The sequence below is a fragment of the Furipterus horrens genome, unplaced genomic scaffold (genome assembly GCF_987537825.1).
Source record: "Furipterus horrens unplaced genomic scaffold, mFurHor1.1.pri manual_scaffold_13, whole genome shotgun sequence".
Taxonomy (NCBI): domain Eukaryota; kingdom Metazoa; phylum Chordata; class Mammalia; order Chiroptera; family Furipteridae; genus Furipterus; species Furipterus horrens.
In genome coordinates this window covers 38018986-38091074 of record NW_028327183.1, presented here as the reverse complement: position 1 = coordinate 38091074, position 72089 = coordinate 38018986, and the positions used below count along the sequence as shown (strand labels likewise).

Genomic DNA, 72089 nt, shown 5'->3' with positions numbered 1-72089 from the left:
GTCAAATTTTATCTGACCCAGATTGGATTCTGTACATGGGATGGGAACAGCTACAGGGAGAGAAGAGGAGAGCTGGCTATGCAGGAGTGACACTCGAAGTGACTATAGAAGCCAGGGCTTTACCACCTGGGATTTCAGCACAAAAGGCAAGGGGTTGATAGCATTGATCCAGGCTTTGGAACTGTCTAAAGGAAAATTTGTAAACATATACACTGATTCTAAGTGAATTTCTAGTCCTCCATGCCCATGGGGCTATCTGGAGAGAGAGAAAACTTTTAACTACTGCACATTAGATCAAACATTCACAAGACATACTACAGTTTCTGAATGCCATATAAGCCCCATCTCAAGTGGCAGTTATGCACTACCAGGGGCAACAGAAGGACCTAGATGAGCAAACATCAAGTAACCTATCAGCAGACCAAATGGCAAAACAGGCAGCTAGGAGCTTACCCATGATGGCCCTCATCCCTCAGTTAAGTCTTGAAGACTTCACCTAAATATACCCAGGAAATTTTGAGGCAGGCTGAGGAATGGGGTTTTCATGACCCAGATCCTGTTGGGTTATGGAAAAAGGACAAAAATGAAAAATTCTGCTCCCAGATGAGCTGGTCTGGCCAATTAGCAAGCACATGTCTTCCTCTTTGCACTATGGAAGGGATGACTAGGTGAACTATGAGTGTCAGTAACTATAAGAGATACTATAGCAAATTGCCCAGTCTGCCAAAAGAACAACCCCTAAAACAGATCCCCACACTCAAAATCAGGGGTTATGATATAAAGGACCAGCCCCCTTTTAAGATTGGTAGGTAGGTATTACTCAAATACCTAATTCAAGGGCTGGTAAATGCTTGTTAATATTCACAGACACCTTTTCTGGATGGATAAAAGCTTACCCAGATGGCTCTTAAGTTAATCCCTCATTTTGGGTTGTCCAGCAGTTTACAAAGTGACAATGAACCCTTCTTTGTGTTAGAAATAACTTAGAAAGTTAGTGAATGCCTGAAAGTAAACCGGCATTTACATTTGGCCTGGAGATCACAGTCTTCTGGAAAGGTGGAAAAGGCTAACCACACTTTAAAGGAAACATTGGCTAAAATCTGTCAAGAAATTCATCTTTCTTGGGTCAAGCACTTCCAACTGCCCTGTTACATATTTGGGTGGCCCTCAGAAGTAAACTTAAATTAAGTCCTTTTGAAATTATCATATTTAAGGAAAGCTATTCCAGACTAGGTGTAGGGTCTGCAAGGCCAGAATAAGAACAAGAAATATATGTTAAAAGTTATGTAAAGTATTTAACTCAAGCATTGTTAACCATGTATGAGTTTGCTTTTTTCTAGGGATCAACACTTTCCAGACATTCCACTTCATCCTTTTCACCCAGGAGATAAGGAGTTGCTCTAGACTTAGAGACATCAAAGACCTGAGGACCAAGTAAGTAAAGTTTCAGTGGACTGGTCCTTGGAAAGTTTTACTAACTACCCATACAGCTGTTAAACTTGCAGGCATTAAACCCTGGAAGCACCATACTAAAATTAAAAGGGCACATGAGCAAACCAAACCACAGGATCTGGCTCCATCTGAAGAAAAATGAAAAACATATAGATCTCCATTTTCTATCCTCTTGGTGACCTTGATCTTAAGTTATTGTCATTGTCAGAATAAAGATTTAACCAGGATGCAAACCTAATCAGACTGACTAGATGCAAATGACCTACTGAATACGCTAATATGATAAACTCACCCTTGCTGAAATGTGTGGTTGGCAAGTTTAAAAAGTGCACCTACAGAGGTCCCGGTGGAATTCCTACAGGCCCACATGGAGGACCGGAGTCCCTATTCCCTTGTTCCCCATTCCCCTTGTTCCTACAGGCCCTTGAGTCAGTTCGGGAGTTGCCTCTTGCCTCCATGTCCTTCCCCTTTTTCCCTCAATAAACCCATTGCCTGCTCCCACAGCGGTCTCATGGTGATTTCTCAGTGCAAAGCTGCTCTGACAGTCATCCGGCACAGGGCAACTTATTTGCAACCTGGGCACATACCTTAGCTGCAGTATAAAATAGGAGTAACTGCTGGGTTTGTGGAGAATTACCTACATCAGCAGCCGAAGGTCTCCCATGGAAGATCTGGCCAGCAAATCGCTCAGTTTGGTTTGCCATCAAAGCTTGGAGACCTGTTTCAAACAATCTAACATTTCCTGTTTCTTGTAATAATAATAGGTCCTCTATAAGCCTCATTTCATGGAATCTAATCTACTGAAATTTATCCACTAATCAGAGAACAGATTAATAAATCCAAGTACTTATTATACTACAGTGTTTGGTATAGACTTGGTTGGTTGACACACCCCAGACAGTGAATTTGGCCCAACTAGCTCCCTTTTGCATTGCCACTTACAAAAGACACCAGTTTGTAGGTCCTGTCTCCTGAAACTTGTAAGATAAATATTACTTTTAATAATACAACGTGGCTATACTATCGACACCCAGAGAGCCTTTCCTGCATATCAGGGTAGGCTTTGACCTATGGGACATATGGGTGGCCTTATTTACCATACAACTGGACTGGCATTGCACCATCAGGCAGCTGTTTCTCTCAAGTCAAATATGACACTACCAGTCAGCCCCAATAACTGGCCAAATACTAAAGGCTCTTTGGTCCGGAAGTCAACATACCACATGGTGGATGTACCTACTTACCTTCTTCTCACTGGTCTCTGCTAGTTTAAGCTTAGATTGGCAGATTACGGCACTTGCAAATGATACCACAATGGCTCTAAACTATTCCAAACAAGCTCTTAAACTATTAAAGCAGGAAACTACTCAGATTAGAAAAATTGTACTTTAAAATACAATAGCTTTAGATATCCTGACTGTATCTTAAGAAGGCACTTGTGTTATTATTAACACTGACTTGGGTATATATTCCAGATAACCACCATAACATGTCTTTATCTGTAGACCAAATATCTTCACAGATATAAGACATTGAGAAAATTGGACAAGATCCACCGATAGCTTGGTTTCAATCACTTTTTATACCTTGGAAGAATATTCTTAAGATTCTTTTTTTATGCTTTTGTCTCATCTATTTGTTGCTTGTCTGTTGTTGTCTTCATCCTAATCTGACTTTAGGAAGAAGGAAATCAAATCAGTGTTCCAGTTACTCCTTTCTAAGGCAGCTAAATTTGCTCAGAAACAAGCTGCAGAATTTCATGGAAAGTTTAAACATTTAATCATACAAATACTTATTACTAACAGTGGGGACTTATAGTGGAAATAGAGATAAAATTCTTTTTAAGGCCAGCTGTGTTTTCTCTCATTATAGCCTCATGTGTAACAGAATGTGTAACCAATTAATCAAGTGTATAAATACCTTTTGTTCTGGCTGAGATCTCATTAAAGTAACAGTTGATCAAACAAGAACAAAGGGACATTCAACCCAGCCCTGACCCTGAAACATCTGGCCACCAGGAATGGGGAGGCTGACCATCATGTTCCAGGAACCAGTAATAAAGATGTTTATTAAGACCACCACAAGACCTCTAGATTACAAGACCAGAACTTCCTTTGCATTCCCGTCCCACACTTTACCTATATAAACTTGCTTCTGAAAGCCCAAGAGAAGGTGGATGTTAGGGTTTTTAACCACAGCCTTCTCAGATTGTCAGCATGTGCTATTAATAAAAGTTCAGTTTTTATCCAATCCCTGTGTCTGCTTTTTGGCTGAGCAATAACATGCAGCATGAGCCCTGGACATGGTTAACCTCTGGTTACATCATTAAAAACAAGATGCTGTTTGCCTTGGCTGGTGTGGCTCAGTGGCTTGAGCGTTGGCCTATGAACTGAAAGGTCACTGGTTCATATTCCTATCAGAGCACATGCCTGGGTTGTGGGCCAGGTCACCAGTTGGGGGCCTGTGAGAGGCAACCAAGAGATGTTTCTCTACACATCAATGTCTCTATCCCTCTCTTTCTCCCTCTCTTCCCCTCTCTCTAAAAATAAACAAAATCTTTTTTAAAAAGAAAAGAAAAACAAGATGGTGTTTGCAGAAAGAAAAATACCAACTCATCCTGGCCATGACTTTAAGGCTTGCATGGTACAAACTTCTTTCTTCAGGTTCCTCTACTGAGGAAGAGTCCTGTAGCTCTGGAGAAGAAAAAAGGAGGTAAAAGGCTCTAGGCCTGTTTTGCATCTTCCAAACATACATGATACAAATCTCATTCTTGCTTCCTCCTTTGGCCCCTAATACACATGAAGATTCTTCTTCAGAAGCTCACTTTTTGCCACAGAACTCGACTCAAATTCTAGGAGATAAGAGTTGGAGGGGTACACACCAGAGAGGTTCAAGAATTTTGGGTTTAAATAACCTTAATAATTCTAATAGCAATAATACTAGCAACTAGATAAGAACTTTTGTGTGTGTTATAGGCATTCTCAAAGAAGGACACAATAAAAACAAACGTAAGTGCAATGTTAAACATTTTCCTCCATTTTACAGATGATAAAAACAAAGAGGTTGAGGTCACTTATCCAAAGTCACAGTTTGTAGGTGAAATAATCCAGAGCAGAATTTAGGTTTCCCTGATTGCAAAACTAGCCCTCTTTAAAACAGTACAGCCTTGAAAATATGTTCCAGCTGTCTTCTTTATATGTTATAGGGAGTCACATTTGTGAATCCTCATTACAAGGCCAAATCTGCAACTTAGAACGACCTCTTTGTGCTTGGAACCTTCAAACTGGGACTCAAATTCCTGTCTGAGGACATTTCATCAGAGATTCTCTAAGGCTATCAGGGAAAATGAGGAATAAGGAATTTGCAGCTGTAGATATCAGAGACCCTAGAAAATTTCAGCCCTATAATGCCATTATCATACTGCAGAAACAGGTACTGGTATCTCTGTGTGAGCACACCTTTCTGCAGGGATGAGGAATCAGACATGAAGGACCACTGAAGCCATATTTTTAGACATTCACCCTATACTACCTTGGCCAAATCAGCCATTATTTGAGGCACAGAAAAAAAAAATGCTCCTATTCAAAAACACCATGGAATCAGTAGGTTACTAAGGGTTACTCCTGCACAACCATACAAAAGCTATCACACACTCATATTGGCACAGCCGCAAACCCTACCCTGTCGGGGTCCAGAGGGAAAAACTAGGGCTGCCCCAAGCAGTTTTCTTACACAGAGAAGGAGCACTGGGAGGAGGAGAGAGATTGAAGGCAATGAAAGGATAAGCTCCTTAGGGTCAGGGAGGGAGGATTCTATAGAATCCCTACCCACCAGCTGTTGTCAGGAAGCTCCAGAAGTGGAAGAATCCTCCTGGGAGCAGAGCCCTCTTGCATTATTTGTCCCAGGGAACCAAGGAGCCTGCAAATTCACGTTAATTTTGGCAGCTTATTGCATTATAACTGGGCTTAGAGGCTGGAAGCAAAAGTTTGGGAGATTGCATGGCAGGAGAAAAATACTTGTGAGGGCTGTGGAAACCATGAAAATGTCTGTCTTCTTGAAAGAGGTGGTACTCCTGTTACCCAACTATGAACTCATGATGCAGGTAGTCTTTCATGGGTGCTGGACTACTGGAGGATTGGTAGAGAGGAACATCCTGGGGGCTTCCAGCACCAAAGCCCACAAACCTTGACCCCATATTATGCCCAAGGCAAGGCAATGGCTCCTTATATGCCCAAGTTTTATGTAAGAATTGAGGGTATTCTATCTATATGTTGGGACTAGAACAAGCTGAACACCTGGATGGGTAGGAGGAAAATGAACTTCCTTGTTAATAACTCTGAGAAGGAGGGGCTAGCAAAATGGATCAAGAAGAAATGGTCCAAATCGTTTCCCAACCTTCTTCACAGCACAAACAAAAAATGGTAATATTGGTATGGCACGCTGGAATTGTATAATGGTGTAGATTAAGCTGACACAATAAAGACCTCAAAATACAGTGTTCTAAATACCACATACTTTTTTCCCTCTCATGTAAGAATCTAGAGGTGAGCAGTGTAGGGCTGGTGGGATAGCTGTGCCTTCCTGAACAAACAGTTTCCATATTTGGGGGGTGTTAAAATTATCAAATCTCCCAGCCAGGAGGGCAGAGGAAGGGCAGAGAAAGCAAATTGAAAAATGATAATTATTCCTTTTGTTTACATATCAATGGTTAGGTAAAATTGACATGATAAAAATTTAAAACTTTTGTGCATCAAAGGACATTACTAAAAAGTTAAAAGATAAACTACAGAATGGGAGAAAATATTTGCAAATTATGTATAGGATAAAGATATAGTATCCTATATATTGGGTTGGCCAAAAAGTTTGTTTGGTTTTTACATAAGATGGCTCTAGTAGTGTTTAGTTGTCTTTAAATTCATTCAAAACAATTCTGTTAGATTGTATTGTGACAGCTGTCATATCATCATGCATTAAAAAAAATAAAAATTGGTGAATTTTTGTGTAGGCATTTTAATATTGAATATGAAAGAAAATAAGCAACATTTTTGTCATATTATGCTTTATCATTATTTCAAGAAAGGTAAAAATGCAACTAAAATGCAAAAAAAAAAAAAAAAACACGTGTGCAGTGTATGGAGAAGGTGGTGTGACTGATGGAATGTGTTAGAAGTGGTTTGCGAGGTATGCTGGAGATTTCTCACTAGAAAATACTCCAGAGTTGGGTAGACCAATTGAAGTTGATAGCAATCAAATTGAGATATTAATTGAGAACAATCAATGTTATACCATGTGAGAGATAGCCAATATATTCAAAATATCCAAATCATGCACTGAAAATCACTTGCACCAGCTTGGTTATGCTAATCGCTTTGATGTTTGGATTCCACATAAGTGAAAAAAACATCTTGACCATATGATTCTCTACTTAAACGTAATGAAAACATTATGTTTTTAAAACAAATTGTGATGGGTGATGGAAAGTGGATACTTTACAATAATGTGGAATGGAAGAGTTTGTGGGTCAAGTGAAATGAACCACCAATAACCACACCAAAAGCCGGTCTTCATCCAAAGAAGGTGATGTTGTGTATATGGCAGGATTGGAAGGGAGTTCTCTATTATGACCTCCTGCAGAAAAATCAAATGATAAATTCCAACAAATACTGTTACCAATTAGACCAACTGAAAGCAGTAGTCATGGAAAAGCTTCTGGACTTAGTCAACAGAAAACGCATAATCTTCCATCAGGATAATGCAAGATCGCATGTTTCTTTGATGACCAGGCAGAAACTGTTACTGCTTGGCTGGGAAGTTCTGATTCTTCTGCAGTATTCACCAGACATTGCACCTTCAGATTTCCATTTATTTTTGGTCTTTAGAAAATACTTTTAGTGGAAAAATTTTCAATTCCCTGGAAGACTGCAAAAAGGGCCTGGAACAGTTCTTTGCTCAGAAATATAAAAATTTTGGAAAGATGGAATTATAAAGTTGCTTGAAAGATGGAACAAAATGTTAAATACATTGTTCAATAAAGCTGTTTTAAATGAAATTTATTGGTATAACATTGCTAATAATTATATAAATTTCAGGTGTATAACTTTAAAATACTCTATGTGTATACTCTATTCTGTGCTCATTACCTGAAATCTCTTTTCCTTCTGTCACCATATATTTGACCCCCTTTACTCTATTCATCCTCCTCTTACCCTTTGGTCACCACCCTTATGTTGTATTGTCTCTGTGAGTTTGATTTGTGTGTTTGTTGCTTTTTTATATATATCTCATATGAGTGAAATTATACATTTATTTTTATCTGATTCTTTTCACTTAAGTGCTACTCCCAAGATCCATCCACGTTGTTGCAAATGTCAGTGTTTCAAAAGTTAATTGACAAAAATAAAAAGTGTATCTTTTATTTTTACTTAAAAAGTGAATGAACTTTTTTGCCAACCCAATATATAAAGAACTATATGATTTCACAACCAAAAGAAAAACAACCCAATTAAAATTTGGACAAAGGACTTGAATAGGCATTTCTCCAAAGAAGATTACAGATGGCCAACAAGCATACAAAAAGATGGTTAACATCATTAGTCATTAGGCAAATGTAAAATCAAAAACATGAGGTACCACTCCCCATCGATTAGGATGGTTATAAATTAAAAGGAAAATTAGTGTTAATGAAGATATGTAGAAATTGGAAACCTTGTATGTTGCTGGTAGAAATGTAAAATGTTTCAGCCACTGTAGAAAACAGTTTGGCAGATCCTCAAAAAAGTTAAGCACTACAGCTATCAGAGCAGAGGGGAGGTGGGGGAACTCAATGAAAGAAGGTGAAGGGATTAGCTAAAGAATATACATGCATAACCCATACAAGTGTGGTGATGGCCAGAGGGAAGCGGGGACGGGGGCTGGGTGGAGGTGGGCAAATGGGGGGAATGGGGACAACAATAGGGTCAACAATAAAAATAGAGTTTAAAAGAAGTTAAGCATAGCCCTGGCTGGTGTGGCTCAGTGGATTCAGCACTGGCTTGTGAACCAAAGGGAAGCCGGTTCAATTCCCAGTCAGTGCACATGCCTGGGTTGCAGGCCAGGTCCCCAGTTGGGGGTGTGTGAGAGGCAGCCAATCTCTCACACAACAATATTTCTCTCCCTTTCTGTCTCCCTCCCTTCCCCTCTCTAAAAATAAATAAAATATTTAAAAAAATAAATAAAAGAGGTTAAGCATAGACTTAACATACAACTCAAAAATTTCACTCCTATATATACCCCCAAAGAACTGAAAACAAGTACATGTACATGCATGTTCATAGCAGCACTATCCAAAATACCAGAAGGTGTAAGTATTCAAAATATCCATCAACAGAGGAACAGATAAACTAACTGCAATTTCTTGCATATATGAGAGTACATATAGTGTACTCAACCATAAGAAGGAATGAAGTACAGATAATGTTTCCATGGGTGAACCTACAAAACATTATTGCAAGAAGCCAGATATAAAAGGTCATACACTGTAAAATTCCATTTATATGAAATATCCGAAACCAGTATATTCATAGAAATGGAATGCAGATTAGTGGTTGCAGAGGGGAGTTGAGAAACACTTTAATGACTAAGGGGTTTTACTTTGGAACGATGAAAATGTTTTGGAATTAGCCACAGGTGGTGGTTGCACAACATTGTGAATATACTAAATGCTCCTAAATTGTTCACTTAAAAATAGCTAATTTCAAAATATGTGAATTTTACTGCAATAAATGAGTTTTAAGTGTGAATGGTTTAAGCAACTCAATTAAACAGCACTGATTTTCAGACTGAATTTAAGAAATACCCAACTGTATGCTGCTTATGAGAAACCCATTTTAAATAGAAAGCCACAAATAAGTTAAAAGTAAAATGGTGGGAAAAGATGTGATATGCTAAGACTAATTAAAAGAAAGCTAGAGTGGGCATATTCATAACAGACAAACTAGATTTGAAAGCAAAGAATACTATCAGAGACACAGGTCATTTTGTAACAATAAAGGGATCAATTAATTGAAGAGTACATAACGATCCCAAATATTTATGCATTTAATACCACAGCTTCAAGACACATAAAGCAAAACCAACAGAACTGAAAAAGAGAAATAGAGTTCACAATTACAGCCAGAGATGCCAAAACCCCTCTCTTAAAAACAATTAGAGATAGCAGACTTAAACAAATTAATGCAACAGAAAAGATGAATTATTTGTAAATGGTGCTGAGAAATGGGGTAGGTATATAAGTGTAAAGTTAGGTTCTTAGACACAAAAAATTAAGTGTAAAAAATCGAAAGCACAAAAATAACTGAAGAAATCATAGGAAATTTAAAAAATTATTTTAAGACACAGAGGGTCTTTTAAACATGAATCAAAACTCAAACCCTTAGAAGAAAATACTGGTAAGTTAGATAAACAACAACAATCAATTTTGCATGGCAAAAGACAACTAGTAAACTGAAAAAAATATTTGCAAATCTCATAAAGTGCTGATGTGATCTAAGTAAAAGGTCACTTTCTAATTGAATATTGATCATGAAATAGAGATAGTTCAAAGAAAAAAAGCTCAAACTAATTCATAATTTTTAAAAAGCAAATTAAAAACTATACTTAGATATAACTATTCACCTATCAGACTGATAAAGATCCAATAGTTTCAAGGTTTGACCTAATAGGTGAGATGTTTATACCCCCAAAACTCAGAATACATATACTTTAAAAATACACATGTAACAGTTATGAAAATTGATCACACATGAGACTATAAAGAAAGCCTCATTTGAATCAATATAAACATCTAACTACCATGCAAATTCTTTAGAAACAATAACAAAAAGACAGACAAGACTTGAGTTAAGGAACACCTAAGGTAAATTATAATATATGTGCAAGTAAATAATAAAAACACTAAATGCAAAAATTGTAGGACACAATTTAGCTTTAAGTACATTAATCATTAGAAATCAGCTCTATAAAGACAGCAGGTTTTGTCTTTTTAATTTAACACTTTTATCTCCAATATCGAGATTAGAACAAGGCCTGGCACACAGTAAGCACTCCATACAAAAAATTTAAGTAAAACCCAAATACACACATAAATACAAACTTTCATCTTAATGAAGAGTAAATTTTTAAAACTCTTAAATATGACAAGCAAAATTACATAAACTATAACAAGGCAGATACATTCAGCATAATAACCAAATTAAAAAAGGACTCTAATGGTTTGCCATGATTGATCACACTCAACAAAGTAGAAAGGGTTTCACCAGTATGTTCTAAATTAACTGATCTGGAAGATACTAATGAAGCATGAGCTTTTAATAATACTAAAAGATCAAGTCAATATATCACAACAAGACAATGGATTGCATAGTTGCAAATAAAAAGTACCTCACCATGAGGAGAAAGAGTAGTTTGTAAACTACAAACACCTATGCTAAAGGCATGGGTATAAAGACTTTTATCAACATTACAAATAAAATTTAACTATAAAAACATAGAATCAGTCAGTGATTTGGGTACCATGGAGGAAACAATCAGGTGCCATATTTATATCAAGAATAAATTAGTGAATTACTCAGACTCTTCAATTGTCTGAGTCATTATTCTTTTTCCTTTAGGCCTGGTAAATTTACTGGAGCCTCGGGGAACTTTCAAAATAAGTTATTACTCAACCCTTAGAAAGCATTATAATAAGTATTCCTATACCTCCAAGAAATATATGAAGGAATAAAGAAATGTAGACATGAATTTAGCTTATGATATTAATATATTTTTGATTTGATGTAATATGTTTGACAATGTTTTATTACATTTGTTTCTGTTCAAGGTTTGAAGTATTCAAATATACTAAATCTGTAGTTTGAAGTTGTTTAAAGGACTTCCAGCCAAGATAGAGGCCTCAATAAACATGCTGCGTCTCCCTCCACAACAAAGAAGGAATACAACTACTGTATCTCAAAACTAGAGATAACCAGAAGTTCCAGAAAACTGAGTGGCATGGAAGTCCAACAAACAAAGATATAAAGAGGAAATACTCAGCCAGACAGGTAAATGGGATGGAGATGGGGTGGAGGGGAAGCAGTGTGGTAGTGGTAGCAGTGGAGGCAGTGGCAGGCCGGCGGAAAGTGCAGTCACACATTTTAAAAAGTAGAGAGGGACACCTGGGGAGTGCTCCCAGCACCAGAGCAGACCACACAGCTCATGGATCCAGCGCTGGGGAAAATACAGCCTCATTGGTTCTGACTGTGAAAATGAGTCAGGGTTGGGGTGGAGGAAGGAACTGCCGGTCTTTCAGTAGAGTCCACTTGTTTAAAGGGACCCCACAGTCCTAGAACATCCACAGACCCACCCACTCTGAGAACGACAGCCAGAGCAACAGATACAAGAGCACCAGTCCCATACAGGAAGAGGAAGAAGTGCCTGTAAAAGGGGCAAGTGCTGAGCAAGTGGCACTGTTCCCTCTCAGACCCCCTCCCCCCCACACAGCACCACAACGTGGTGAAGTGGGTCACTCTTCATTGACAAATACCTATGATTCTGCCCCTTACAACGTAAGAGGTGTGACAGCTCTACCTAAGACACAGGCAAACAAACACACAAACACAGGAGCCTGTCAAGATGAGGAGATAGAGAAGTATGGCCTACAAGAGGGAACAGGTCAAGGTTCCAGTGAAAGAACCAAGCGATGAGGAGCTAGCCAACCTTACAGATGTAGAGTTCAAAACAGTGGTGTTAAAGATGCCCACAGACTGGACAGATATGCCTAAGTATGGCAAACACAGAAAGGAATAAGTAAAGGCTATGCTAAATGAAATGAAGGAAAATCCACACAAAACCAATGATGAAGGGAAGAAAGCCAGGGTTCAAGTCAAAGATTTAGAATATAAGAAAGAAAAATAACAATCAACCAGTACAGAATGAGGAAACAAGAATTGAAAAAAATGAGGACAGGCCTAGGAACCTCTGGGACAACTTTAAACATGACAACATTAGAATCATAGGGGTGCCAGAAGGAGAAGAGGAAGAACAAGAAATTGAAAGCTTATGTGAAAAAAATAATGAAGAAAAACTTACCAAATTTGGCAAAGGAAACAGACATACAAGTCCAGGAAGCACAGAGAATCCCAAACAAGCTAGACCCAAAGAGGACCACACCAAGACGCATCATCATTAAAATGTAAAAGGTTCAAGATAAAGAGAGAATCTTAAAAGCAGCAAGAGAAAAGAAGAGAGTTACCTACAAAGGGGTGCCTATAAGACTATAAGCTGATTTCTCAAAAGAAACTTCATAGGCAAGAAGGGAGTGGCAAGAAGTATTCAATGTCATGAAAAGCAAGGACTTACAACCAAGACTACTCTATCCAGCAAAACTACCACTTAGAATGGAAGGGTAGATGAAGTGCTTCCCAGACAAGGTAAAGCTAAAGGAGTTCATCATCACCAAGCCCTTATTATATGAACTATTAAAGGGACTTATTTAAGAAAAAGAAGATCAAAACTAAGAACATTAAAATGACAAAAAACTCACAACTATCAAAAACTGAATCTAAAATATAAAAACAAAATCCAGCTAAGGAAACCAGAATAGTAACAGAATCATAGGCATGGGGATCATTTGGAGTGTTATCAGCTAGGAGGAGGTAGGGGGAGAAATGGGGAAATGGTGCAGGAGTTAAGAAGCATAATTGGTTGGTACAAAATAGACAGGGGGAAGTTAAGAATAATATAGGAAAAAGTGAAGCCAAAGAACTTATATGTACGACCCATGGACATGAACTAAGAGGGGTGGGATTGCTGGAGGGAAGGTGGTACTGGGCAGAGGGGAGCAAAGGGAAAATAAATTGGGACAACTGTAACAACATAATCAATAAAATATACTTAAAAATAAAATTGTTTAAAGGGAATTTGTCTTAATACTTAAGAAAAATAATTTTCAGGTATTTGTTAGATATAAGTATAAGTTGACTATTAAATAAATTGTGAAAGTAGTAGCCATTGTTGTGCTCCATGAATCTATGTAAATATTCACTCTTTTTAGCTCATTTGTTGTAACTTGTTTTAATACACGATCTCCAGACAATGCTCAAGATTCTGTTTCTAACTGTTTCTATATCATTAAGCTACATTTCCATATCATCAAGGTTTACCTCCCTACACCCACCCATAAAATAGGAATACACAGCCTCACATTGCATGTTCCTCATTACTCTGTAGAATGGTAATATTTATTCTCTAAATATTTTAGACTCCTACTTCTTTATATTTACCATTATTTGAAAATGGTTTATTCTATCTGCTAGCAATATCTTTATCTGATATCTTGAGTTCCAAAGAAGTTATCTATAAACAGCTTAAGTGAAGTTTATAACCCACCCACAAAAGATAAAATTTACAATTCTATCTTATTATATTCTATCACAAAATGTGTTTAAACCCATGCCAAAAGCAGAAAATTAAATAATTCTTTAAAATGAAAGTTCAGTCACTAAACTGATGAATCAGTTATTCTCCTAGCTTGTGATTCTTTCTTTGAAGGCCTAAGGTGAGTCATTGTCATAAGTTATTATAATTCCTTATGAGAAAGACTGTTAAGGAGTTTTACTAGGTAATTTTAAAAAATTCATACCTATTGTGAAAAAGTAATAAATACTAAATTAATTATCAACAAATAAAATGAAGCAATTCTGTGAGCTTTATGAAATTTGTATATTCAACTTTTGGATACTTGTTATATCATAAGTTTTCTCCTTAGGATAAATAAATGCCATATAAAAGATCAAGGCTTTCTTACATGTGTAGCAAACATATGGTATATGCCAGGACTCAATTCCAAGAGACAAAAATCCAATTCAAATGCACTAAAGCAAAATAATTTTTTCTTAGGTAGATCACAGAAATGAAAAAGGGAAGGTTGGTGTAGAGTTCAAGCATGATTGAATCTAAGTGATCAAACAAGGTCATCAGATTTCTGTCTCTCACTTCCATTTCCCTCTGTGTTGGATTTATCTTTGAAAAGCTTTGTTCATATAATGGCAAAAAAGAAAGAAAGAAAGAAAGCAACCATTTGCCAGTCCCTTATTAATCACTAGGTTGAGGGAAATAACTGTCCAACCTATGACCAATTCACTGGTTAATGGTTTTACCAGAATCATATGCATTGAGGTGAGGTAAATCTCAAAAAGGGTATAGAATAGATCACAAAGTAACAGATGTCTACTACTCAGGCTGTTTCAAATAAGGGATGCTCATGAACTGAAGGCTTTTCAATATGTAATACATTAATGGAATTACTAACCAAAGAATTCACTGATATTTATTTAATAAGGACTGAGTGCTGACTGTTTTCTTTCTTATACTTGTTATAATCAGAGAGTTTCTCTATTATGAATTTTATGATGTCGTTTAAGGGCTGAGGCACAGCTAAAATTATTCCCACAATTATTGCAGTTATAGAGTTTTTCTCCAATATGAATTCTCTGGTGTAGCCTAAGGGATAATATCTGATGGAAAGCCTTCCCACACTCATTGCATTCATAGGGTTTCTCCCCAGTATGAATTCTCTGATGTTGATTGAGGTATGAGCCACAACTGAAAGCCTTCCCACATTTGTCACATTCATAGGGTTTCTCTCCTGCATGACTTCTCTTATGATGACTTAGAACTAAAGCATCACTGAAGGCTTTCCCACATTTACTACATTCAAGGGGTCTCTCCCCCATATGGGTTCTATGGTGTCGATTAAGTTGTGAATCAGTCCGGAAAAACTTTCCACATTTGATGCACTCATAGGGCTTTTCTCCAGTATGAATTCTCTGATGTTGATTAAGGTGTGAGCGATAGCCAAAGGTCTTCCCACATTCATTACATTTAAAGGGTTTCTCTCCTGTATGAATTCTTTGATGCAGAGTAAGGGCTATGCGTCTGCTGAAGGCTTTTCCACATTGATTACATTGATAGGGTTTCTCTCCAGTGTGAATTCTCTGATGCTGATTAAGGTGTGCACTCTGTCTGAAGGCTTTGTTACATTCCTTACATTCATATGGTTTCTCTCCTGTGTGAATTCTCTGATGTTCAATAAGGAAGGCATAACGGCTAAAGGCCTTCCCACATTCATTGCACGTAAAGGGTTTTTCTCCAGTGTGGGTTCTCTGATGTTGAGCAAGGTGCGCATTCTGTCTAAAGGCTTTGTTACATTCCTTACATTCATATGGCTTCTCTCCAATATGAGTTCTCTGATGTTCACTGAGGAAGAAGTCATGGCTAAAGGCTCTTCCACAGTCATTGCATACATATGATTTCTCTCTATTGTGAATTTTCTGAGGTTGAGTAAATAATGAGTAACAGCTAAAGGTATCATCATATTCACTGGGTAATTTTCCAAAGTGAGTTATTTGATGTTGAGTAAATAATGAGTGGAAACTTAAGAAATTTGGAAATTCATTACTTTCATAAGGTTTCTCCCCAGGAGGGATTCCTATATCTTTACTACTAAAGTATGTGCTCTGTTTGAATTCTTCATATTCATTGCCTATCAAAGATTCCTTCTCAGCATGTTTTCTTTTATATTCAATAAGGGCTGAATTTGGAGAGAATTTGTTAACATAAATATCAAATTTATGTAACTGCTGTAATGTAGAAACTCTCTGTTGTGTTAAAAGTACTGACTTCAAGAGAAAATTTCTCTCAGAATTATTATATTCATTGTTTCTTTTCACAGCATAGATTTCCTTAAGACTTGCCACTTGCCTGAAATGTCTCTCCTGATTTCCATGACATTGCTCAAATTCACCCTCGTATTTCCAAGTTTCTCTGAAGCTGGAGTATTCAAAGTCATGACTTGTAAGTCTTTCCATTACTATGCACTGGGGTATTTCCTCTTCATCAATGTAGCATTTTGGAGATAATTCCTTGATTTCATACCAAGACTCCCAGTCTGAAAAATATCAAGAAAGAAAATGTATCCTTTATTTTTCATTTGCAAGGAGAAGGAAAACTTTTATTAAAGAAGCAAGAATTTGAGTTGTGAGGGAAGATGGCGGAGTAAGTAGCAGTGTTGTCTGCTTACTCCTATCATGGAAAGCTTGGGAGACGGACAGGGAGACAAGTGAGTGAGTACAAACTTTGGACAGCTCGAGTGGGGAAGGGAGAGCAAGAGTGGAGGGGAAAATGTCAGAAGGCCCGCCAGAGCTCTCAGGAGGAGTCCCTGGACCCACCAGGCCCTCGCACTCCTACTGGACCGCGCCCCAGAGGGACAGCTGCAGACTGGCTCACTGCCCAGAATCTGCTTGGAAATTGCTGCCTACTGTGGGCGCTGCAAACAGTGGAGTCCCATAGGGAAACAACAGAAAGGTTTCTGTGAGCCGACCAGAGGTGTGGGAGGGCAGTAAGTGGCCCAGACTGTGGGAAACAGTATGATCTGAATCCAGGTGGAGATCCCCTGGACAGGCAGGTCTGGGCCCCTGGGTGCGCGCATTGCAGCGTCACTTAAAAGAGAGGAGCTGAACTGGGCGAGGAGTGCTGCCTTAGAAACACGGTCTGAGTCAGAGCTCCAGACTGGCAGGCAGAATGTGCAAACAGGGAGATGGCCTAGACTTTGGGAAGCTGTGTGAACTGAGACTGGTGTTGGCAGCACCACATACTGGATGCGCGCATTCATCGCAGCGCCACTGATCAGAAAAAAAGTGGAATTGGGCCGGGAAAGCTGTGTCAGAAACACGGTCTCGGTCAGGGCCCAAAGCGGCCTGGTAGAGCACGCAAGCAAACAGAGAGGTGCTGCTGGCCAGGACTGAGGCAGCTTGGTGGCTCGGAACAGAGACTTCTTGGGAGGAGGAGTGAAGGCAGGATCCAAGGCAGGGAGGGGATTAGGAACATGTGCACTGGTGCGCCAACAGAACAGCGTTACTAGAGAAGCTTGAGGACTGCTGGATGGTGCTGCAGGACAAGTGGGGAGAGACCCAACACTGCAGCTCACAGCAGATAGTTACAGCAGGCCCCTGAGTGAGAGAAAAGCAGATGCAGAAACCAGCCAGAGCTCCTCAGAGCCAGCCAACCAGGAAAAAAAAGTGAAATTCCTTGAATTTTGGCCACGTGTGGATCCAGAAAATGAAGACTGCACAGAAAAGTTGAATTGAGTAAAAACTTTCTTTTTAATTTTAAATTTAAGTGAAAGAAGGAAGGAAAAAATTTTTTTAAGAAGAAGGGGAAATTTTTTTTTGTTCTCTTTAAACTATCTCATTAATCTGTTTCGTACCATCTCTCCCTCCCATCCTTAATCTTTAATTGTTGTTTGTTTGTTAGTTTTGTTTAGCCTCCCTTTCACACTAAATATATAGCATACAACTGTTATATAAATCTAATACTATACACTACCACTTTCTTACTTTATCTTGCATTCTTCCCTCTTTTCTATTTTTATTTTTATTTTATTTTTTTATTAACATACAATGTAAATATTACTTAGTGTCTTGCATAGTCTTGACACTACCTACTACTACTACTACTCTATCATACCCCCTCTCAAAAATCATCTCTTTCTTCATTTAAAACAACTCTTACCTATTTTTCCTATAATATAATAGTCCTAACCTCTCTACATTTATATTAATACTGGCTCATTGGCTACCGATAGTAGGATAGAGGGTAGGGGTATTTCTGAGGGTGTGGGTTTCTTGCCTGAGTTGTGTGTTTATGTTTTTAACAGCATCTCCACAAAAGAACTCAAGACAAGGTGGGCAGAGTGACTCTCAATCAACTAGCCAGACAGATCTCAACAAAGAGTAACAGAAATATAACCAGACAGCATAAATAAATGACATAAAGGGTACCCCAAAAATGTCAGGCTCAGGAGATCAAAAAGGCTGCACCACTGAAACCCCCAGATCTCCTATAAAGAATCTCATATCGCAGAGGCGGGAAATCAAAGCAGACAAATTCAAAACAAAAAAACAAACAAACAGAAGAATACAACATGATAAAAGGCAGAAACAACTCCCAATGAAAGGAAAAGAGGAATCCCCAGAAAGAGAGGTAGATGGAATAGACATAGCCCAAATTTCAGACATGGAATTCAAAATAATGGTGGTGAAGACGCTCAATGTACTCGACAACCTCAAAAATAACTACGACAACCTCCAAGAAAGTTACCAACAGCTCCAAGAAAACTACAGGAAACTTACGGAGAACTACACCATCATAAAAAAGGACATAGAAACTATTAATAAGAACCAGGAAGAAATGAAGAATTCAATCTCTGAACTGAAAAACACAACAGAATCAATCAAAAGTAAGCTAAACAAAGGAGAAGATCAGATCAGTGAATTAGAGGACAATGTAGAAAAAAATTCCCAGAAAATACAACAAAATGAAAAAAGATTGAAAAAGTGTGAAGAAAGTCTAAGGGAATTACAGGACAGCATGAGACAAAATAATATCCAGATCATTAGAATACAAGAGGGGGAAGAGAAAGAACAAAGAATTGAGGGCCTGATAGGAAGAATAATGACAGAAAAATTTTCTACCCTGATGACAGGAAGGGTCATGCAGGTCCAGGAAGCAAGGAGAGTCCCAATGAAGAGGAACTCCAAGAGGCCCACTCCAAGGCACATCATAATTAAAATGGCAACATTCAAAGACAAAAAGAGAATCCTAAAAGCAGCAAGACAAAAACAGTAAATAACATACAAGGAAGCTCCGACAAGGCTATCGACTGATTTCTCAACAGAAACACTACAAGCCAGAAGGGAGGGTCAAAAATATTTCAAACAATGAAAAACAAAGTCCTACAATGAAGAATACTCTACCCAGCAAGGCTTTCATTCAAAATGGAAGGTGAAATAAGGAGTTTCTCTGACAAAGAAAGACTAAAAGAACACATCTCCAACAAACCAGTATTGCAAGAGATGCTAAAGGGAATGCTTGAAGAAAAAGAAGAAGAAAAGAGAGGGAGAGGAACCAGGTACAAGGGAAATGAATAAATACATGTCCATAATAACCTTAAATGTAAATGGATTAAATGCTCCAATTAAAATACGTAGAGTAGCGGAATGGATACTGAAACAGGACCCACATATTTGCTGTCTACAAGAAACACAGCTCAAAACAAAAGATTTACACAGACTGAAAGTGAACGGATTTAAAAAAATATTCCAAGCAAACGGACATGAAAAAAAAGTTGGGGTAGCAATACTCATATCAGACAAAACGGATTTCAAAGCAAGGACCATAAAAAGAGACAAAGAAGGACATTTCATAATATTTAAAGGAACAATACATCAAGAAGATGTAACACTGATAAACATATATGCACCCAACATAGGAGCACCGAAATATATGAAGAAAATACCAGAAGATCACAAGAAAAACATTAACAGCAACACATTCATAGTAGGGGACTTTAACACCTCATTATCAATGACAGATCCTTGAAGCAAAGAAACACCAAGAATATACAGGCATTGAACAACACACTAAACCACATGAACTTAACTGATATATACAAAATTTTTCACCCCCCAAAAACAAAATATACATTCTTTTCAAATGCACATGGGACATTTTCAAAGATAGACCACATGATAGATCACAAAACAAGCCTCAACAAATTCAGGAAAATTGAAATTATATGAAGCATCTTTTCAGACTACAATGCCTTGAAACTAGAAATCAACCTCAAAGAAAAAAAAATCAAAGATATCCAAACTCATGGAGAATGAATAACATGCTATTAAATAATCAATGGATTAAAAATAACATCAAAGAAGAAATCAAGAAATTTCTGGAAACTAATGATAATGAACACTCAACAACCCAAAACCTATGGGATACAGCAAAAGCAGTCGTAACAGGGAAGTTCATAGCAATACAGGCATATGTGGAAAGGATAGAAGAATCTCAAATAAAAATTCTAACCCTAAAGTTAAAGAATTGGAACAACAACAACAAACAAAGCCTAGGGCAAGAAGAAGGAAGGAAATCATCAAGATTAGAGCAGAATTAAGTAACATAGAGACTAAACAAACAATTCAAAAGATCAACAAAAGTAGAAGCTGGTTCTTCAAAAAAATAAATAAAATTGACAAGCCTCTAGCCAGGCTCATCAAGAAAAAAAGAGAGAACACACAAATAAACAAAATTAGAAATGAAAGAGGAGAAATAATGACTGATACCACAAAAATACAAAGGATTGTAAGAAATTACTACAAACAACTGTATGGCAAGAAATTCGAATACCCAGATGAAATGGACAAATTTCTAGAAACATATAACCTTCCAAAACTGAATCAAGAAGTAGAAAGTCTCAACAGACCAATAACAAAGAAGGAAATTAAAACAGTAATCAATAATCTCCTGGCAAAAAAAAGTCCTGGACCGGATGGCTTCACAGGAGAATTTTACAAAACATTTAGGGAAGAACTAACTCCTACCCTCATCAAACAATTCCAAAAAATTCAAAAAGAGGGAAAAATCCTAAACTCATTCTATGAATCCAGTATTACCCTAATTCCAAAACCAGGTCAAGACACAACAAAGAAAGAAAACTACAGGCCAGTATCACTGATGAACATAGATGCTAAAATCCTCAACAAAATATTGGCAAACTGGATCCAGCAATACATCCAAAAAATCATACACCATGATCAAGTGGGATTCATCCCAGGGATGCAAGGATGGTTTAATATTCGCAAATCAATAAACGTAATACACCACATAAAAAAAGTGAAAGACAAAAACCACATGATCATATCTATAGATGCAGAAAAAAGCATTTGAGAGGGGGACCAAGATGGCCACGGAGTAGGAACAGTGCTCTCAGCTCGCTCCTGTTAAGGAGACAATCCAGGAGGAAAAAACTCGGGGAGGAATGACTGAGTGAGTGGGAATATCTGATAACGTGAACGGGGAGGAGATCGTGGGAGCAGCGTGGAGGGGGGTGGAGGGGTTTATCACAAACTGCAGGATGAGTCATTCTGAGACTCCGTGCGTTTGCAGTATCAAGCCGGAGAGCTCACTAGCCGGGAGTGAATTCTTGTAGGGAGTTAGGGAGAGGATTTGGCTGAAAAAGCCAGAGGAGGGAGAGAACAGTGAACAACCAGGACTGGGAGAAACTGTGTGACCTGAGTCTAGAGAGAAACATCCTCAGCTGCAACCTCCGACCGAAAGCTCGGCATCCCGGGCGCGCCCAGCACTTGCGCTAGGGCCCTACAGAACAAAGGAGCAGTTTTGGGGCAAGGAGACGGGCCGCACAGAAAAGCTGCTGCGGAACTCCGGACCGGGGGAGAACTGTGTTCTTGAAATCAGTGTTTGCTCTTTAGTCGCGCTAGAATTCCACAGAACAAAAGGCAGGTTTGGGGCTAAGAGAGAAATAGGACGTGCAGGGTGTGTAAGTAGGGAAGAGAGTGGAGGAGGAGGTTCTGGAGGGGAGACGGTTTTAGGGCAAGGAGAACAGGCGGCAGGGAAGGGCTGCTGCGGAGCTCCAGACTGGCAGAGAGCTCTGGGGAAGGAGAGTGCTGCGCTGACCGACCACACTAGAGTCCCACAGAACAAAGGGACAGTGCTGTGGCGGGAAGAAAGATAGAGCGCACAGGCCGATAGACAGGGAAGCCAGCGGAAGCGGTAGCTCGGAATAGAGAAAGTTTTGGGGCAAGGAGAAGAGCACAGGCAGGAAAGCCACTGCAAAGCTCCAGACTAGGGGAGAGGCCCTGGGCAGAAAAGGGCCACTGGGCCCGGCACTTTGACCGACTGTGCCAGAGTCCTGCAGAACAAAAGGACGATCTTGAGACAGGGAGAGAGGTAGGGTGCGCAGGCATATAGACAGGGAAGAGAGCAGAAGCTGTAGCCTGGGAATAGAGACAGGACTGGAGGCAGGGCGGGGATTGCTGGCAGGCACAGGCTGGACCAACAGAGGGAAGGAGTAGCTGGACAAGCCTGAGGAGGGCTGAGGGTGCCTCAGGAGGGGACTACTAAAGGCAGCTCCCAGCAGAGCGGTGGTAGGCCCACGAAAAAAAGACTAGCAACCCCAGAATCAAGCAGAACCCTCCCACAGCCAGCCAACCAACCAGAAAAGATTTGAAACTCATGGAATTTTGAATAGGAGCAGACTCAGGAAGGAAGCAAGGAAAAACCAAAAAACAAACAAACCAAAAATACCCAGAGACTGTGCCTAAAAGTTGAATTGAGTTAAAATCCTCATTCTTTTATCTCTCACTCTCTCTAACTACCCCTACCGTCAGTCCCTTCTTATTCTCGCTCCTTTTCTCCCCTCCCTTTCCCTCCCTTCTCTCCCCTTAGCATTCTCCCCTGCATCCTATTCTCAGTTAATTTTATAATTTTAAGTTCTCTCCCTTTCTCACCCTCTCCTTTCTCTGCGCTACGCACCTTCAACTTTATTAAATTTCTTTATTTTGTCCCCCTTCAGTCTACATTCATTTTTCTTTCATCTCTTGTCCTTATTTTCCTTCTCTCCCTATACATAATCTCTCTCTCTCCCTGTTACACTTTATATTCTAATCTCTTAATATTCAAATTATAATTCTAATCTATCCCCCTCTCCCTTTACTCTCCCATTCTCACCCCTTCTCTTTTTCTACCCCACCCCCCGACTTCTTTCCCTACCTCTTGTATTTCTCTCCTTCATCCTATCTTTTGCCAACTCTTCAATTTCAATCCTCCCCTCCCTAATATCTCCTCTTCCTCCTGATTTCCTTCCCTCCTCTGAGCTCTTTTCCTCCCAAATCCTCTTGCTTTCCTATCTCCTATTCCTCTCTCTCTCTATTCACCTTTTCTCTCTATCTTGCAACTTTATATCATGTTTTAATCTCCTAATCTTTTTTATAACATATAATTTAAAAAAGAATTTTAATCCAGTCCCCTCTCTACCTCCCCTTCTTCTTTTGTTCTCTCTCCTACCCTTCTCTTCTCTACTTTCTCTCTCTCTTTCCTCTCTCCCTTCCTGTCTTGCTATTTTCTACTCTGTATTTTTATCCATAAAAAATTCTCTCTCAATCTATTTCCTACCTTCTAACCTCCCCAGCCCTCTCTTTCAATTTCTGGCTGTCTATCTACCTGGATGTCTGTTGTGTCTACCCTACCTCCCACGCTAATCATATAGTATATACCGATTATATAATCCTAATACTATACACTTCCACTTTCTCACTCCACACTGTAACCCTCCCCTCCTTTTCAAACAGACAGTGTGTTAATTGCTCTCTTACATAACCTTGATCCCAATTGCTAATATTAATACTCTATCAACTTCCAGCTCAAAAATTACCCTTCCTTTATTTAAAACAACTCCTTTCTGTTTCTCCTACGAAATAAGAGTCCCATTATCTCCACAAGTATATTAACACGGGCTCATTTGCAGCCTATAGTGGGATTGTATTTGGGGGAAACATTGGAGGGTGTGGGTTTCTTGCCTGGGTTGTGTAATTATGTTTTAGCAGCACCTTCACAAAAGATCTCAAGACAAGGTGGGCAGAGTGACTCTCAATCAACTAACCAGAGAAAAAGATCCACCAAAAAGTAGCTGAAATACAACCAGACAGATTAAAGAAATATCATCAAGGACAACACAGACGGAGATCCAGGAGGGCGGAGGAGTAAGTGGAAGCTACACTAACCCCCTCCCAGGACCAGCCAGTGCTGACTCAGCCCCAGTACAGCAGACAGACCATCCCCCTCCAAGTGGTGTCATACTAAGGGGAAATAAAAGCCCTGCCTACAGGAATTAAGTTGCCACACCCATGGTCCTTAAGCCTGACGGCTGATCACAGATTGAGTATAGTAACAACTAAAGAAGAGAGACAAAGGCAGTAGATCCCTGGAAGTCTCCAACAGGCTGCCTAGGGCCAGTCTGGTACATGATCTGACGCTACCAGAGGCAGATCCAGGAAGAACTGATCATTCTAAGAAGCACCAACAAACAAAAGGAATCACAAAAATGGGGAGACAGAGAAACAACCCCCCATCAAAAGGAAAGGTAGAATCCCCAGAAAGAGTGCTAAATGAAATAGAGGGGAGCAAAATATCAGATACAGAATTTAAAACATGGATTATGGAGAAGCTAAATGAGCTCAGCGGAAACTACAAAGAACTCCAGAAAAACTACAGTGAACTCCAGAAGAACTATAAGGAACTTACCGAGAATTATACCAGCATCAAAAAGGACATGGAAGCTATCAATAAGAGCCAGGAGGAAATGAAGAATACAATCTCTGAATTTAAGAACACAGTAGAAGGAATTAAAAGCAGGCTAGAGGAAGCAGAAGATCGGATCAGCGAGCTGGAGGACAACGTACACAAAAACTCCCAGACAATGCAACAAAATGAAAAAAGACTGAACAAGACTGAAGAGGTTCTAAGACAGCTGCAGGACAACATGAAACGCAACAATATCCGTATCATTGGAATTCCAGAAGGAGAAGAAGAAGAGCAAGGGATAGAAAACCTCTTTGAAAAACTAATGACAGAAAACTTCCCTCACATGAGGAGAGAAAGAGTCACGCAAATCCAGGAGGCACAGAGGGTCCCAATGAAGATGAACCCCAAGAGGCCCACCTCAAGACACATCATAATTAAAATGGCAACATCCAAAGATAAAGAGAGAATCCTAAAAGCAGCAAGAGGGAAACAACTAATAACATACAAGGGAGCTCCAATAAGGCTATCCTCAGATTTCTCAGCAGAAACACTACAAGCAAGAAGGGAATGGCAAAAAATATTCCAAGCAATGAAAAACAAAGGCCTACAACCAAGAATACTCTACCCAGCAAGGCTCTCATTCAAAATGGAAGGCGAAATAAGGAGTTTCTCAGACAAAGGAAGATTAAAAGAATACATCTCCACCAAACCAGCAATGCAAGAGATGCTAAAGGTTCTGCTCTAAGAACATAAAGAAACAGAGAGAAACAGAGAAGAACACGAGTACAAAGGGGGAAAATGACAATGAATAAGTACTTATCAGTAATAACCTTAAACGTAAATGGATTAAACGCTCCAATTAAAAGACATAGGGTAGCTGAATGGATTAGAAAGAATGACCCACATATATGCTGTCTACAAGAGACCCACCTTAGAACAAATGATCTACACAGACTGAAAGTAAAGGGATAGAAAAATGTATTCCAAGCAAATGGACATGAAAAAAAAAACCGGGGTAGCAATACTTATATCAGACAAAACAGATTTCACAGCAAAGTCCATAAAAAGAGACAAAGAAGGGCATTTCATAATACTTAAGGGAAAAATCCATCAAGAAGATATAACCCTTATAAATATATATGCACCCAACTTAGGAGCACCCAAATATGTAAGGAAAATTTTGAAAGACTCCAAGAAAGATATAGGCAGCAACATACTCATCGTAGGGGACTTTAACACCCCATTGTCAACAATGGACAGATCTTCAAAGCAAAGAAACACCAAAGATATTGAGGCACTGAACAACACTTTAGATCAAATGGACTTAGTCGATATATATAGAAGTTTACACCCCAAAGAAGCAAAATATACATATTTCTCAAGTGCACATGGAACATTTTCAAAGATAGACCACATGGTAGGACACAAAAAAAGCCTCAATAAATTCAAGAAAATTGAAATTATATCAAGCATCTTCTCAGATCACAATGCCTTAAAATTGGAAATCAACCTCAAGGAAAAAACTCAAAAACATTCAAACTCATGGAGAATGAATAACATGCTATTAAATAATGAATGGGTTAACAATGACATCAAGGAAGAAATCAAAAAGTTCCTGGAAACCAATGATAATGAACACACAACAACCCAAAACCTATGGGATACAGAGAAAGCAGTCTTAAGAGGAAAGTTCATAGCAATACAAGCCTACCTAAAAAAGCTAGAAGAATCTCTAATAAAAAATTTAACCCTACAGCTACAAGAACTAGAGGAAGAACAACAAGCAAAACCCAGATCAAGTAGAAGGGAGGAAATCATCAGGATCAGAGCAGAATTAAATGACATAGAGTCTAAAGTAACAATTCAAAAGATCAACAAGAGTAGGAGCTGGTTCTTTGAAAAGATAAACAAAATTGACAAGCCTTTAGCCAGGCTCATCAAGAAAAAAAGAGAGAGAACCCAAATAAATAAAATCAGAAATAAAAGAGGAGAAATCACAACTGATACCACAGAAATACAAAGAATTATAAGAAATTATTACGAACAACTGTATGGCAAGAAATTTGACAACCTAGAGGAAATGGACAGATTCCTGGAAAACTATAGTCTGCCCAAACTGAATCAAGAAGAAGCAGAAAGTCTGAATAGACCAATAACAGCTAGCGAAATTGAAGCAGTAATCAAAAAACTCCCAGCACACAAAAGCCCAGGACCGGATGGCTTCACAAGTGAATTCTACAAAACATTTAGGAAAGAACTAACTCCTATCCTCCTCAGACTGTTCCAAAAGGTACAAGAAGAGGGAAGACTCCCAAACTCGTTCTATGAAGTCAGTATAACCCTAATTCCAAAACCAGGTCATGACACAACAAAGAAAGAAAACTACAGACCAATATCGCTGATGAACATAGATGCTAAAATCCTCAACAAAATATTGGCAAACCGGATCCAGCAACACATTAGAAAGATCATACACCACGATCAAGTAGGATTCATCCCAGGGATGCAAGGATGGTTTAATATTCGCAAATCAATAAACGTGATACACCACATAAACAAAATGAAAGACAAAAACCACATCATCATATCAATAGATGCGGAAAAAGCATTTGATAAAGTACAACACCCATTTATGATAAAAACTCTCAGCAAAATGGGAATAGAGAGAGCATACCTCAACATAATAAAGGCCATATATGAGAAACCTGAAGCCAACATCATACTCAATGGGCAAAAACTGAGAGCATTCCCCCTGAGATCAGGAACAAGACAAGGATGTCCGCTCTTTCCACTCCTATTCAACACAGTCTTGGAAGTTCTAGCCACAGCAATCAGACAAGAAAGAGAAATAAAAGGCATCCAAATTGGAAAAGAGGAAGTAAAACTGTCATTATTTGCAGATGACATGATAGTGTACATAGAAAATCCTTTAGACTCCACAAAAAAACTACTCAATCTAATAAGTGAATTTGGCAAAATAGCAGGATACAAAGTCAATATTAAGAAATCGAGACTTCCGGCCAAGATGGAGGCTTAGACGGACACGCTAGGTCTCCCTCTACAACTAGAGAGGAATACAACTACTTCAAAACAAAGGATAACTAGAAATTCCAGAAAATAAAACTACACGGAAGTCCAACATATGAAGTTATAAACCAGCGGTGCCATTTGGGCAGGTAAGTGTTAAAGAGGGCAGTGCTGTTTGCAGTCGCACCCGGAGCGGCGGACGGCGAGGAATCCCGGCTATGCAAGCCCCTGGCGGTGCGCGACTCTGGCGCTGGGGAGAGCGGCCGCCGCATCGCCTTGAACAGTGAGGCCCAGGGGGACGGGAGGACGGATCCCGGTCTCCTAGCTGAATAACTGTGTGAATCCATCTTGGACCCCCGCCCCCAAAGAAAGCACCACAGGGCTGCGAAATAGGTCGCGGACAGGCAGGCACCGGTCGCTGATTTGTGACGCGTACACAGGCACTGCCCCCTACAGCCGGCCCAAGAAAACAAAACGCATCTGTCAAAATGAGGCAGACAACTATAGAAATCCCGGTGACACAACTCACCAGACAGCAGATAGAGAACCTGACAGATGAACAGATAAGAAACCTGTCAGAGGCTCAGTTCTGGGCCATTGTTATCAGGTGGCTTACAGAATTCACAAAAGAGCAGGAAAAAGATAAGAAAGAAGCGAAAAAATTTCATAACGAAAGGAACAAAACCGCATACGAGATAGAAGGTGAGAAAAAATCCAGAGTTCATTTCAACAAACTGGAATATGGAGAAGGAACAAGCAGTCAACCAATGCAGCGAGAGGAAATGGGAAGCAACAACGAGAGGATCAGAAACCTCTGGGACAGCTATAAAAGGCCCAACATAAGAATCATTGGTTTGCCAGAGAATGAGGAAGATGAACTAGAACTTGAAAAATTGAGTGAAAATATAATAAAGGAGAACTTCCCAGACTTGGGGAAGGGAATAGACTTGCAGGTCCAGGAAGCAAGGAGAGTTCCCAAGAGACTGGACCCAGGGAGAACCACTCCAAGACACATTATAATCAAAATGTCAAAAATTAAAGATAAAGAGAGAATCTTAAAAGCAGCAAGAGAGAAGAAAAGAATTATGTACAAAGGGGTCCCAATTAGACTATCAGCTGACTTCTCAAGGGAGACCCTACAGGCAAGAAGGGACTGGCAAGAAATATTGAAAGTAATGAAAATCCAAAACCTACAACCACGAATACTCTATCCAGCGAAATTGTCATTCAGAATAGAAGGACAGAGAAAGTGTTTCCAGGACAAAATAAAACTGAAAGAGTTCATTAGATCCAAACCACTGTTATATGAGATGTTAAAGGGACTGGTTTAAAAAAACAGAAGCTAGGGAGATGAAACAAAGGCAAACTAAATAGGCAACGAGAGTGGAAAAGGAACTGTGGGTACGGGAAGCATATTGGGGGGAGGTCAACAGGGAGGGGGAATGGGGAAAGGGAGGGAGATGATATAGGAATTGGGGATCAAGGTAGGAGGGAATGGAATAGACGGAGAGAGGTTGGGAGGAACTGTATGCACAACTAATGGACATAATCTAAAAGGGGGGGAGAACTGGAGGGAGGGGGGACACCGGGTGGAGGGGAGCAGAGGGAAGGGAAATTGGCACAAATGTAATATTTTAATCAATAAAACACATTAAATCTGAAAAAAAAAAAAAAAGAAATCGAAGGCATTTTTATACACCAACAATAAAAACTCAGATATAGAAACTGAAAGAAAAATCCCATTTACCATAGCAACAAGAAAAATAAAATACCTAGGAATCGTCGGCAGCCGTCCATCTCGAGAGACGATGGTGTAGCTTCTTAAGAGTCTATCTGCACCGCCGAGAATGGTTGTGCTGTCCGACTTGGGAGTGACACGGTATCTGTCTCCTCCCGTGTTGAATCAACATCTTGTGATGACGCTGGAGTGTCCTCTCCAGTGAAGCTGAAGCTACAGAGCCTGGGCAGGGTGATATGGAGGGTCTGCTGTTGCCCATGCAGCAGACCCCCCCCCTCTCTTCGCAGCTGAAGGGTCCAAGGGAAAGACGGAGTCCATACAGCTTGGTTTCAGATGCGCCGCAGGAGTTGCCGGTGTTGACTACAACGTCAAACCGCCTTAGGGACTCCGGCTCCGGATTTTCTGTCGGGGTTTACTCCCTTAGCCTTTCCCCTGAAGAGGTATGCCGCAAGGCAGCGGAGGTTTTTTGGAGTCAGAGTTTTCCTTCTCTGATGTGCCCTGACTGGAAGATCGAACCAGCGACACTTAGCTCGCAGGCCGACGCTCAATCCACTGAGCCAAACCAGCCAGGACTAATACCTACGAATAAACTTAACCAAAGAGGTAAAAGACCTGTACACAGAGAACTACATAACACTGAAGAAAGAAATTAAAGAAGATACAAATAAATGGAAGCGTATACCATGCTCATGGATGGGAAGAATCAACATCATTAAAATGTCCATACTACCCAAAGCAATTTATAGATTCAATGCAATCCCTATTAAAATACCAGCAACATATTTCACAGACCTAGAACAAATACTTCAAAAATTTATATGGAACCAAAAAAGAGCCCGAATAGCCACAGCAATTTTGAGGCAGAACACAGTAGGAGGAATCACAATACCTGATATCAAACTATACTACAAGGCCACGGTAATCAAAACAGTCTGGTACTGGCATAAAAACAGACATATAGATCAATGGAACAGAATAGAGAGCCCAGAAATAAGCCCAGGTTCATATGGTCAACTAATATTTGACAAAGGGGGAAAGAACATCAAATGGAGTGAAAAGAGCCTCTTCAACAAATGGTGTTGGGAGAACTGGACAGGGACATGCAAAAAAATGAAACTAGACCACCAGCTCACACCATACACCAGAATAAACTCAAAATGGATCAAAGACTTAAATGTAAGCCGTGACACCATAAAAGTCCTAGAGGAAAAAATAGGCAGGAAAATTTCAGATATCCCACGTAGCAACATTTTCACTGATATATCTCCTAAGGCAAGGGAAATAAAGGAAAGAATAAACAAATGGGACTACATCAAACTAAAAAGTTTCTGCTCAGCTAAAGAAAACATCAGCAAGATGCAAAGGAAACCAACCATATGGGAAAATATATTCGCCAATGACATCTCAGACAAGGGATTGATCTCCAAAATATATAAAGAACTCATACGACTCAACACCAAGAAGACAGACAACCCAATTAAAAAATGGGCAAAGGACATGAACAAACACTTCTCCAAAGAAGACATACAGAGGGCCCATAGACATATGAAAGTATGCTCAACATCACTAGCCATCAGAGAGATGCAAATTAAAACCACAATGAGATACCACCTCACACCAGTCAAAATGGCAATCATCAACAAATCAACAAACAACTTGTGCTGTAGAGGATGCGGAGAAACGGGAACCCTGGTGCATTGCTGGTGGGAATGCAGATTGGTGCAGCCACTGTGGAAAACAGTTTGGAATTTCCTTAAAAAACTAAAAATGGAACTGCCTTTTGAACCAGCAATTCCATTGCTAGGATTATATCCAAAAAATCCCGAAACACCAATTCAAAAGAACCTATGCACTCCAATGTTCATAGCAGCACTATTTACAATAGCCAAGTGCTGGAAACAACCTAAATGCCCATCTGTAGATGAGTGGATCAAAAAACTGTGGTACATTTCGTCGTCGTCGGCAGCCGTCCGTCTCGAGAGACGATGGTGTAGCTTCTTAAGAGTCTATCTGCACCGCCGAGAATGGCTGTGCAGTCCGACTCGGGAGTGACACTGTATCTGTCTCCTCCCGTGTTGAATCGACATCTTGCGATGACGCTGGAGTGTCCTCTCCAGTGAAGCTGAAACTACAGAGCCTGGGCAGGGTGATATGGAGGGTCTGCTGTTGCCCATGCAGCAGACCCCCCCCTCTCTTCGCAGCTGAAGGATCCAAGGGAAAGACGGAGTCAATACAGCTTGGCTTCAGGTGCGCCGCAGGAGTTGCCGGTGTTGACTACAACGTCAAACCGCCTTAGGGACTCCGGCTCCGGATTTTCTGTCGGGGTTTACTCCCTTAGCCTTTCCCCTGAAGAGGTATGCCGCAAGGCAGCGGAGGTTTTTTGGAGTCAGAGTTTTCCTTCTCTGATGTGCACTGACTGGAAGATCGAACCAGCGACACTTAGCTCGCAGGCCGACGCTCAATCCACTGAGCCAAACCAGCCAGGGCGTACATTTACATAACGGAATTCTATGTAGCAGAAAGAAAGAAGGAACTTCTACCATTTGCAACAACATGGATGGAACTAGAGAAAATTATGCTTAGTGAAATAAGCCAGGCAACAAAAGAAAAATACCTTATGCTGTCACCTATTATAGGAAACTAATGAACAACACAAACAAATGAGCAAAATTGAACCAGAGGTATGTAAACAAGAAGTAGACTAACAGTAACAAGGGGGGCGGGGGGGAGGAAAAGAAAGGTGTAAGGGGATCGGTCAAGTTAAAATATATATATATATATGAATGACCCACAGACAGGGGCAACTGAGTGGGGACTAAATGTGGGGGAGGGGAGGGACAGGGTGCAGGGAAACAAGAGGGCTAAAAAAGTGAGACAACTGTAATGGAAAAACAAACCAAAATTTCTTAGTGGGGGAAAAATGAAAATATGAAGAATGGAAATGCCAGTTCAGAGAATATTAGGACAAAGATTTTCCTTCACGTTGTATATTTTTCTCCCTATTTGATCCCTCCAGAGTTTGGCATTCTAAACAAGTAAGTAATGACATAAGTTCCTTTGCATAGAACTAATAAGACCAGTTGTCAACAGAGGTTCTTTTTTTTTTTTTTTTTTTTGACCAAGTCTTTGACTGGAATGTCAAGCCTAAAGGAAACATACTTGGGCTCAGATTGTTACCAGAAAGCCTGAGGAACTGGGAATGACTTTCAAAGGTAATAAAAGCCCGTGAGATAAAAGGCCTGGTACCATGGTTGGTTGTGCGGTCCACAGCAATCTTTCCAGGGAAGGAACGAAGGTTGTTTTCCTGAAAGATGGCTAGAAGGGACCTGAAGGCACAAGGAAAGACCAGAAAGACTTGGAAAAAACAGGTGTGTACAGGCAAGGATGAATGCCAGATATGTGGCACAGCTTCTGTGCCCTGAAGAACAGACTGAAGGTCACCCCAAATATTCCTTGGGTAAGTTCCAGCAAAGCAGAACTAAAGATCATAAGTGATCATTTGCTGCTCTTGTTATGTTTATGCAAACGAACAGGATAAATTAAAAATGGACTTAATGTAGTCCCTTTAAAGACAAGGAGGGTAACCTTAGGGAGAAAAATTATTATTCAAGGAAAATCACAATGATCAGTAGTAGAGTATAAAACAGGGCAACTAACCGTCTTAAAAGTTTCTTCTCCAGATTTAGAGACTTGTTTGCGGGTTATGTTACATAAATTAACACGTGTTTTTTGTTTTCAAAGGACATAAGCCTATGATCGCATTACCTGAGTGATTATCTGTATGCATAAGCATCACTTAATCCTCTCTGCAGCGCTGCCTCCTGAGACTCAATGGTTTGGCTGAACTAAATGGCTGGGTTGGGGAAGAATGGGGTGGTCTGTGGGCTTCACTTTAAAACGGGTTTCTCTTTTCTATCCTAATGGCTTGGACAGAAAAGGCCCAGAGGTCTGAGAGGGGGAAAAACTAAACTATTTACCTCAGCCCAAACTAAGTATAATGGACAAAAGGGTTTTGGACAGGCAAGATGTGCCTAGCACACCTTCTTACAAAGAAGCCTTTTTTTTTTCCCCCCCCCTAATTTGGAACATTGAAAAATTAATCCCTGCCTTTTGTCATCTAGTAGTTATGGATTGAATGATGTCTTTTAACCCTTTTCGCCAAATCTGTTGCCCCCAGAACACAACAAGGACACCAGCCTGTTAAACCAAGCACGCCGTTGACCGGAGACAGCCAACTGACCTGGAGTCTGCACGATCCTTCCCCATGTGGGAAGGCCACCCTCCCCTCCACACCCCCACTCTTATTAGGGTTTTCTGGACCCAAGGGTAGGTAGGACGACGACCATGTCCAGCTTGAAGCAGCTAGAGGAGCTTGAGACCTTCGCCCATTGTCCTTTACAAGATTACAAAGGGTCCTAATATTTGAGAGGGGGGGGATAGTTAATTTTTACGAACCAGGGGTATGGACTTGGGGGGGATTGCTGGGGGAGGGCGGTGCTGGGTGAAGGGGAGCAAGGGAGAGAAAATTGGAACTGTTGTAACAATATAATCAATAAAAAACATTAAAAAAAGAAAAAGAAAAAGCATTTGATAAAGTACAACACCCATTTATGATGAAAACACTCAGAAAATGGGAATAGAGGGACATACCTTAACATAATTAAGGCTATATATAAGAAACCGGAAGCCAACATCATACTCAATGGATAAAAACTGAAAGCATTGCCCCTGAGATCAGGAACTAGACAAGGATGTCCACTCTCTCCACTCCTATTCAACATAGTGTTGGAAGTCCTAACCACAGTAATCAGACAAGAAAAAGAAATAAAAGGCATCCAAATTGGGAAAGGGGAACTAAAACTATCATTATATGCAGATGACATGATAGTATACATAGAAAACCCTATAGCCTCCACTAAAAAACTACTCAATATAATAAGTGAATTTGGCAAAATAGCAGGGTACAAAATAAATATACAGAAATCTAAGGCATTTCTGTACACGAACAATAAAATGTCAGAGACAGAGACAAAAAAGAAAATACCATTTACTCTAGCAACAAGAAAAATAAAGTACCTAGGAGTAAACTTAACCAAAGAGATAACAGACCTATAGTCTGAAAATTACATAACATTGAAGAAAGAAATTAAGGAAGATACAAATAAATGGAAGCAAATATCATGTTCTTGGATGGGAAGAATCAGCATCATCAAAATGGCCATACTACCCAAAGCAATTTATAGATTCAATGCAATCCCTATTAAAATACCAGTGACATATTTCACAGACCTAGAACAAATACTCCAAAAATTCATATGAAGCCAAAAAAGACCCCGAATAGCCAAAGCAATCTTGAGACAGAAGAACACAACAGGAGGAATCACAATACCAGACATCAAACATTACTACAAAGTCACTGTGATCAAAACAGTCTGGTACTGGCAGAAGACCAGACATATAGATCAATGAAACAGAATAGAGGGTCCAGAAATAAACCCAGGACTAATATTTGATAAAGAGGGAAGGAACATAAAATGGAATGAGAAGAGCCTCTTTAACAAATGGTGCTGGGAGAGCTGGATGGGGACATGCAAAAAAATGAAACTAGAACACCAACTTACACCACACACAAGAATAAACTCAAGATGGATCAAAGACTTAAATGTAAGCTGGGAGACCATAAAAGTCCTAGAGGAAAACATAAGCAGAAAAATTTCAGATATACCATGTAACAATATCTTCTCAGATACATCTCCTAAGGCAAAAGAAATGAAGGAAAAAATAAACAAATGGGACTACATCAAACTAAAGTGTTTATGCTCAGCAAAAGAAAACATCGGCAAGTTAAAAAGGAAACCAACCACATGGGAAAACATATTTGCCAATGATACCTCAGACAAGGGACTGATCTCCAAAATATATAAAGAGCTTATACGACTCAACATCAAGAAAACAGACAACCCAATTAAAAAATGGGCAAAGGACATGAACAAACACTTCTCCAAAGAGGACATACAGAAGGCCCATAGACACATGAAAAAATGCTCAATATCATTAGCCATCAGAGAGATGCAAATAAAAACCACAATGAGGTACCACTTTACACCTGTCAGAATGGCCACCATCGACAAATCAACAAACAACAAGTGCTGGCAAGGATGTGGAGAAATGGGAACCCTACTGCACTGTTGGTGGGAATGTAGACTGTTGCAGCCACTATGGAAAACAGTATGGATTTATCTCAAAAGATTAAAAATGGAACTGCCTTTTTAACCAGTGACTCGACTACTAGGATTATACCCGAAGAATCTTGAAACACCAATTCAAAAGAACTTATGCACCCCTATGTTCATTGCAGCACTGTTTACAATAGCTAAGTGCTGGAAACAACCTAAGCGCCCATCTGTAGATGAGTGGATCAAAAACCTGTGGTACATTTACGCAATGGAATACTATGTAGCGGAAAGAAAGAAGGAACTCCTGCCATTTGTGACAACATGGATGGAACTAGAGAGAATTATGCTTAGTGAAATAAGCCAGGCAAAGAAAGAAAAATACCATATGATATCACCGAATACAGGAAACTAAGGAACAACACCAACAAATGAACTAAGTAGAACAAGGAGCAGAATAACAGTTAATAGGGGGGAGGTGGGAGGGGTGGTGAGTAGGGGGATAAGTAAGGAAAGGGTTTAGTCAAGGAACGTGTATAAATGACTCATGGACATGGACAATGGGGAGGGCTATGATTTTGGGAGAAGGAATGGGATAGGAGGGGGGAGCAAAGGGGGAAAAAATGGGACAGCTGTAATAGAAAAACCAAAATAAATAAATAAATAAATAAATAAGCAAGAATTTAATTGAAGGAATGAGGGAATATAGTATATTGTTCTGACATCTCTCATGTTATGCAATATGAACAAAATACAAAGAAAGCACCAAGAATAAAAAGAGCTGCTAGAGGAAGGTATATGTTGGTAATGAGGAGGACGTGACTGGGGAAACAGGTTAAATGTAGGACTTAGAGATATAGACAAAGCTAAATGCCAAAAAGACAAAGAATTGGAGATAACTGATTCGATCATTTTCACAGTTTCCCTGCCTCTAGTCTTTAAGGTCTCTAGTCCATCCTGCACTATCCAGTGTTATTCATAGGATGAGAAGTTCCACAAGGGCAGGGGTTATTTACTTCTTTTTCTTTGTACTGCTGTATCCAGTACCTAGGAAAATGGCAGCATTTTGTGGGAATCTATGAATGCTGACAGAATGCTCAACAACTTTAAAATTTTATGGGACCAGAGGTGAAATTTTTTTCTCAGTGTCTAATAGGAATCTGGAGGTCAGCATTTCTCATCATTGAGAGAAAAATGATACCTGAGTACATACTTGGTACTTTCAGGAGGAGATACTTGTGATAAAACAGAAAGAAAACTATTATTTAAAAGATAATCCCAAAAAGAGAAAAACAAGAATGTTCTTTTACTGTTCCATCACAATAATCAGATAATATATTCAACTATATGGAACCTACCAATAGAGCACCTAGTAAAGGAGAAAAAGATCTGAGACACAGGTCCTTCTTTTTTAGGACTCTAATGAGATATCACCTAATACAGTAAATAATGAACAATACAAACAAATGAGCAAAATTGAACAAGACGCATGTAACAAGGAGCAGACTGACAGTGACAAGGGGGGTGTGGAGGAGAAGGGGGAAAAGAAGGGGAAGATTCTAGTGAAGGAACTAGTATAAATGACCCACTAACATGGACAACGGGGTGGGAATTGACTGTGGGAGAAGGGGTAGGAGAGGTGTGGGGGAGCAAAGAGGAACAAAAGTGGGGCAACTGTGATAGAAAAACAATAAATAAATTAGTAAAAAATAAAAGAAAATTATTATAAAAAGATGGACAGGAAACTGAAGCAAGGTTTTCAGCATAGCATACAAGGTCGATACAAATACAGTTTCTTGGCAGTATCTAATAAGTAACCCAAACTGCCAGTTAGCTTACCATAAGATACTGCTTTTCTGTGAATGTGTTATGGTGATAAACCATCAGAATAAAAGAGCATATGGGGCTCATTCACTCATTAGATTTAAAAAAAAAAAAAAAGACTCTAATGAGAAAGAGAAAACTTTTGTGCATAAAAATTCAATATGGCACATAAAGAATGATTAGTTAATATGACAATGATTATGAGTAGCATAAATATCAGAAAAACAGAGATTAAAACTCTCTAGCTTAATTAAGGAATAATCCTGGGAGAATATCAGCTTGATTTTCAAGGCTTTGATAAGGGTTCCAAAATATAGTAATTATTTCAGTGACAGAGTCATTTTTATGCTTTGATGTGCTTAGTGATTATTTTAGAACTGAACATACTAGCATTTGGGGTTTTATAGTCTTTTCTATAACTGTTTCCAATCTGTTGAAAATAAAGCTGCAAATACATTAGGTCAGTATGAAACTGGAAATCAAACAACATATTATTCATCTGCATTGTTTTTCTTTCTAATATACTCTATTATTCAAAGAATGCTCACACCCTGACCAGTTCCTCCTATGTACAGCCATGAGTATTCTCCTGCTTGGACTCCTATCTCAACCCAGGTCTGAAAGGGCTTTATTCACTTATCCCCTGTTAGGTCCACACTGTTCATCTTTCTTTCTACACAAGTACAACTACTTCTGTTTCCTCACCCATTCTCCTAAACATCTTCTCCTTGCAACCATCACCCAGGACCACTATATTCCCTCTTACCAAGAATAAATCTTCTCTACTCCTGGAAAACAGTAGCTTTATATGGTACCTAATACAATGCTGAGTAAAAGAAACCTGATAGGAGGAGATTACAGACATTTCTGATGTGGGGATTTCTGAGGTATCTGTAGTTCCAACCACTCTCTTAAAAAAAAAAAAAAAGAATATTATGGAGTTAGGCAGATAAACACTACAGCATAAAAAGCTCCATGTGGGGTGTTTCCAGGGGAGAGTATGAAACAGGAAATACGTATTGTACCTGTGGAAAATATATTCACCATGACTGGAGTAAAGAAATACTGAGAAGTCAATGGTTTCATGATGGCATTCAGCAAAAGAAAAAAGACAATTCATCCTTATCAGTAACTGATTGAAGGGAAAAAGGAAGTCACAGATTCAGGTAAAATGGAAGACAGCTAAATGGGCATCTATGTGGCAGAGTAGAAATAGCACAGGGTTTGGGGTTAGACAAAAGTGGGTTTGAATTCTAACTCTGTACCTAGCTAGCCAGGTATTCTACCTTTAACAAACTGATTAAACTCTTGAACCTCAGTTTGCTGGTAGGCAAAACCATATGACATTGTAAGCATGGTATAATTATAAGTCAAAATAGAGGGTGGGGCAAAAGTAGGTTTAAAGTTGTTCACACGGAAAATAATATAATGATAAATAAATAATAATATAAGAATAAACTCCGTGTTTTGTGTACCCACAACTGTAAACCTACTGCTGCTCCACCCTGTATATAACATACCTAGCAGTGTCTGGCTGATTATAGATATTTGGTGATGTTTACCATAAAATTAAACAAATTAATGTATACTCATTAATTGTTATAACTATACCACTAGTAGGCTCAGATATTATTATGTCTGATTTTGAGGCTCATGTGATATCTTTTACATAATGGAATTGTGAAATAGGTTGATGGTCAAGTGGCAAGATCAAGAATGGGAGAAATAAACTCTTTGAGGTTAAAATGTATCCAGGAAATGTGTTAGATATTAAATATATCTAATCTCCAACTGAATACGGTCTGTAAATGAATAGAAGTATGACCAAATTTGAAATCCAATCAGAACTACATAGTAAGTAGGCTTATGTATAATGTTGGAAAAGGAAAACATCTAGTTTGAAACCCAAGAGATTCTAATGGGAAGTCTGAGAGAAAAAAAAAGATGTATGGGGAAATCTTTTTAAATTAAAGTATAGTTGACATGAAATATTATATCAGTTTCAGGTGTACAGCGTAGTGATTTAATATTTATATTTCTTATGATGTGATCACCAGATTAAGTTCAGGAACCATCAGTCACAAGAAAAAGTTATTACAATAATATTGACTATTTTCCTTATACTGTAAACATATCCCTGTGATGTTTTTCTTTAAAAAAACAAAGGAGACTTGTACTGTATGGGGAAATCTTAAGAAGAAGAGAGTTTGCTGCTAATGCCCAAAATATGTTCCAATGGATAACATGACTAATGACACAGACTTACAGACTGGATCTCCTTCTGTAAAAGACTGATAGAGTTGTGCTGTTAAGTAAGGCAGCTACTAACCACTTATGGCAATTTAGTAAATTAAAATAAAATTTTTTGGTGTTATATATCAGTAGTTTGTTCTTACTGTAGTTTTTATTTTATTGTATTTTTTCTATTACCATTTATCTCCCCAATAGCCTCCTCCACCTCTACCAAGTCTCCCTCCCCCAGCAATCACCACACTGTGGTCCATGTCCATGATTTCTTACTTTTTTTCCTTTTTCACTCAATCCTTCCACCCTCCCAACCTTCCCCAGCAAAGCTGTCAGCTTGCTCTCTATCTATGAATCTGCCTCTGTTTTGCTTCTTAGTTCAGTTTGTTCATTAGATTCCATATATGTGTGAATTCATATAGTATTTGTCTTTCTCTGACTGACTTACTTCACTAAGCATAATATTCTCTAGGTCCATCCATTCTGTCACAAAGGGTAAAATTTTCTTCTTCTTTTCAGGCTGAGTAGTATTTCATTGTGTAAATGTGCCACAGCTTTTTTATCCACTCATCTACACTGATGAACACTTGGGCTGCTTCCAAAAGCTATTATAAAGAATGCTGTAATGAACATAGGGGTGCACATATTCTTTCAAATTGGTGTTTCAGGTTTCTTCAGATAAATTCCCAGAAGTTTAAAAATTCAGTTTCTCAGTCACACTTAGCTATATTTTAAGTGCTCGATAGTCAAACATGACTATTGTATTGAAAAGCACAGATACTGATCATTTCCATCATCTCAGAACATTCTAATAGCAGCACTGGATAGAGATCCAGATTCATATGACAAAGATCTTAAGGTTTAATGAAGAAAAGACAGAGAAATAGAAACAGGAGCTAGTTTAAGAAAGAAAAAAAACATGATACATATTTGGACAGAGAAAGAACTGTGGTCAGAACCATTTAATATATCTCATTAAGATGGGTAATATGAAAATGAAGAAAGGCACCTGAATTTAATGAAACTAGAGGGGCAGAAGCATGATTGCAAGTGTAAGATAATGGAAGAAAACTTGAAGTGAAGGCCAAGAATGAAGATTATAATTGGTATACATTATAAATAACTGGAAGAGAAGGGAGTATGGTATACAGAAACCCTAAAAAGGTCTTTTAAAATTATTTTAAAGGAAATTTAAATAGAAATATATAACTGCACCAAATGAAAAAATACGTATACATGCTTATTTACCACAAGTTAATTTATATTAAGTCAATTTCAATCCAAATTCCATAAAGATTTTATTTCTGAACTTATAAAATTATTTTAAAGGATATATGACAAAATGACCAATAATATAAAGCAAAAGAAGTTTCTAGGACCAATAATATGACCTAACCTTTACATTTTACACCTTTTTTCCATTAAAATCCCTAAGGTGATATGTAAAATTCTCTATTATTGTGGGGAAGTGTCAAGAGAAACATACTTGAAGCAAAAAAAACTCATGGGGTGTAGAGAAGAACACAGTGAAGAGGAGCATGAACAACCCCCATCCCAATCACAGCTGGCTGAAGGGACTATCATGGGAAAAACACATGGAAAGATTTCTATATCAGTCTGGATCCGTGTGGGAGCTCCAGCTGAGGACTAGCATTAAGGATGTTCTATAACATTTTTCTTTTATATAGAAATGATATTCATTATAAAATCTCCAAGCAATTAAAAAATGTATAAAGTAGGGGGATCCAAGATGACTGCAGTGGAAGCTACACTCACTTCCTCCCAGTGCCAAACCAGATTTACAACTAAATTATAGATCAATCAAACTGAATAACCAACTGAATGCTAGCTGAACAGAAGTACTACAATCAAGGATTTACAGAAGAAGCTACACAGAAACTGGAAAAAAGAATGGAAATACTGAAAGGGCTGGCCCCACACCCATGTGCAGTGGTTGAGAATCCAGAGGGATCTCTCAACAGCAAAAATTCCCCTGAGGAGTGTGGGATGTTAACCCCATGCCTGGAGCCCCTGAGAAAGGACGAGGAGCCCATATAACATTTTACTGTCAAAACCAATGAGGATTCTGTCTGCCAGCGAGAGAGAGGAGTTTACTAGAAACCCAGATGCTCTCTTAAAGGACCAGCATATAAAATCTTGTTCTTAGCCACCCATCCAGGGCTCCAGTAAAAAGAAGGTGATTCAGAGCAAACTGGAGTTGTGTGTCCCCAAGGAGAGATTTGGAGGCTCAGGAGCCAAGGTACCTGTGCTAAGTCCCTATCCCACATCACCCAGAGATGCTGTCTTCCCTGGGCCAAACACTCCTATCCATATAGCTCCAGCCTGGGGGAATGCACTAAACCTGTCCTGCTGACTCCTGGTGGCCTTACCCTGCACAGCTCATGCCCTGCAGAAAAGTCTGTTGTAACTTGGGCACAGTGTACTGTCTTGGGGAACAATTAAGGAGATTTAGGTGAATGAACACAGTTGTCAAAAACTTAGGCAGAAACTGAGTTGTGTGGTTCTGGAGTGGGGACCATGTCTTTCCACTCCACATGCAACTGTTGAAGTCCCCCAATAAGAGAACCACTAGCCCTGTCCTCCCAATTTCCAGAGGCCCTGCCTGCCCTGTCTAGCTCATTTCCTGCAGAAAAGTCTGCTGACTGCACCCATCCAGAACATTTGGTACATTTTTGTTCTTGAGAAGCCCCTGTCAGAAACTCAGACAGACAATGAGTTGCATGGCTCCAATGTGGGGGCCATTTTATCCCCTTGTGTGCCACTGGTTCCACCTCCCTATGGGGTCCACTAATCTCATCCTTCGGACTCCTTGTAGCATTGCCCTGACAAGCTCAAGCCCTGAAGAGGTCTGCTAGCTGCACCCAGCCAGGACCTTCAGTGTGCTTTTTACTGAAGAGCTCTTGTAGTGGATTCAAGACGGACACTGAATTGCGTGACTCTGAAGTGGGGACCATTCCCCCACCACATGCCTGACCAATGCAACACCCCCCAACCTACTGCCCTGACCTCCTGACTCCCAGTGGCCCCGCCCTGCCAAGCTCATGCCCTGAAATAGTCTGCTGGCTGCACCTAGCCTGAATCCCTGATAGCAGACTCGAGCAGTGATTGAGTGGTGTGGCTCTGGAGGAGGAGCCACTATTCCCACCCTTGAGTTCCTGACTGGCACTGCCCCCCAAAGAGGAAATCCACTAGCTCCATCCTCCAAAAACTTGTTGCCCTGCCCTGTTGAGCTCATACACTGTGGAAGAGACTGCGGGATGCAGCAAGCCTGGGCCCGCTCTACAGACTTTGTTCAGAAAGCTCTGGAGAAAGTCCAAGAAATCTCAGGATATGGCAGAACATCCAACAGGTGGAGTGACTATCAGGGTGCATTAGGCCTTTTGCTGAATAGCCCCTGGGTTCTGAGCTGACAAAAGCTGACCTTGATACACAGCTTGGCCCCGCTGACCCACACCCAGGCCAAGCAGATGCAGTTACAAACTTTGGATCATTTGGTAGCACCATACAGGTAGCCCAGGGCTGGTTATTGGAAGCATCTGACATTGATCTGCACCAGAGCGCCTCCAAAGAGAACCCAGAACCAACACACCTGGTGGTCAACTTCAGACCACATCAGAGTAGAACCCAATTAGTTCCACAAGTAGCACACCTAAATGGAGATCTTGGCAGCACTAGACCCTGCTGGGGAGAATTGTGCTTTGTATGTTCAGCAACCACATAGCAGCTCATACACTGTGTATGGGGTCAATCCTCACAGTCAGCTAGAGGAGGGTGTGTCCCACACACAAGTAGGCCAATAGCAATCAGGAAGTCCCACATAATCACTTTCCTGGAGCACCTAGCTCAGGTGATCAAGACTGCACCATTGGACCCCACTGGACACCTACTGCATAAGGCAATACCACAGACTGGGAGTCATAACACATCTATTTAATACATAAAAACAAACAAAAGAAACAACCAAAATTGGGAGACAAAGAAAAAAGAGCTAAATGAAATGGAGGCAAGCAACTTATCAGATACAGAGCTTTAAGTAATAGTTATAAGGATGTTCAACAGCATGGAAGAGGGCATAGAAACCATAAAAAAGGACCAGTCAGAATTCAAGGACACGATATCTGAAATGAAGGATATACTGGAAGGAATAAACAGCAGGTAGCATGAACCAGAGGACTGAATCATTGATTTGGAAGATAAGGTAGAAAAAAAACACCCAATCAGGGTAGCAGAAAGAAAAATTTTTTTTAATGAAGATAGTTTAGGGGACCTTTGGGACTACATGAAGTGTAACAACATCCACATCATGGAGTACCAAAAGGAGAAGAGGGAGAGCAAGGGATCAAATATCAATTAAAAAAAATAATGACCAGAGAGGAGCCAAGATAGCTACAGAGTCGCTGGAAGCTCCATCCACTCGCTCCCAGACCTGGACCAGCCTTGCAGCTAAACCACAGAGCAATCAACTTAAAAATCCAGTTGAGAGTAGGTGAGAGTGTATGCAGACAAATGTGTGGGGCATGTGTGTGAGTGGGCAAAAGCCTACCCACTTGCAGGATACTCAGGAGCAGGCAGTCTGGGATCTCTTGGAGGAGCAGCTGCCAAAGCTGCTGTCCAGCCTGGCACTTCTGAATGTGCATATTTGGGGCTGGAGCCATTTTGAGGAATTTAAAATATCTCCCTGGGGAAGAAGCCTCTGGAGTGCCTGAACCTTGGTGCCCAGATGTGTCTTCGTGCTCTTTGCCCCAGGCAGGGTTGCACTCCCCACCACTGCCAAGAACCAGGATCTGGGGACTTCGGTACTGGGAAGGGGGCTGTCGCATCCCCGACCCCGGGAGCCCCAGGAACTGCAAACAGGACAGAATCTGACTGAGTAGGCTGCAGATTGGGTCAGGAGCTGCAAGCTGCAGGGGCAGTGAGACAGCTGTGGCAGTTCTGGCTCCAGAGACAGCACTGTGGGAGCAAGGCCACCTAAGGTTGAGACTCACTGGAGGGAGTGGCTGGAGTACCTCACCACTGCTCCATGCTATACATTGCTACTGGACTCTTCCCAGTGCCATCCGGGAGAAAAATTATCTAAAACTGTCAGAGGCTCTGGCACGCTGTAGTCAGCCCTGACCTAGAGACTTTGTGCTTTTCAAGGAGTGGGAGTGCATGGAGAACTGGCCTCTTAGGACTCAGTGCTACAGTGTGGGTGCTACACATATATTTTTAAAAGAGGAGGTGAGGCGGGACTCAGCAGGGACCCTGTGCTTGCATGTGAGTGCATGTGTGTGCAGTGGCTCTGCCAACAAAGAAACCAGAGTGATAGTGTCACACTGAAGGGATGGTGGGATCTGACCCAGCAAGTCTGGCAAGCAGAGGCCTATGGGCTATGCGGAGTGGGGAATTTGGGCCTGGGTATCCTGGTGGAACAGCAGGCTGGGGACTGGCTGGCCAGGACCTGAGATTCATTGCAGTCAGGCAGGTCCCCTGACAGGCAGTTAAGCCCAAACCCCAGCTGCAGGATTACAGGCTCTACAGATCAGTGAGGCCAGGCTCAGGAGCCTCCTGTTGGGCACATATCCACACAGGGGAAAGAAGGAAAAACTCTGAAAGGGCCTCTTCTACCAGACACTATGAAATGCACTGAAACCAGCAGAGAGGTGCAGCAAGGGGTGTTCAGGGCCCTGTCCAGCCTCGGCTCTTATACAGAGTTGATGTCTATGCCAAGCAGGAAAGAGCTGCTCCTTTTACACAGATTGGCCCCTCATAGTAAACGGACAGCTAATTCACAAGAAACAATGCATTATTGGAAAGAATCTGGAACCAACCAAGACCTGTGGTGAGGGGGAGAGGAAACACTTTCACCATCTTCCCTGATGACTGAACAGTGCCTCCTGGGGGTCACCCAGAGCTCCCACCCTCCAAATCACACCAAAGGCCCCCTCTGGAGGCAGGTGGAGAAGGTACTGGCAGCCCTCTAGAGTCATTAAATGAACCACTCCTGGGCCCTGTGCTGACGGAAAGCTGAAAGGGCAGAAGAGTAGGGACAAGCCAAGTCTGAAGGAGACAGCTACAGACTGAATCGCTTGTTGTCTTGAACAGGCTGACTAGGGTCAGGCTAGGACACCATCTGACATTCCCAGGGGCACATCCGGGAAGAGAAAACAGAGTCAAACACTGGACCCTGCTGAGACTAATCCCACTGCAGCCTTCTTCATTATTTGTGGTATTTTCTCTCCTGCATAGCTTTTTCAACATTCATTTCTTTTCCTCCAAGTTTGTTCCTATTATTTCACTAATTTTTTTTTTAGTTTATTTCAAGTCTCATAATTTCCACTTCCCCTCTCTTGCTCCAATCTCCCTTCTTCCTTCTTCTTCTTGCTTTACATTTTATTTTATCTCTTGCTATGACTTGTTTCTGCACTCCTACCATTACCTCCACCCTCCCACCTCTCAAAACCATTTTCTTTGTCATTAGGCATCTCATATTCTTTTTTCCCTTCTTAAAATATCCTTATTCTCTCTCTGCCTTCATTAATCTTTGCTTGTGTGTTATTGATATGGATGTGGTTGTTGCATTTCTTCAATTTTATTCCTAGATCTTCACTATTTTTATAATACAAATCTCAAAATTTATTGTTCCCATTTGCTACTCCATTTTACCTTCTTCCTGCCCTTTCTTTTTTTATTTCAAAATTTACTCACCCCCCCCAGCCTGGTTTCCATTCCTCACTCTTATTATTTCTTCTCCATCTCTCCTCTCAAAATCACTTTTCTCTCCTTTAGATATCTCATAGCTTTTTTCTTTCTTTCTTTTTTCCCTCTGATTCCCATTCCACCTGTATTAATCATTGCTCATTTGTCATGGATATTGCTATAGTGGATATTTTCTCAAATTTGGCTCCTATTTTTTCAATATTTAAAAATTTTTTTATCCTCATACTATATTCTTCCTTTTTCTTCATTTTGACTTCCTCCTTTTTAATTTACATTGCAAATTCTGTTTTCTTTGCTTTGTTTCTATTACCTACTCTTAATATTTCTTCTCCCTCTGCCCTCTCAAAATCATTTTTCTTTCAGTTAGTCATCTCATATTTGTTTTTCACCTCTTATAATAGTCTTAATATCTTTATACCTTTATTAATATTTGCTCATTTGCTGTTGATAGTGTGGTTGTGGGCAAGACTTATTTTTGCATGTGTGGGTTTTGTTTCTTGGGTGGTTTTGTTTTGTTCTGGCAGTACCTATACAATAGCATACAAAATGTGGTGGGTGGTGTGACCCTCAGTCAGCCAGTCAGAGAGAATAACCCACCAAAGAATAACCCAACAACAACCAAAACCCAATTATAACAAGAGAGCCCACATAAATGGCCTACAGGGCATCCCAAGAGCATCCAGCTCAGGTGATCAAGGAGATAGCAGCACTGAGTTCCACATGTCTTCTACCACAGAGGGACATCACAGGAAGACAGAGGGAGTCAAAGCAGATCAATCTAATACACAGATACAAACAAGAAGAGCCCCCTAAAATGGAAAGACAAAGAAAGAACCCCTGATTGAAAGGAAAGGAGGAATCCCCAGAAAGAGAGCTAAATGAAATTGATGCAAGCAATTTATCAGACATAGAGTTCAAAATAATGGTTATAAGGAACTGAGTGAGAACTACAAGGAACTTTATGGAAACTATAAGGAACTTAGGGGGAACAACATCAGCATGTAAAAAGACATGGAAACTATGAATAAGTACCTGGCTAGTGTGGCTCACTGAATGAGTACCTGCCTGCAGACCAAAAAGTTGCTAGTTTAATTCCAAGGGAGGGCATATACGTGGATTGCAGGCCAGGTACCCATTAGAGGGTGTGTAAGGAGTAACCCATTGATGCGCACATCATTTCTCTCTCACATAAATATTTCTCTCCCTCTTTTTGTTACTAGCCTTCTCTAAAAATATACAAATAAGTAAATATTTTAAAAAACCTGTAAAAAAGAAGCATGTGTGGACAAAGAATACAATATCTGAAATTAAGAGTACATTAGAAGGAATTAAAAGCAGGCTAAATGACAGAGGATCAAATCAGTGAATTGGAGGACAAAGTAGAAAAAAACTCCAGGACAGAAAAACAACAACAAAAGGACTCAAAAAGACAAAGATAGTTTAAGGGAGCTGCAGGAAAACATGGAATGTGAAAATATTTATATCATAGGGATACCAGAAGGAGAAGAAGAGGGGCAACAGATAGAAAACTTGTTTGAAAAGTAATGACAGAAAACTTCCCTAACTAGGTGGAGGAAAAAGTCATCCAAGTCCAGGAAGCACAGTGGGTCCCAATCAAGATGAACCCAATGAGGCCCACTCGAAGACACATCATAATTGAAATGGCAAAATGTAAAGACAAAGAGAATTTTAAAAACAGCAAGGTGGATACAGATAGTAACATATAAGGAAGCTCCAGTAACATTATTAGCTGATTTCTCAAGAGAAACACTATAAACCAGAAGTAAATGCACAAAATATTCCAAGTAATGAAAAGCAAAGGCCTTTAACCAAGACTTCTCTACTCAGGAAGCCTCTCATTTAAAATGGAAGATGAAATAAGGAGCTTCCCAGACAAAAATAAAGAAAAAAGGCTAAAAGAATACATCTCCACCAAACCAGCATTGCAAGAGATGCTAAAGGGACTACTTAAAAAGATGAAGAAAGACAGAGAGAGAGAGAACATAAGTACAGAAGGAAAAAATGGCAAAGAACAAGTACCTATACATAATAGCCTTAAATGTAAATGGATTAAATGCTTCAATCAAAACATAGGGTCACTGAATGGATAAGAAAACATGACCCACATATATGCTGTCTACAAGAGACCCACCTCAGAAGAAAAGATCTGCACACATTAAAAGTGAAGGCATAAAAAAAATACTCCAAGCAAACAGACATGAAAAATAGCTGAGGTAACAATACTTACATCAGATTAAATAGATTTCACAACAAAGGCCATAACAAGACACAAACAAGGTCACTTCATCATACTTAAGAGATTAGTCTCACAAATTAATGAACCCTTGTAAATATATATGCACCTAGATAGGAACACCTGAATATATAAGGAAAACCTTAAAGGACTTCCAGAAAGATATCAACAGCAACACAGTCATTGTAGGGGATTTTAACACCCCACTGTCAACAATGGACAGATCTAACACACAATCAACTAGGAAACTGAATCTTTGAACAACACCCAAAATGAAATGGACTTATTTGATATATGCAGAACTTTTCACCCCAAAGAAGGAAAGTATACATTCTTTTCAAATGCACATGGAACATTTTCAAAGACAGACCACATGGTACGACACACAAAAAAAGCCTCAACAAATTCAAAAAAATTGAAATCATATCAAGTATCTTCTTGGATCACAAAAGCTTGCAAAATATTCAAACAAATCAAATTCATGAAGACTGAATAACAGGTTATTAAAATAGTAAATGGTTAACAATGATATCAAGGAAGAAATCAAAAAGTTTCTGAAAACAAATGAAAATTAACATACAACAGCCCAAAACCTATGGGACATAGTGAAAGCAGTCCTGAGAGGAAGTTCATAGCAATGCAGGCCTACCTCAAGAAGATAGAAAAATCTCAAATAAACAATCTAACCCTACACCTACAAGAACTAGAGGAACAACAACAACAAAGCCCAGACAGAATAGAATGAAGAATATAATCAAGATCACATCAGAATTAAATGACATGGAGAATTAAAAAGCAATTCAAAAGATCAATGAATCCAAAAGCTGTTTCTTTGGTAAGATAACAAAACTGACAAAACTTTAACCTGACTTATCAAGAAAAAAAGGAGAGGACCCAAATAATTAAAATCATAAATGAAAGAGGAGAAGTTTAACAGATACCACAGAAACACAAAATAATATAAGAAATTACTATGAACATCTATATGCCAAGAAACTGGACAACCTGGGCAAAATGGACAAATTTATGGAAATATACAATCTTCCAAAACTGAATCAAGGTAAAGAAGAAAGCCTGAATAGAACAATAACAACTAGTGAAATCGAAGCAGTAATAAAAGGAAACCAAAAAATCAAACAAACAACAACAACAACAACAACAAAACCTCCCAGCACACAAAAGCCTTGGACTGGATTACTTCACAGGTGACTTTCACCAAACACTGAAAGAAGAACTAAATCCTATCCTTCTAAAACTTCCAAAAAACTTTAAGAAGACAGAAGACTCCCAAACACTTTTTACGAGGCCAGCATTATCTTCATTCCAAAACCAGGTAAAGGCACAACAACAAAATAAAACTACAGGCCAATATTGTTGATGAACACAGATGCTAAAATTGTCAACAAAATATTGGCAATCCAGATCCAGCAAACTTTAAAAATATCATACATTATGACCAAGCGGAATTCATCCTAGGATTACAAGGATGGTACAATATTAGCAAATCAATAAATATAATACACCACAAACAAAATGAAAGACATGAAAAAACATCACATGATCATATCAATAGATACTCAAAAAGCATTTGATAAAATCTATCATACATTTATGATAAAGACACTCAGCAAAGTGGGAATGGAGGGAGTATAACTCAACATAATAAAGGCCATATATGAGAAATGTACCTACAGCCAACATCATACTCAATGGGCAAAAACTAAAAGCTTTCCCCTTAAGTTCAGGCACAAGACAAGGGTGACCACATTTGCCACTTTTATTCAACATAGTACTAGAAGTTCTAACCACAGTGATCAGTGAAGAAATAAATGGCATCCAAATTGGAAAGAAGGAAGTGAAACAGTCATTACTTGCAGATGACATGACAGTGTACACAGGAAACCTTATAGGCTCCACCAAAACAGTACTCAACCTAATAAGTGAAAATAGTGGAGTAGCAGGATACAAAGTCAATATTTAGAAAGTGAGGGCATTTCTGTACACCAAAATTGAAATGTCAGAAAGAGAAACTAGGCAAAAAATCATCTTTACTATAGCAACAAGAAAAATAAGAGTACCTAGGAAAAAACTTAATCAAGGAGGTAAAAGACATGTGATCTGAAAACTACAGAACATTGAAGAAAGACATTAAAGAAGATAGGGGTAAATGGAAGAATATGCCATGTTCATGGATATGAATTAACATCATTAAAATGTCCATACTACCCATAAAAACAATCTACAGATTCAGTGCAATCTCTATTAAAATAACAATGGCATATTTTACAGATCTAGAACAAATATTTCAAAAATTTATATAGAACTATAAAAAGACACCAAATAGCCTCAGCATCTTGAGAAAGAAGACCAAAATAGTAGGAGGGATCACAATATCTGATATCAACTATACTACAAGGTCACTGTCATCGAAACACCCTGGTACTGGTGTAAGAACAGACACATAGATCAAGGGAAAAGAACAGACAGCTCAGAAACAAATCCATGTCTCTATGGTCAATTAATATTTCATAAAGTGGGGAGGAGCATACAATGGAGTAGAAATAGCCTCTTCAACAAATGTGTTCGGAAAACTGGACTGGTACATGTAAAAAAATCAAACTAGACCAACAATTTACACCATACAACAGAATAAACTAAAAATGGACACACCAACTTACACCATACAGCAGAATAAACTCAAAATGAATAAAAGACTTAAATATAAGCAATGACACCATAAAATTCCCTGAGGAAAAAATAGACTGTAAAATTTCAGATATCCCACAGAGCAATATTATTGCTATTATATCTCCTATGGCAAAGGAAATAAAGGAAAAAATAAACAAATGGGACAACATCAAATTTAAAAACTGCGCAGAACCTCAATGGGCTCAGCGAGCTCAAAGAAAACTACAAAGAACTCCAGGGAAACTACAAGGAACTTCCTGAAAATTACACCAGCATTAAAAAGGACATAGATGCTATCAATAAGAGCCAGGAGGAAATGAAGAATAAAATTTCTGAATTCAAGAACAGAGTAGAAGGAATTAAGAGCAGGCTAGAGGAAGCATAAGATTGGATAAGCATTCTGGAGGACGACATAGAAAAAAATTCCCAGACAATGGAAAGAAATGAAAAAGACTGAAAAAGAATGAAGAGGTTTTAAGACAGCTGCAAGACAACATGAAATGTAATAATATCCATATCATAGGAATACCAGAAGGAGAAGAGGAGCAAGGGGTACAAAACCTGTTGAAAAAGTAATGACAGAAAACTTCCCTAACTTGATGAGAGAAAAAGGTCATGTAAGTCCTGGAAGCGCAGAAGGTCCCCATCAAGTTGAACAGGCCCACACCAAGACACATCATAATTGAAATGGCAACATTTAAAGACAAAGACAATTCTAAAAGCAGCAAGAGAGAAACAGCTAATAATATACAAGGGAACTGCAATAAGGCTATCTTCAGATTTCTCAACAGAAACACTACAGACCAGAAGGGAATGGCAAAAAAATATTCCAAGTTATGAAAAACAAAGGCCTACAATCAAGAATACTCTACCCGACAAGGTTCTCATTCAAAATGGAAGGTGAAATAAGGAGTTTCCCAGACAAAAGAAGACTAAAAGAAGAATAGATTTCCACCAAACCAGTACTGCAAGAGATGCTACAGTGTCTGCCCTAGTATGAAGAAACAGAGAGAGACAGACAGAAACACAGGTACAAAGTGGAAAAAGAATAATGAATAAGTATCTATCAAAAGTAATATTAAATATAAATGCACCAATCAAAAGACAAGGGGTATCTGAATGGAATGGAAAGCATGATCCACATATATGTTGTCTACAAGAGACACACCTCAAAACAAAAGATTCACAGAGACTTAAAGTGAAGACATAGAAAAAATATTTCAAATGGACATGAAGAAAAAGCTGGGCTAGCAATACTTCGTCGGCAGCCATCCGTCTCGAGAGACGATGGTGTAGCTTCTTAAGAGTCTATCTGCACCGCCGAGAATGGTTGTGCAGTCCGACTCGGGAGTGACACGGTATCTGTCTCCTCCCGTGTTGAATCGACATCTTGCGATGACGCTGGAGTGTCCTCTCCAGTGAAGCTGAAGCTACAGAGCCTGGGCAGGGTGATATGGAGGGTCTGCTGTTGCCCATGCAGCAGACCCCCCCTCTCTTCGCAGCTGAAGGGTCCAAGGGAAAGACGGAGTCAATACAGCTTGGCTTCAGGTGCGCCGCAGGAGTTGCTGGTGTTGACTACAACGTCAAACCGCCTTAGGGACTCCGGCTCCGGATTTTCTGTCGGGGTTTACTCCCTTAGCCTTTCCCCTGAAGAGGTATGCCGCAAGGCAGCAGAGGTTTTTTGGAGTCAGAGTTTTCCTTCTCTGATGTGCCCTGACTGGAAGATCGAACCAGCGACACTTAGCTCGCAGGCCGACGCTCAATCCACTGAGCCAAACCAGCCAGGACTAGCAATACTTATATCAGACAAAACGGATTTCACAGCAAAACCAAAAAAAGAGACAAAGAAGGACATTTCATAATACTTAAAGGAAAAATCCATCAAGAAGATATAACCCTTATAAACATATATGCATCCAACATAGGAGCACCCAAATATATAAGGAAAGTCTTTAAGGACTTCAAGAAGAATATTGACAGCAACACACTCACAGTTGGGGACATTAACACCACATTGTCAACATGGATATATCTTCAAAGCAAAGAAACACCAAGGATATTGAGGTATTGAACAACACTCTAGATCAAATAGATTTAATGGATATATATAGAACTTTACACCCAAAGAAGCAAAATATACATTTTTTTCAAGTGCAAATGGAACATTTTAAAAAATAGACTACATGGTAAGACACTAGACAAGCCTCAACAAATTCAGGAAAATTAAAATTATATCAAGCATCTTCTCAGATCACAAAGCTTTGAAATTGAAAATCAGCCTCCAGGAAAAAAAATAAAAAAATATCAAACTCATGGGGAATAAATAAGATGCTATTAAATAATGAAGTAGTTAACAATGACATCAAGGAAGAAATTAAAAACTTTCTGAAAACAAATGATAATGAACATACAAAACCCAAAACCTATGGGATACAGTGAAAGCAGTCTGAGAGCAAAGTTGATAGCAATACAGGCCAACCTAAATAGGATAAAAGAATCTCAAATAAAAAATTTAACTATACAGCTACAAGAACTAGAGGAACAACAAACAAAGCCCAGAGTGAGTAGAAGTAAGGAAATCATCAAGATCAGAGCAGAATTAAATGACGTAGAGACTAAACAAACAATTCAAAAGATCAATAAAACAAGTAGCTGGTTCCTTGAAAGATAAACAAAATCAACAAGCTTTTAAACAGGCTCATCAATAAAAAAAGAGGAAGGACCCAAATAAACAAAATCAGAAACAAAAGAGAAGTCACAATTGATATCACAGAAATACAAAGGATTATAAGAAATTACTACAAACAACTGTAGCACAAGAAATTTGACAATCTAGATGAACTGGACAAATTTCTGGAAACATATAATCTTCGAAAACTGAATCAAGAAGAAATAAAAAGCCTGAACAAACCAACATCAACTACTGAACTTGAAGCAGAAATCAAAAAACTCCTGGCACACAAAAGCCCTGGACTGGATAAATTCACAGGTGAATTTTATGAAACATTTCTGAAAGAACTAACTCTTATCCATCTCAAAATATACCAAAAAAAGATCCAGGATCCAAGATGGTGGAGGAGTAAGTGGAAACTACACTAACCTCCTCCCAGGACCAGTCTGAATTTACAACTTAATTTTGGAGAAATCATCTGGAATAACCACCCAAACACTAGCTGGAGAGAAGTCTTATAACCACGGAGAGACAGAAAAGACCACTACATCATAACGTGACTGGTACAAAGCGCGGAGACGCAAAAGGGCTGGCTGGGCTTCCACGGGTAGCAGCTGAAGGGACTGAGAAACAGCTCAGCAGCTGGGGGTTCCCCCTGAGAAGGGCAGGGTCTAAATGCGCAGCTGGACTTCCCAGCCTACAGCAACAGAGTGGAAACTAAAATAGTATCCAGCTGTGAAAAGCGAAAAGCCACAGGGTTTCTTGCTAGCCGGAGAGAAAGAGCAGGAGAAAAAGAGCTCTTAAGTGGATCACATATGAAAATATTTTGGCCCCCACTTACCCTGGGATCAAGCAGAGGGAAGGCAGAGAGGACTGGAGACACTTGGAGAGAGTTTGGCACGGTGGCTTTGAGAAGAGAACTAGGGGAGCAGACGACCAGATCCCAGTGCTGACTCATCCCCAGTACTGCAGGCAGACCATTCTCATCCAAGTGGGGTCAGCCTGAGGGGAAGCAAAAGCCCTGCCTACAGGAATTAAGCCGCCACACCCACGGTCCTTAAACCTGATAGCTAATCACAGATTGAATAGATTAACAACTATAACAACTAAAGAAGAGAGACCAAGGCAGTAGAACCCTGGAAGTCTCCAACAGGCTGTCTAGGGCCAGACTGGTAGATGATCTGACACCACCAGAGGCAGATCAAGGAAGTGCAGATCATTCTAAGAAGCACAAACAAACAATAGGAGTCACAAAAATGGGGAGACGGAGAAACAACACCCCATCGAAAGGAAAGAGTGCTAAATGAAATAGGGGGGAGCAAACTATCAGATATGGAATTCAAAACATGGATTATGGAGAAGCTCAATGAGCTCAGTGAAAACTACAAGGAACTCCAGAAAAACTACAAGGAGCTTACCGAGAATTACACCAGCATGAAAAGGACATAGAAGTTATCAATAAGAGCCAGGAGGAAATGAAAAATACGACCTCTGAATTGAAGAACACAGTAGAAGGAATTAAAAGCAGGCTAGAGGAAACAGAAAATCGGATCAGCGAGTTGGAAGACAATGTAGACAAAAACTCCCAGACAGTGCAACAAAATGAAAAAAGACTGAACAAGACTGAAGAGGCTCTAAGACAGCTGCAGGACAACATGAAACGTAACAATATCCGTATCATAGGAATTCCAGAAGGAGAAGAAGAAGAGCAAGGGATAGAAAACCTCTTTGAAAAACTAATGACAGAAAACTTCCCTAACATGAGGTGAGAAAGAGTCACGCAAGTCCAGGAAGCACAAAGGGTCCCAATGAAGATGAACCCTAACAGGCCCACTTCAAGAAACATCATAATTAAAATGCAACATTCAAAGACAAAGAGAGAATCCTAATAGCAAGAGAGAAACAACTAATAACATACAAGGGAGCTCCAATAAGGCTATCATCAGATTTCTCAGCAGAAACACTACAAGCCAGAAGGGAATGCCAAAAAAATATTCCAAGCAATGAAAAACAAAGGCCTACAATCAAGAATACCCTATCCAGCAAGGCTCTCATACAAAATGGAAGGTGAAATAAGGAGTTTCCAAGACAAAAGAAGGCTAAAAGAATACATCTCCACCAAACCAGCATTGCAAGATAGGCTAAAGGGTCTGCTTTAATAAGATGAAGAAACAGAGAGAGACAGAGAGGAACATGAGTACAAAGGGGAAAAATGACAATGAATAAGTACTTATTGGTAATAACCTTAAATGTAAATGGTTTAAATGCTCCAATAAAAAGACATAGGGTAGCTGAATGGATTAGAAAGCATGAACCACATATATGCTATCTACAAGAAACCCACCTTAAAACAAAAGATCTACACAGACTGAAAGTGAAGGAATGGAAAAAAGTATTTCAAGCAAATGGACATGAAAAAAAAGCTGGGGTAGCAATACTTATATCAGACAAAACAGATTTCACAGCAAAGGCCATAAAAAGAGACAAAGAAGGGCATTTCATAATAGTTAAAGGAAAAATCCATCAAGAAGATATAACCCTTATAAATATATATGCACCCAACTTAGGAGTACCCAAATATGTAAGGAAAACTTTGAAAGACTCCAAGAAAGATATAGATAGCAACACACTCATAGTAGGGGACTTTAACACCCCATTGTCAACAACAGACAGATCTTCAAAGCAAAGAAACACTAAAGATATTGAAGCACTGAACAACACTCTAGATCAAATGGACTTAGTCGATATATATAGAAGTTTTCACCCCAAAGAAGCAAAATATACATTCTTCTCAAGTGCACATGGAACATTTTGAAAGATAGACCACATAGTAGGACAAAACAAGCCTCAACAAATTCAAGAAAATTGAAATTATATCAAGCATCTTCTCAGATCACAATGCCTTAAAATTGGAAATCAACCTCAAGGAAAAAACTCAAAAACATTCAAACTCATGGAGAATGAATAACATGCTATTAAATAATGAATGGGTTAACAATGACATCAAGGAGGAAATCAAAAAGTTTCTGGAAACTAATGACAATGAACACACAACAACCCAAAACCTATGGGATACAGCAAAAGAAGTCCTGAGAGTAAAGTTCATAGCAATATAGACCTACCTAAAAACGATAGAAGATTCTTTAATAAAACATTTAACCCTACAGCTACAAGAACTAGAGGAAGAACAACAAGCAAAGCCCAGACCAAGTAGAAGGAAGGAAATCATCAAGATCAGAGCACAATTATTTAATTGTGTTAGTTTAGTTAGAGACTAAACTAACAATTCAAAAAAATCAACATAAGTAGGAGCTGGTTCTTTGAAAAGATAAACAAAATTGACAAGCCTTTAACCAGGCTCATCAAGAAAAAAGGAGAGAGGACTTCCGGCCAAGATGGAGGCTTAGACGGACACGCTAGGTCTCCCTCTACAACTATAAAGGAATACAACTACTTCAAAACAAAGGATAACTAGAAATTCCAGAAAATAAAACTACACGGAAGTCCAACATATGAAGTTATAAACCAGCGGTGCCATTTGGGCAGGTAAGAGTTAAAGTGGGCAGTGCTGTTTGCGGTGGCACCCGGAGCGGCGAGGAGTCCCGGTGGCCAAGCCCCTGGCGGTGCGCGACCCCAGCGAGGAGTTCCGGTGGCCAAGCCCCTGGCGGTGCGCGACCCCGGCGAGGCGTCCCGGTGGCCAAGCCCCTGGCGGTGCGCGACCCCGGCGAGGAGTTCCGGCGGCCAAGCCCCTGGCGGTGCGCGACTCCGGAGCTGGGGAGAGCGGCCGCCGCATTGCCTTGAACAGTGAGGCCCAGGGGGGCGGGAGGACGGATCCCGGTCTCCTAGCTGAATAACTGTGTGAATCCATCTTGGACCCCCGCCCCCAAAGAAAGCGCCACAGGGCTGCGAAATAGGTCGCGGACAAGCAGGCGCCGGTCGCTAATTTGTGACGCGTACACAGGTACTGCCCCCGACAGCCAGCCCAAGAAAACAAAAAGCATCTGTCAAAATGAGGCAGGCAACTTTAGAAATACCGGTAACACAACTCACCAGGCAGCAGATAGAGAACCTGACAGATGAACAGATAAGAAACCTGTCAGAGGCTCAGTTCTGTGCCATTGTTATCAGGTGGCTTACAGAATTCACAAAAGAGCAGGAAAAAGATATGAAAGAAGCGAAAAACTTTCATAACGAAAGGAACAAAACAGTATACGAGACAGAAGGAAAGGAAATAAAATCCAGAGTTCATTTCAACAAACTGGAATATGGAGAAGGAACAAGCAGTCAACCAATGCAGCGAGAGGTAATGGGAAGCAACAACGAAAGGATCAGAAACCTCTGGGACAGCTATAAAAGGCCCAACATAAGAATCATTGGTTTGCCAGAGAATGAGGAAGATGAACTAGAACTTGAAAAATTGAGTGAAAATATAATAAAGGAGAACTTCCCAGACTTGGGAAAGGGAATAGACCTGCAGGTCCAGGAAGCAAGGAGAGTTCCCAAGAAACTGGACCCAGGGAGAACCACTCCAAGACACATTATAATCAAAATGTCAAAAATTAAAGATAAAGAGAGAATCTTAAAAGCAGCAAGAGAGAAGAAAAGAATTATGTACAAAGGGGTCCCAATTAGACTATCAGCTGACTTCTCAAGGGAAACCCTACAGGCAAGAAGAAACTGGCAAGAAATATTCAAAGTAATGAAAATCCAAAACCTACAACCACGAATACTCTATCCAGCGAAATTGTCATTCAGAATAGAAGGACAGAGAAAGTGTTTCCAGGACAAAATAAAACTGAAAGAGTTCATTAGATCCAAACCACTGTTATATGAGATGTTAAAGGGACTGGTTTAAAAAAAAAAACAGAAGCTAGGGAGATGAAACAAAGGCAAACTAAATAGGCAACGAGAGGGGAAGAGGAACTGTGGGTACGGGAAGCATATTGGGGGGAGGTTAACAGGGAGGGGGAATGGGGAAAGGGAGGGAGATGATATAGGAATTGGGGATCAAGGTAGGAGGGAATGGAATAGACGGAGAGAGGTTGGGAGGAACTGTATGCACAACTAATGGACATAATCTAAAAGGGGGGGACAACTGGAGGGAGGGGGGCCACCGGGTGGAGGGGAGCAGAGGGAAGGGAAATTGGCACAAATGTAATAATTTAATCAATAAAACACATTAAATCTGAAAAAAAAAAAAAAAAAAGGAGAGAGGACCCAAATAAATAAAATCAGAAACAAAAGAGGAGAAATCACAACCGATATCACAGAAATAGAAAGAATTGTAAGAAATTATTACGAACAACTGTATGGCAAGAAATTTGACAACCTAGAGAAAATGGACAAATTCCTGGAAACATATAGTCTTCCAAAACTGAATCAAGAAGAAGCAGAAAGCCTGAATAGACCAATAACAACTAGTGAAATTGAAGCAGTAATCAAAAAACTCCTGGCACACAAAAGGCCTGGACCGGATGGTTTCACAGGTGAATTCTACAAAACATTTAGGAAAGAACTAACTCCTATCCTCAGACTATTCCAAAAGATCCAAGAAGAGGGAAGACTCCCAAACTCGTTCTATGAAGCCAGTATTACCCTAATTCCAAAACCAGGTCAAGACACAACAAAGAAAGTAAAGTACAGGCCAATATCGCTGATGAACATAGATGTTAAAATCCTCAACAAAATATTGGCAAACCGGATCCAGCAACACATTAGAAAGATCATACACCACAATCATGTGTGATTCATCCCAGGGATGCAAGGATGGTTTAATATTTGCAAATCAATAAACGTAATACACCATAAAAAAAAAGACAAAAACCACGTGATCATATCAATAGATTCAGAAAAAGCATTTGATAAAGTACAACACCCATTTATGATGAAAACTCTCAGCAAAATGGGAGTAGAGGGAGCATACCTCAACATAATAAAGGTCATATATGAGAAACCTGAAGCGAACCTCATACTCAATAGGCAAAAACTGAGAGTTTTCCCCTGTAGGTGAGGAACAAGACAAGGATGTCCACTCTCTCCACTCCTATTCAACATAGTCTTGGAAGTTCTAGCAACAGCAATCAGACAAATAGGAGAAATAAGATGCATCCAAAATGGAAAAGAGGAAGTAAAACTGTCATTATTTGCAAATGACATGATAGTGTACAGAGAAAGCCCTATAGACTCCACAAAAAAACTACTCAAACTAATAAGTGAATTTGGCAAAATAGCAGGGTACAAAGTAAATATTCAGAAATCGAAGGCATTTCTGTACACGAACAATAAAATCTCAGAGATAGAAACTGAAAGAAAAATCCCATTTACCATAGCAACAAGAAAAATAAAGTACCTAGGAATAAACTTAACCAAGGAGGTAAAAGACCTGTACTCAGAAAAATACATAACACTGAAGAAAGAAATTAAGGAAGATACAAATAAATGGAAGCATATACCATGCTTATGGATGGGAAGAATCAACATCATTAAAATGACCATACTACCCAAAGTAATTTATAGATCCAATGCAATCGCTATTAAAATACCAATGACATTTTTCACAGATCTAGAATAAATACTTCAAAAATTCATATAGAACCAAAAAAGAGCCCAATTGCCACAGCAGTTTTGAGGAAGAACACAGTAGGAAGAATCACAATACCTAATATCAAACTATACTACAAGGCCACAGTAATCAAAACAGTTTGGTACTGACATAAGAACAGACATATAGATCAATGGAACAGAATAGAGAGTCCAGAAATAAACCCAGGACTGTATGGTCAACTAATATTTGATAAAGAGGAAAGAAACATAAAATGGAATGAGAAGAGCCTCTTTAACAAATGGTGCTGGGAGAACTGGATGGGGACATACAAAAAAATGAAACTAGAACACCAACTTACACCACACATGAGAATAAACTCAAGATGGATCAAAGATTTAAATGTAAGGCAGAAAACCAAAGAAGTCCTAGAGTAAAACATAAGCAGAAAAATTTCAGATATACCACATAACAATATCTTCTCGGATATATCTCCTAAGGCAAAAGAAATGAAGGAAAAAATAAACAAATGGGACTACATCAAACTAAAGAGTTTATGCTCAGCAAAAGAAAACATCAGCAAGTTGAAAAGGAAACCAACCACATGGGAAAACATATTTGCCAATGATACCTCAGACAAGGGACTGATCTCCAAAATATATAAAGAGCTTATATGACTCAACATCAAAATAACAGACAAGCCAATTAAAAAATGAGCGAAGGAACTGAACAAACACTTCTCCAAAGAGGACATACAGAGGGTCCATATGAAAGAGTGCTCAATATCACTAGCCATCAGAGAGATGCAAATAAAAACCACAATGAGATAGCACCTCACACCAGTCAGAATGGCCATCATCAACAAACAACTTGTGCCGGAGAGGATGCGGATAAATGGGAACCCTGGTGCATTACTGGTGGAAATGCAGACTGGTGCAGCCACTATGGAAAACAGTTTGAAATTTCCTCAAAAAACTAAAAATGAAACTGCCTTCTGAACCAGTAATTCCATTGCTAGGATTATATCCAAAAATCCTGAAACACCAATTCAAAAGAACCTATGCACCCTAATGTTCATAGCAGCACTATATACAATAGCCAAGTGCTGGAAACAACCTAAGTGCCCATCTGTAGATGAGTGGATCAAAAAACTGTGGTATATTTACACAATGGGGTACTATGTAACAGAAAGAAAGAAGGAACTTCTACCATTTGCAACAACATGGATGGAACTAGAGAAAATTATGCTTAGTGAAATAAGCCAGGCAACGAAAGGAAAATACCTTATGCTGTCACTTATTACAGGAAACTAATGAACAACAGAAACAAGTGAGCAAAATTGAACCAGAGGTACGTAAACAAGGAGTAGACTAACAGTAACAAGGGGAGAGGCGGAAAGGATAGAAGGGGGTAAGAAGGGGAAGGGTCTAGTCAAAGAAGTTGTATAAATGACCCACGGATATGGACAACTGAGTGGGGACTGAATGTGGGGGATGAGAGGGACAGGGTGCAAGGAAGCAAGAGGGGAAAATAGTGGGACAACTGTAATGGAAAAACAAACAAAAAAATTTTTAGTGGGGTAAAAATGAAAATATGAAGAATGGAAATGACAGTTAAGTGAATATTAGAAGGACAAGGATTTTCCTTCACACTGTATATTTTTCTTTCTATCTGATCCCTCCAGAGTTTGGCATTTTAAACAAGTAAGTAATGACATAAGTTTCTTTGCATAAAACTAATAAGAACAGTTGTTAACAGAGGTTTTTTTTTTTTGTTTGTTTTTTTTTGACCAAGACTTTGGAATGTCATGCCTAAAGGACACATGCTTGGGCTCTGGTTGTTACCAAAAAGCCCTGAGGAACTGGGAATGACTTTCAAAGGTAATAAAAGCCCACGAGATAAAAGGCCTGGTACCGTGGTTGGTTGTGCGGTCCACAGCAATCTTTCCAGGGGAGGAATGAAGGTTGTTTTCCTGAAAGATGGCTAGAAGGAACCTTAAGGCGCAATAGAAAACCAGAGGACTTGGAAAAGACAGGTGTATACAGGCAAGGTTGAATGCCAGATATGTGGCTCAGCTTCTGTGCCCTGAAGGGCAGACTGAAGGTCACCCTAAGTGTTCCTTGTGTAAGTTCCAGCAAAGCAGAACTAAAGATCATAAGTGACCATTTGCTGCTCTTGTTGTGTTCATGCAAATGAACAGGATAAATTAAAAATCAACTTAATGCAGTCCCTTTAATGACAAGGAGGGTAATCTTAGGGAGAAAAATCATTATTCAAGGAAAATCACAATGATCAGGGTAGACTATAAAGTAGTGCAGCTAACCGTCTTTAAAGTTTCTTTTCATTTAAAATAAGTTTTCACTTGAAAGTTAAACTATGTGGTATCATCAAAGATATTTAATTTACAGGCAAGAAGAATGTCAAATGCCTTGCAACTGGATGTCTTTTTAATAAGACAGTCTTACAGATTTAGAGATTTGTTTGTGGGTTATATTGCATAAATTAACATGTGTTTTCTGTTTTCAAAGGGCATAACCCTATGATCTCATTACCTGAGTGATTGTCTGTATGTATAGGCCTCACTTAATCCTGTCTTCAGTGCTGCCTCCTGAGACTCAACGGTTTGGCTGAACTAAGTGGCTGGGTTGGTGAAGAATGGGGTGGTCTGTGGGATTCACTTTAAAACTGGTTTCTCTTTTCTACCCTAATGGCTTGGACAGAAAGGGCCCAGAGGTCTGAGAGGGGGGAAACCTAAAATATTTCCCTCAGCCCAAACTAAGTAAAATGAGCAAAAGGGTTTTGGACAGGTGAGATGTGCCTGGCTCACCTTCCTCCAAAGAAACCCTTTTTTTTTCTTCTAATGTGGGACATTGAAAAATTAATCCCTGCCTTTTGTCACCTAGTAGTTATGAAGTGAATGATGTCTTTTAACCCTTTTACCAAATCTGTTGTGCCCAGAATACAACAAGGATGCCAGCCTGTTAAACCAAGCACACTGTTGTCTGGGGACAGCCAGCTGACCTGGATTCTGCATGATCCTTCCCCATGTGGGAAGGCTCCCTTCCCCTCCAACCTCCACTCTTATTAGGGATTTCTGGACCCAAGGATAGGTAGGACAACGACCATGTCCAGTTTGAAGGAGCTAGAGGAGCTCGAGACCTTCGCCCATTGTCCTTTATAAGATTATAAAGGGTCTTAATATCTGAGAAGGAGGGATTGTTATTTTTTATTATTAAAATAATTAATCATTTATTTATTTAAAAAAATAAGAAGAATATATGAAAGGGTGAAGCAGGAGAGCTTGTATGTACTAACCATGGGCATGGATTTGGGGGGGAATTGCTGAGGGGGGTGCTGGGTGGAGGGTAGCAAAGGGGAAAAATTGGAACTATTGTAACAATACAATCAATAAAATATACTTTAAAAATAGCCCTGGCTGGTGTGGCTCAGTGGATAGAAAGCCAGCCTGAGAACCAAAGGTGTCGCCGGTTTGATTCCCAGTCAGGTCGCATGCCTGGGTTGAGGGCCAGGTCCCTAGTTGGAGGTGAAAGAGAGGCAACCATACATTCATGTTTCTCTCCCTCTTTTTCTCCCTTCCCCTCTCTCTAAAAATAAATAAATAAAATGTTTAAAAAATATATAAAAATGTTAACAATGGTCAATTCTAGGCATATTGTTTTCTATACTTTCTTATATTTTTAAATTATTTTTTATCGTTGTTCAGTTACAGCTGTCCCAACATTCCTTTATTTTTAAATTTATCAATTAAAAAATATTTCCTATAATAAAAAACTAGACTCTTCATTCTGAAAAAGAACACTTGTACCAGGAAAAAGTGACCCAAAATGGTCAAGAGTGAGACACGCCTTAATAAAACGACTTTAAAAGAACCATCTGGGAGATCAGAAAATTATAAAGCTACTATACATGAAGGAAAAACCTTATTCTGACATCAAACTTTTTCATAAAAACATTTAACACCGGTAGTATACAGTTTATTTTTTTAAAAGAATGGTCAATTATAAACAAAGTAGAACTTGGGAGGACATTGTTTGCACAAATCTTTTTTTTTAATTTTTTTATTATTGATTATGTTGTCACAGTTGTCCCAATTTCCTTCCTGCCTGTTCCCCCCTCCCTCCAGTTGTCTCCCCCCCTTAGTCCATGCCCATTGGTCTTGCATATATTTCTTTTCAACATCTTCCTGTCCACTCCACTCCCTCCCACTATGCTCTCCAATTCCTGCATCATCTCCCTTTCTTTCCCCCCTCCCCCTCCCCGCTCACCTCCCCTCAATATGCTCCCCTTACCTATAATTCTTTTTCCCTTCTCGATGCCTACTTAGTTTGCCCTTGCCACAGTTCCCTAGCTTCTGCTGTTGGTTGTTGTAATACAGTTTTCATTTTAATGTTCATTGTCCTGATCCTCCTTCTTCTAAACAAGTCCCTTTAACATGTCATATAACAGTGGTTTGGACCTAACAAACTCCTTCAGTCTTACTTTGTCCTGGAAACACTTTCCCTGCCCTTCTATCTTGAATGAGCGCTTCACTGGATAGAGTAATCATGGTTGTAGGTTTTTGATTTTCATTATTTTGAATATTTCTTGCCAGTCCCTTCTTGCCTGTAAAGTCTCCTTTGAGAAATCTGCTGGTAGTCTAACTGGGGCCCCTTTATACATGATTCTTCTCTTCTCTCTTGCTGCTTTTAACATTCTCTCTATATCTTTAATTTTTGACATTTTGATGATAATGTGTCTTGGTGTAGTCCTTCCTGGGTCCAGTCAATCCAGAACTCTGTGCTTCTTGGACCTGTAAGTTCACCTCCTTCCCCAAGATAGGGAAGTTCTGCTTCATTATTTTTTCACATAATTTTTCTATTTCTAATTCTTCTTCTTTACCCTCTGGCAATTCGATAATCCCAATGTTTGTTCTCTTATAGCTGTCCCAGAGGTTTCTGAGCCTCTCGTCATATTCCTCACTCTTTGTTTCCTCTTTCTGCACTGGTTTACTGTTTGTTCCCTCCCTATGTTCCGATTTGTTGATTTGATCCATGGCTTTCCCTTCCTCATCACTTGTCTTGTATGTATTTTTGTTCATTTCAGCAGGGCTAGCCTCTATTCCTTCTCAGTCTTGATTCAGCCCCACTGTTAAGTCTGTAAGCTGTCTTACAACTATGGCTCTAAACTGAGCTTCCAAAAGATTTGCTATTTGTCCCTCGGTCAAGGTTTTTATTTGTTTTTTCATTAGCTGTGTGATTGGTATTTCAATCATTAATTCTGCCATTCTGACCGTTTTGTTTATCTTTCCCTCTTGGGCGGGGCGCTGTCACACCTCCTATGCTGTATTGGGTAGAGCCCCGTGTGCTCGTCACAACCTGGCGACCTTTCTCACCACCCTGTGGTGCTTTGCGTGGGGGCGGGGGTCCAAGATGGATTCCCACTGTTACTCTCCACTGGCGAACAGGGCCGCCTCCAAACGGGGTCTGCCCTCTTCGCTGTTGAAATTGTGAGCCAAAGGATTCGGTCTGCAGCTGTGGTGCCCCCCAGGCACCTCTCTCCTCCCCTCAAACACAGGCGTCTGCTCACCAGGTCCTGCTGTTCGCCACTGCGGCTGCTGCCTCCAGCACAGTTCGATCTTTCTCAGCCGCGGGCTCTTACTTCCTACCCATCCAGATGAGCACCATTTGTTTATGACTTCATACATTGGACTTCCATGTAGCTTTATTTTCAGGAACTTCTTATTATTTTTATTTTTGCATTAGCTGTAATCCTTCTTAGTTGTAGAGGGAGACAGAGCATGTCAGTCTATGCCTCCATCTTGGCTGGAAGTCCGCACAAGTCCTTTTTGATGAAATTGCCAGGGGACAAACCTTAGCCAATCAAGAGATGTCTAGAAAAATTTTGGCAGAAGAACTAGGAGAAAATACTTCATATACTTCACTACAAAACTAAGACTAAATGGAACATTGGGATAAATGTGATAGAATAGCGTGTAAATATAATATACCTTGACAATGTAAAAACTATAAACATAACTAAATTTGGGGAGATAATGAGGAGAGTAAAATAAGCCTACTCATCTGTAACAGGTAAAAATCAAAGGCTAGTTTTTAAAGCTCACCCATTGGGTAACAGAAAGAAAAATTCTGTCTACATCAACAGAGGAGTATAATCATGAAGGTAAACACAAGATAAAAGGAAATTTTTTCTAATTATTATGAAAAGTAAAGTATTAAATGACAAAAAAAGGCTAAGAAGACAAGTAAAAGTTTCTTTTAAAAACTATAAAATAAAAAATACATAACATAAAACCATATACAGAATTAATCCCAAATACATCAGAAATACAATTGGACATTCACTTATTAAATTGAAATGATATTCAGATTGGTTCAAAAAGCAAAACTCAACTCTATACTGCTATAAACTCTACATTTCAAACAAAGAAATTCTACAAAATTGAAAATAAAAGAATTGGTAAAGGCTCTAAAGAAAATTCTTAAAAGATAAGGAAACAGTTTCTCCCAAAGGGCCTTCAGGAGGAAGGCAGGCTGTTAACATCTTGATTTCAACCTTGTAAAACTCATTTCTGACTTCTGGATCACACAGCTAAAAGGTAATAAACTTCTGTTGTTTTAGCTACTAACATTGTGGCATTTTGTTATAGCAGCAATGGAAAAGTAACATAGAAATCAAACTGGTACAAAGTTTCTGGAGGGAAATTTAGCAATTTCTGATAAAATTACATATGCACTTACTCAGCAATCCACACTTAGTAATCTGCCCTGAAATACAGCCTCAACAACACAAAAAATATCTATATACAAGGTTAATGATTGTGGCATTATTTGTAATTGTAAAAAGTTGCAAGCAACCTAAATGTCCACATATTAGAGTGATGGAATAAGTTATGATAACATCCACATACAGGAGTGTTTTGCAGCTGGTAAAAAATGAGAAAGCTCCCTGTTAACTAATATGAAGTGAGTTCCTATAGATATAATTAAGTATAAAAGCAATATGCAAAGAGTATCTATGGTATGCTATTTTTCATGTAGCATACAAGAAGACACAAGAAACTACATGTATTTCTGCTCATTTGTGCAAGAGAAAGAAAAAGGGCAAACCTAAAAATAAAGAGACTGTGTAATCTACAAGGGGTAGGTAAGAAAGGGGTACAAAGAAGTACAAAAAGGAAACAGGATAGTAAGGATGAGAAGCAAGAAACACATTTTTGAGGCTATATTCTTAAAGGGCTCTGATTTTATTTTTTATAGCACAGTAATGTTTCAGAGGCCAAAAAAATTAAAAAATAAAACCAAACAGCATATGATAGGAACCAAAAATAAAACACAATGAACGTAAAAATAACTAACCTAAGTAACTTTGAAAAACAGCATTCTGAGTGAATACTGTAAAATTAAAGACAAAATAATAATAATAATGTAAACTAGTTAGTAAATTTGTTTCTTACAGAAAAATAGATTAGAAATCCTGAAATTACTTTATGTAAACATTAAAATTGAGCAAACAGGTAAATATATTATTTCTCACTGTCAAAAAATGAAACTACAAATAAGGAAATGAGGAAGGCTGCAATAAACCCTGTAGAGGACTGCTCTGTCTGGTTTTGAGAACTGTAGCTGGAAAACTAGGAAGGCCAGAGGTAGGCATGACTCAAAGGCCACTCAGAGGATTCCCATGGGAATTAAATTTAAAGAATGCATATTATGCTTTGAAGCTTGCTCTGCTTTTGTTATCACTTAGTTAGTTATAAACTGTGTAGCAAAAATGTATGAAGCCTTGCACATGATGTCAGTATGATGCCAGGATATTTAACAAACCCTGACACAGATTGGTCATTGTGTTCTTTACATTGATATCTGTAATCACTAACCGTCAGAAGTGTCTAAAGCTAATTTATGATTTGTGAATCTTGACCTTGTATCTCCTGAATCCCTTCCTCAATAAAAGGGACTAGGAGGGAATATTCAGGCTTCTTCTCCACTAGAGAGATCTGCCACCTCTCCTCCTCCAAGACAACAGACAGTATCTGGGTAATTTTGATCCTGAAACCTTTGCTGGACAGAGAGTTTCCACCGAGCTGGGGCATTGGAGACAACCCGCCTCAAAACCTTGTGGAACAGGGCCAGAATCAGGATATCAATATAAACTCATAGTTTTAATATATAAAAAGACAGAGGCAGAAACAGAAGTATGTGTACATCTGTGTGTGTTAGTATACATACATGTATTTCCCAGCTAAATCTATGGTGAGGGCCTAGGAGTAACAGATATCCCAGTAGCACTGAGTATACTTCATGCCCAGATCTTGGTTTCCAAATGTCATTTCCAAATAAAAGGAACTAGGACTCCTTAAAGAAGTAGTTGATTCAAGGCTGGGCTAAGTAAAACAAGGTGAATCTGCAACACCTTAAACTGCAAAAAAAAAAGTGGGGGGGAATAAAGTGCTCAAAAATGGTTGGGGACATGTCAAAAGGTCAAGGAAACTAACTTGAAGGAAATGCCAACGGGCAAAGCTAGGTCAATTTGAGCATCAAAATAATGATACATTGGATTTACCTCACAAAAAAAACCAACAAAAAACCCATGATTCCATAAAGAAATAATTGAATATATAATGAAATGGGAGAGAATGAATAGTTCTTCCCTACGGGACAATCCTAATTAATATAAGAAGAGAAGGAAGTGAAAAAATCAACATCAGGCCTTCGGCTCCGAGCTGACCCGGGGGAGGTTGGTGTCGTCTGAGCGGCACTGAAGAGACCTCCACCCAGGACAGCTCCCCCTCCCCGGGCCTCTCCTCTCTTGCCCACGAGTCCGTTCACCTCATAGGCCTCTCGGATCTGATATCGTGGGCTGAGGTGAGAGCAGGCCCAGGGAGGGTGATTACAGCGAAGGGGCCACGTTCATAACGAAGATGATAGAGATACTCACCACAATTGATTCTCAGAAACTGCTACACCAGCTGAATGCCCTGTTGGAACAGGAGCAGAAATGTCAGCCAAAGTTCTGTGGCTTGAGACAGATTGAGTCTGCACACGATAATGGCCTCAGGATGACTGCAAGAGTGAGGGACTTTGAAGTAAAAGATCTTCTTAGTCTAACTCAGTTCTTTGGCTTTGATACAGAGACATTTTCTCTAGCTGTGAATTTACTGGACATACTCCTGTCCAAAATGAAGGTACAGCCCAAGCACCTGGGGTGTGTTGGACTAAGCTGCTTCTACCTGGCTGTAAAATCAATAGAAGAGGAAAGGAATGTCCCGTTGGCAAGTGACTTGATCTGAATAAGCCAGTATAGGTTTACAGTTTCTGACCTCATGAAAATGGAAAAGATTGTGTTGGAGAAGGTTTGTTGGAAAGTCAAAGCTACTACTGCCTTTCAATTTCTACAACTCTATTATTCACTGATTCAAGAGAACTTACCATCTGAAAGGAGGAACAGCCTTAATTTTGAAAGGTTAGAAGCTCAACTTAAGGCATGCCACTGCAGGATCATATTTTCTAAAGCAAAGCCGTCTGTGTTGGTACTGTCCGTCATTGCACTGGAGATCCAAGCACAGAAGTGTGTAGAGTTAATGGAAGACATGGACTGTCTTAGAAACATTCCAAGATAAATGGCAGAGATTTGACTTTATGGCAAGAGCTCGTATCCAAGTGTTTAACTGAATATTCATCAAACAAGTGTTCCAAGCCAAATGTTCAGAAGTTGAAATGCATTGTTTCTGGGTGAACTGCACAGCAGTTGAAGCATAGTTACTACAGAATAACCCACCTGACAACAATTCCTGAAACGGTTCCTTAATAGGATTATTACAGCAACGAGAACTCTTTTGAAGCCACTCTCCACAAGCCTGAAGGAAGTATGAATTCTGTAACGTTATAGTGGATCTAAGCTGCGCATCCTCAAAATGTCACAACTAGAATAGCATTGATGTTCTCAGGTTTGGGAAAACTGCCTAATTAACATTACGCTGTAGTGGAAATACACTTAAATTTGAATTCATCTGAGGCATACAAACAAAGCCAAAAACATAATGTGAAATGTTAATGACAAGTCTGGGAAGGTAGAGTGTGAGTCTTTGTTCCTAACATTGATCTAACTTTCTATTTGTGTCAGTCTGTTTAGGTGGTATTAAAAATGGAAACCTACTTAACTTAAATTTTGAATGATGATGTTTATATTAAAACCAACATTTCACAAATGCACTTTTAATACATAGTCTGGGTCACTATTTTAACCAGTGAAAGTGGCTTCTTAGCACTGGTATGCAAATAATAGATTATCCAGATATGTGGACTTTATTGCTATATGTGACTTACACTTAAATTTGAGGGCACTTTATATAAAGCAAAACTACACACCTAGTAATTTTGGCATATTGATTTACCTTTAACATTTTTTTCTAGAAAACTGGTGATTTTTGTGTCCAGAAAAAAAATTTATACAAAATGTGTTTCAATATAGTCCCATTGATAAAATTAGTATTGCATTAGTGACTCAAAATAAATTAACATCACTCTGAAAACTTGCTGATTAAACACTCCAGAAGTTTTTACTAAGAACTTTTTATGAAACTGCCATTGCTTCTAATTTAAAATTTTGTTTAAAAAGAAGGGAATATACTTTCAGTAATTTCCCCTACTGTGCAAACAGAAAGTCTTAAGTAAATATGTGTCTTCATAATCATGACATTGTGAGGTAATGTTCAGGATTTTATATGTCAGTGAATAAAAGGAAATCTAGTGTTAAAATGTCATGAATGGCTACTCAGTGCGGTGTGTAGCCTGAGTCCTTCCAGGATGACCATGCCCAATTTTGACATCATGTTATGGCTAAATATGTACTGGAAAATAAACCAAAGAACTACAGTATATCTCATAGTTCTATAAATAATGTTTTGTGGGTAACTTCAGTTTTCCCAAAAGCCTGATACATTTCAATATTTTGATTACATCTGTGTTAGTTTTGAGTTGGTAGAATTAACCTAACCAACTACCATTATGTTTTGGTACTAAGGGATATACATTTTAATAAAGAAATTGAAATGCAAAAAAAAAAAAAAAAAATCAACATCAGGTCAAGACAACAGTTGCAGACAAGATATAATAAGCCAATGGATATTAAAATTAGTGAACAAAAGTTTTAGAAGAAACTGAGTAGTCTCAAGGTATTGCCTCCAACATATTTATTAATTAATAAAAAAGAAAAACTACAAATTCACAACCAAGAAACAAGGCAGACACCACCTTCACCAAGTATTCAAAGTTAACATCAATAATAAGACATATTAACATTATGAATCACTTGGTGTGACACAGTGAGAGGAACACATGATTTTCATTGTACTCTGTTAAAAAATGAATTATACTTCAATCTAATCATGAGAAAACATCAGATAAACCCAAACTCAGTAGATACAGATGTAATGAGGCATTTGTCCAGAGTAAGGTATATCTGAAGACTCTGGGACTTTCTCCCAGGTAATGAAGTCAACAGATTACCCAGTGTGTCTGAGTGTCTTAAACTAAGCAGAAAAACAAATAGACAAAACTCCCAGATAA

At 39.3% G+C, this 72089-nt stretch overlaps 1 protein-coding gene and 1 pseudogene across 1 annotated transcript; one reads left to right on the top strand and one right to left on the bottom strand.

The window, feature by feature from the left end:
* Nucleotides 1–14329: 14329 nt before the first annotated feature.
* Nucleotides 14330–44468, bottom strand: ZNF527 (zinc finger protein 527). The gene is made up of 2 exons (XM_090259074.1): nt 44192–44468; nt 14330–16414 (listed from the first exon to the last, which is right to left on the bottom strand). The coding sequence occupies exons 1-2, from the start codon at nt 44466–44468 to the stop codon at nt 14847–14849; spliced, it is 1845 nt and encodes a 614-aa protein (XP_090115200.1). The 3' UTR covers nt 14330–14846.
* Nucleotides 44469–69442: 24974 nt separating this feature from the next.
* Nucleotides 69443–70357, top strand: LOC149994581 (cyclin-G1 pseudogene; annotated as a pseudogene).
* The last annotated feature ends 1732 nt before the right edge of the window (nt 70358–72089 follow it).

Excerpts from the sequence above, each read along its gene's own strand:
- ZNF527 (XM_090259074.1), bottom strand. The coding sequence starts at position 44,468 with ATGCGACAGCCCCCTTCCCAGTACCGAAGTCCCCAGATCCTGGTTCTT. Across the intron at positions 16,415-44,191 it reads CCTGAGTATCCTGCAAGTGG|ACTGGGAGTCTTGGTATGAA; the intron begins GTAGGCTTTTGC and ends GATATTTTTCAG.